At 39.7% G+C, this 70,613-nt stretch overlaps 6 protein-coding genes across 10 annotated transcripts in view; 1 reads left to right on the forward strand and 5 right to left on the reverse strand.

The window, feature by feature from the left end:
- Positions 1-427: 427 nt before the first annotated feature.
- Positions 428-6,545, reverse strand: LOC117473632 (GH3 domain-containing protein-like). Of its 2 annotated transcripts, none has more exons than XM_034119313.1 (11): positions 6,473-6,545; positions 5,619-5,909; positions 4,422-4,618; positions 4,125-4,319; positions 3,861-3,980; positions 2,959-3,256; positions 2,408-2,600; positions 1,941-2,012; positions 1,671-1,804; positions 1,461-1,549; positions 428-1,372 (listed from the first exon to the last, which is right to left on the reverse strand). In XM_034119313.1, the coding sequence occupies exons 2-11, from the start codon at positions 5,905-5,907 to the stop codon at positions 1,151-1,153; spliced, it is 1,809 nt and encodes a 602-aa protein (XP_033975204.1). In that variant the 5' UTR covers positions 5,908-5,909; positions 6,473-6,545; the 3' UTR covers positions 428-1,150. The 2 variants fall into 2 exon arrangements, with proteins under 2 accessions (XP_033975204.1, XP_033975203.1); XM_034119312.1 differs by having other exon boundaries at positions 6,322-6,518.
- Positions 6,546-6,647: 102 nt separating this feature from the next.
- On the reverse strand, positions 6,648-30,808 carry LOC117473433 (FERM domain-containing protein 6-like). Its single transcript, XM_034119011.1, has 13 exons — positions 30,737-30,808; positions 30,019-30,109; positions 29,754-29,833; positions 28,493-28,551; positions 28,181-28,394; positions 27,953-28,108; positions 27,486-27,551; positions 27,287-27,355; positions 26,894-27,068; positions 26,312-26,473; positions 25,982-26,092; positions 6,951-6,973; positions 6,648-6,868 (listed from the first exon to the last, which is right to left on the reverse strand). Exons 1-13 carry the CDS (start codon positions 30,806-30,808, stop codon positions 6,827-6,829), a joined length of 1,320 nt encoding a protein of 439 aa, XP_033974902.1. The 3' UTR covers positions 6,648-6,826.
- On the reverse strand, positions 14,704-25,447 carry LOC117473630 (GH3 domain-containing protein-like). 3 transcript variants are annotated; one of them, XM_034119309.1, is made up of 11 exons: positions 25,242-25,438; positions 19,890-20,180; positions 18,698-18,894; positions 18,383-18,589; positions 18,120-18,239; positions 17,235-17,532; positions 16,683-16,875; positions 16,216-16,287; positions 15,946-16,079; positions 15,736-15,824; positions 14,704-15,647 (listed from the first exon to the last, which is right to left on the reverse strand). In XM_034119309.1, exons 1-11 carry the CDS (start codon positions 25,306-25,308, stop codon positions 15,426-15,428), a joined length of 1,890 nt encoding a protein of 629 aa, XP_033975200.1. In that variant the 5' UTR covers positions 25,309-25,438; the 3' UTR covers positions 14,704-15,425. The 3 variants fall into 3 exon arrangements, with proteins under 3 accessions (XP_033975200.1, XP_033975202.1, XP_033975201.1); XM_034119311.1 differs by having other exon boundaries at positions 14,991-15,647; positions 25,393-25,447; XM_034119310.1 differs by lacking the exon at positions 25,242-25,438 and adding an exon at positions 22,951-23,158 and having other exon boundaries at positions 14,991-15,647; positions 19,890-20,200.
- Positions 30,809-31,717: 909 nt separating the features above from the next.
- gpam (glycerol-3-phosphate acyltransferase, mitochondrial) lies at positions 31,718-52,195 on the reverse strand. Of its 2 annotated transcripts, none has more exons than XM_034119716.1 (21): positions 51,982-52,195; positions 47,718-47,854; positions 47,465-47,584; positions 46,485-46,558; positions 45,268-45,381; positions 45,018-45,167; positions 44,705-44,804; positions 44,326-44,459; positions 43,148-43,244; positions 41,397-41,609; positions 41,063-41,176; positions 40,367-40,452; positions 39,568-39,680; positions 38,267-38,337; positions 37,563-37,830; positions 36,952-37,109; positions 36,748-36,825; positions 36,469-36,606; positions 36,148-36,337; positions 34,798-34,856; positions 31,718-34,676 (listed from the first exon to the last, which is right to left on the reverse strand). In XM_034119716.1, the coding sequence occupies exons 2-21, from the start codon at positions 47,799-47,801 to the stop codon at positions 34,560-34,562; spliced, it is 2,478 nt and encodes an 825-aa protein (XP_033975607.1). In that variant the 5' UTR covers positions 47,802-47,854; positions 51,982-52,195; the 3' UTR covers positions 31,718-34,559. The 2 variants fall into 2 exon arrangements, with proteins under 2 accessions (XP_033975607.1, XP_033975606.1); XM_034119715.1 differs by having other exon boundaries at positions 44,326-44,462.
- Positions 52,196-54,042: 1,847 nt separating this feature from the next.
- On the forward strand, positions 54,043-56,529 carry LOC117474120 (60S ribosomal protein L19-like). The gene is made up of 6 exons (XM_034120161.1): positions 54,043-54,127; positions 55,227-55,324; positions 55,425-55,547; positions 55,822-55,942; positions 56,051-56,161; positions 56,337-56,529. The coding sequence occupies exons 1-6, from the start codon at positions 54,123-54,125 to the stop codon at positions 56,458-56,460; spliced, it is 582 nt and encodes a 193-aa protein (XP_033976052.1). The 5' UTR covers positions 54,043-54,122; the 3' UTR covers positions 56,461-56,529.
- Positions 56,530-69,388: 12,859 nt separating this feature from the next.
- LOC117473895 (SH3 and cysteine-rich domain-containing protein 2-like) overlaps positions 69,389-70,613 on the reverse strand; it is a 23,720-nt gene continuing 22,495 nt past the window's right edge. Inside the window, exons 10-11 of the mRNA XM_034119848.1 lie at positions 69,784-69,921; positions 69,389-69,553 (exon numbers count right to left, since the gene is read on the reverse strand). Coding sequence (XP_033975739.1) covers positions 69,455-69,553; positions 69,784-69,921 — 237 coding nt within the window. The 3' untranslated portion in view covers positions 69,389-69,454. The remainder of the gene's footprint in view (positions 69,554-69,783; positions 69,922-70,613) is intronic.

Consider the following 70,613-nt stretch of genomic DNA (forward strand, 5'->3'; position numbering starts at 1 on the left):
AGAAGTCTTACATACTGTATGTACTACCCCCCCCCCCTAGTGGTGACAACAAAGCCCTGACAATGGAAAGTATTGCGAGTAGAGAAAAGTCAGGTATGTGCAGAAACTGCCCACCTTGTGTTTGCTGCCTGCTGTCATGGGAATGTCTACATTATAATGAATGTTACTATTAATTTGCTCATCTTTTTGAAAGGCCCACTGGAGCCAAAGAGAAACTGGGAGCTCACTCCAGGAGGCCAGCGGCAGGTTATCTTTATATGGTAGTTCAGAAGACGGAGCATGCTGAGATTCAGTTATGAACACATTCGACAAAGAAATAATGAAAAATTGTAAATCATTATGAACTAATCTACTTACCAACACATCCAGTCTGTGACTTCTGTTTATCAGTAGGATAATAAAAGGGACAACAAAGACGCCCATGTACTGCTTTTGAGTCCATATTTACTAAATAAACCACAAAATGAAAATTATTAATAAATCCAATAATACTTTTAGTCACTCACTTTGATTTGTCACTTCGGATCACAGCCTAAACATCCAAACAGATGGTTTATAGGCAACAGGGTTTAGGATGTTTTTCTCCATTGCATTTCAGCCCTTCTCCATTTTTACTGCATCAGTTTTTAGAAATAACTGTTGCTTCACAGGTGAGTGCACTTAAGGGACAATGTGGATGTGTCGGTGCCGCAACATTCAAGAACACCAGATGGCAGAAATTCAAAGGCTTGTATTGTAAAAGATTGGAGGAGAATTTACAATCTGTTATTTTACTTTTTCCTTTAGTGGTCCTAAGAAACATTAGAACATGTAGGAAGAACACCTTTCTATAAATAAATAAAAAACGTTGTAATGATAAGGCAATAGTAAGATATACATTTATGTAATATTTATAGATCAAGACCAGGTCCTTAAACATTTAATTCAACAAAACTTACAGTTGGCGTCATTTATAATTATAGAAATAGTCAAGAAATAATGAGTCAAATTCACATTTTCAAAAATGAACGATGTTGTGTTATAGAGTTCCAAAAGGCACAAGTAACTAACCCATTTATGAGAAGTTGATCAAATATCCCATTTCATTCGGTCAGCGCTCACCACAGTCAGAGTCCACTGTTTTGTCTCTTCCTTAAAACAACAGGAGCTTTCAGGAAACAGTTTTTCCCAGGAGGAAGTCTGCGTATTCTTTTCTGCGCAGCACTCGGTGCATTTTGAAGGTGTTTGGTGAGGTGTTGGAGTAGGCCATCATGTGCTCACGGAGTTCCTTGAACGCACCCTGCGCCACCAGCTGCACCCTCATTGATCCGATACTGCCTTTGCTACGGAAAGACCTGTAGACAGCAGAGTCCTGCTGGAGACAGGTGTCCAACTAGAGGGAAGGAGAAGGAACGGAAAAAGAGTTAGGACTTATTTCATGAGAAAGAAAAAAAACATGCTTTTTGCTAGATTTGTCTCACCCTGTATCTTTGCTCCTCTGAGAGGTTTCTCACACCTTTCAGCTCTACAAAGACCTGGTAATGAGGATCTGAGGCTCCTATTGAATCTCCTACAACACCACAGAGAAGAATTGCATTCATTTTAATGCAAACTGAACATGAAAAAGTCCCCAAACTATTAGCAGATCCCAAATTCTGCTGTGACTTTGGGGTGAAGGTGAGACGTCTTACCCATGATGCCGCTCTCAGCGCAGCAGTAGTCGACCAGCTGAGCTCCAGGCCACAGAGCAACAGCTTTCTTCAGAGCATCAAGGAACAACGCCTCGGACACTTTCTCCCCTCGAACGCTCAACATCTGACCCCGTCTGACAGAAGATGGAGGGAAGCAAGGAGGAAATACTTGACTGTGTTGTATATTTGAACACATGAGCAAACCATCAAACAGGAAGACATGCAGCACGAGATGATACAAGAACAAATATGCACAGGAACAAAATGTACCTGTATTGAAACTCAACAATGGGACACTGGTTGTGGAATCCAACTACTTTCACAATGTCTCCAACACGATATCTGTAACAAAGCAGGCAAAAATCGGGTATAATTTATGCAGCTGTCAAATGAGACTAATGCTGGTTCTAGTTCTGACCAAATTAAATTGGATGTCAAATTGCCTGTAAGCACGCATCTTGATATGACATAGCATTATTAGACTTGAGATGCACTCATCTTTCTTGATAGAGTGCAGTCAAGTGAAACCATATCACAATAGCAATGGCAAGAAGCAATTGCTGAATATATTTCTTTCTCACTTTTGTAGCCCATAACTAAAATATACCTATAATCGGTAAAATAGGGATTTACTTCCCCAAAAACTATATAAACATATCATTTTCCATGGAGCACTCTCTGTCCTGATGATTTGATTCATCATTTGATCCCTTTCTGCTTGTAAATTAAACCCTGACCTGAAGAGTCCTGAAGCGTTGGTGACGATGAGCTCGTAGTTTTGTCCCTCCGTCACCTCCTCCATCAGCAGGGTGTGAGGCGCCTCCTCCTCCTCCAGGCCGCTCTCTGGCAGGAACTCGCAGAACATCGAGCGAGGACACAGCAGATAGCGTCTGTTTGGCTCCTGGGGCCACAGGTTCACCCCTATTAGTCCTGCAGGGGCCCATATATAACATTAATGCTAATACTAGTAGCTATAGATGAGTTTTATACTGAATATAACAGGACTTTTGGCCACTTGACCACCAGAACTTTTAGAGCAGATGTTTCATCTAACTAACTTTAAGAATCCAATCTTATTTTATATCATCCTTTTTATTTCATGTAAGGAAATTCCAAATACTAATTTCAACATTGCTTATCAGTTTTAATCAGCTAGCTAGCAACAAATGCCACTTTTTTCATCTTGCCGAGCTAAACAACTTTATAAACTCTATTTGTCTGATTGAAACACACAAAAGAATAATCAAAAATAACAAAGAGTTCCTGTAATACCTCCCCAGGTTCCTACCTTCAGTAGCAGCGTAGAAAGGCGAATAGAAAGGAACTCCCTGGCAGTAGGTCTCTCTCAACATTTCCCCATAAATCTGATTGGAGCCTGAGTCCACTGCCAGCACCAGGTGGAGGTGAGGCCACAACCGCTTGGCGATGCCACGAAAGCCGTCCTGGAAGAGGGCCCGGAGCTGGGCGGCCCTCTCTGGGTCCGGCTTCATCAGAGCCTCCAGGCTGGACCTCACTGCGGGCTCCAGAGCCAGAGCGCTGCTGACCTTCCCTCGCTCGATGTCCTCCACGAGCTCCTGCCAGCGGTCCTTTGGGACGCACAGGAGATGGGATAGAAATTACTTTTTTTAATCCTTTCGCCATCAAAGAAATTATCTGAGCTTTTCTTTGGGTCAGTGGGAGCCTGACACCTGATTCATGATTTCTTTCCACTTAACTAGAAAATGTCCCGGTGGGACTCGGTCCAGGCATGCATGAAGGATACAGCACTAAATGACTTTTCTCCAAATCAAAAAAACAGAGTGCTGCTTTTGATGATGTAATCATTTTGTGGTAGCTTATTTTTTACTTTATAATGACATTATGTTTTTGGCTGGGTCTGTGTGTTCGTTTGTCAATTGGTATTTCAGCAGGTTTACAGAAACACTAGTGGCCCAATGTCATTCAACTTGGTGGAAGGGTGTAGCATGGGCTATGGGAGAACCTATTACCTGTAGGAGTTCAACTTAACCACAGGGTGGAGTAAAGTTCAACTTAACCACAGGGTGGAGTAACAAATAATGTTCTGCTTGCTATATCATTGCGAGATTATTTTAGCTGCATTCATGTGGTATACATTTAATCCAAACAATTAGTGGACTCATAACACATGTTCCTTTCATTCCAGTCCTTATAATAAAGACGGTGCTGTACCTGTAAAGCGCTGAAGGCGTAGAAGACTGTGGAAGCAAAGTTGGACTCGAGTGTTCCCACACTGGGATCTTTGAGAGCAAACAGGAGATGCAGGTAGAGGGTGTCCTTCTCACTGGGAACCTGGAAGGAAAGAGAGTACAATCCCTTAAAAACTGTTTAAAATGGAAAAAATGAATACATTCTGCACTTAATAAAGATAACACATAAATCCTACTTGACAAGATAGTGAAGTGAGATTCATGCTGATCCTCGTGTAAAATGTACCTCAAATGCAGGTGCTGGGGTGGTGTAGAGGTTGAGCATGTGGCGGGAGGAGGCTGGTGTGGAGGAGTTTGGTCCGATAGGAATACCAGCTTCAGACTGCCGAAAAGTAGGGGAGTAGAAGAACTTGGTGGTGCGTTGGAGGCTGTCGGTCGCAGGAAATGCTCTTGCCATGGCATCCAAACACACAGCAACTCCCTGACAGAAAAGAATAAAGCATTGTTTTGTTTTACATGCACAACAACATATCATAGGCTACAGCTGGGCCAACACATCATCATCATCATCATCAAGCTCCACCTGCAGGAAGAACTCAGAGTTGGTGTCCTTGGTGCTGAGCAGCATGGCGCTGGCTCCTGACGTCCCGGAGGTCATGGCCAGGATCAGCGGCTTGTCAGCAATTATCAGCTTCTCCTCTCCCGCTGCGATGCGTCTGATCAGCTCACGGTAGTGCTCGTATGTGGTGATGGGGTGGCGTGACCGGAAGCCATCAATATCTAGAACATACGTTTTATAAGAAGAAACACAGTTTTGAATATTGCCATTTACTCCTGCACATACATTTGAGGATTTTCTTTCTTGTATTGAACAGCTGACGCCATTACAATATTATACAGGCTGTTTTTTTAGATTAAATTTGACCTTTTAAAAAGCTTGAGAAGTAGCTTGCATTACTCATCCTTCATGGTGAGAAATGACAAAGGATAAACTGCACATGTCATTTTATTTTTCTGATCAAAAATCTTTTTATTGCGTTTTGACAATGCATAAGTAATGTTTGTCATTTAGAAGTGGAAAGCAAAATATATGCATACAAATGAGACAATGGTCTGTACTGATTGTATGTACAAAGAGAAACAAGTTTTAAACTCGTTTTTAACCTCACAATGAAAGCAAATGAAAGCTACAATAAGTGAGGTCCTCAAGTAAGGTGTTTTGATTAAAGTATTTTGAATGGAAGATGTACAGGTAAGAAGTGTGACAGTGTTGTGAAGGAAAACCACAACAAACTGTATATTACTTCCCCTTTTAAGATATTACATATAATTATGTTTGTGTTCGGCTTTTGGCCATTTGCTAAAAAAAAAAAGTATAAATTGTGATGGGAAATGTTCCCATGAGTTGATGGAACATGTGAGATTAATAGGCTCAGATCTGTGTATGATGAGATCATTTATTTTTTAAGAAAAAAAGCCACAAAATAGAAAACAGTTACATTAATATTAATCAAATGATCAAAAGGTTTCAGTGTGTAAAATTGTAAAAAATATGTTATGGGGGGTGAAGTTGTGCTTTACAATCTTGGTTAGTGCTTGCTGTGCAGCCTGACCATAGGCATACACAACACATAATGTTACATCAGAGCCACTCAGAGGACAAATCAGAGTCAGAGGAGGTAAAACACAAATAGTTGTCTAACAAAATACTTACATTTGCTTATATAAATAAAACACAATGTCACATCTGTTCATTAACACTATCTTAATCATTTCATACCTTTAATAGAGCTGAAGTCATACTGTTTTCCATAACTTGTGTTTTCGTTTTTGCGCAGGCGCTGCAGCAGGGTCTCCTCCTGCACTCGCTTCACATTCAGTGTGTCCGCTTCCAGTGTCTTTCTCTGCCTTCTGCCCAGCCAGCCCACTCCCTTCACCGCCAGATACTGACTCAGCAGACTGCTCCATGACCGGTTCCCACCCTTCATCTTGGATCTGACGTCCCTCCAAAGGAGCGCCATGCCGGCCAGAGAGCACACACCCAGGGCGGCGGGCAGCGGAGGCGGCATGACTGTGGAGAGGAGCCGGTGTTACACAAGAAACATAACCGGTAGAAGAGCCAGGAGGGGGCGCTGTGAGCCAACATTACACATTATATTACATCATTAACTTCTAATAATTTGAAAAGTGTATATAATTTGAACGGTTTGGCCGTTACTTTTAATTGAATTCTAACGTCACCACGTAGGCCTATTCATATTTAACTTCCAAGCACGCACTTTCTTTAACATGTGGTTTTACAGCCTGTCTTTTATGTGGATAAGAGAATAATTTCTATATTTACAACTAAGTTAAGCTACTCTAAATAGCAACAGTTACTCTTTGGCAACAGCAGAAGTACAGTACTAAAATGGATTTACACTACAGTTTAAAGGCCTCTCCATCGTTTTAGACATCAGCTTTATCAAATTGAAACCACTTACCCTGGTTGTGTCCAATGATAGCGCATACAAGACATAAAATAGCAAGGAGAACCCAATGGATATACATCTCAAGCAGACAATCTGACCTGTGGTTTTAAATGTTCACATGAATAATAACGTTTAATCCTCCTTTATGTGAAAACAGACATACTTTTGCTTCGCAGTAGTTTCAACTGCTTCCGTGTTTGGGTCGCAGCCTGTCGCTCTGATTGGCTGACTGCAGGGTGACGTGTGCATGTCTAATTTACACACATACGCATTCTATACACTTACATACAATCACATGAAATCTATCTATGTTGAAGAGAAGCAAAGACTGACATAACTTGAATGTATCATTTTATTTTCCTCATATTCTTACATACTCATTTATTTCTACTGAATGTGAAGACCTCAATGCATGAGTACTTTTACTTGAATTGCTAACAACATCATGTGAGCATGCAGTAATATTAGGGGTCTTGTTCTCAGCTTGCGATGAACCCCTCTTGCCTCTGGCAGTTTATTAGTCCACAGAAACCCCTTCATCGGTTCTCCTCCTCAGAACCTGCACAGACATGAGAGAGGAAACACTGACATTATTGATGTTGGGTTTTGCTTGAAATTTGTAACCAGAAAGATCAGCTCACCTGTTTCATTTTCATGGCGACAGCTGATAATGAAAGAGCACAGCAACATTATGTAGTGCACATTAATTGATACATGATAAATAAATAAATGTTGCATTTTTTGGACTAACCTGTCCAATAAGAAGAGGGGAAAATCAGAGGTTCATCGACTGACAGCTCAGCCGTCCACAACACCTCATCGACAAATATCTCCTCTGGTTCGTCCACACACAGCTCAAACTCTGCCAACATGAACACAGAAGATCAATGTATCCTCATTATTCACAGCTAAGAAAACACACACATATAGAAGTAAAAACAATATTAATTGAAACATTCTCCTTTAATAATTTAACTATGCAATATTCATATCACTCATGGCATTATTACTGTATTTAACTGTACATCAGACCACACAGGGCTGCAGTATGTCAGAATGATTTTTCCTCTCAGCTGACCTCTGACTTGTTCTTCTTCACACTCCTCCTCTTTGGACCAGGCTCTGGTTGTTTGGATTGCCACACTGCAGTCGGACATGGATGATGAGAGGCTGTTGGTCTGGAGTCTTTGTGCTAAACGTGTTGTGTCACAGATGTAGGCCTCTTTGTACAAGTGACTTGCTGCAGAGAGACAGAGAAAAAGAAAGAGACACCTTTGGATTGTCATCAGCTGAAAAACAGATTTTAAAGTCCCATAATATATGTGTTATGATATTGTTTTTAATTGCAAATATTTAAACTACAGTATGGTTCAAAAGGATATTTAGATAACCCTTTATACTAAGGTCCTTGTAAACAGCGATAGTTAATATAGTCAATAATACATTTTTAACATTATTATTGCCTTCCTCTTAAGAATATGTGTGTGTTTTTGTTCTAAACTACTATTTAATTATTTATTCACATGTTATCAATCTTGATGGCAAGTTTTAAGGTTCCTTTTAACCAACTCTCACTGCAAGGACCTTAATATACCAACATTTATTAAATTGTGAATGGATTGAAGTGAAATAATGATTTTTTTTTCTTCAGATTTCTGACCCTGCATGTCCTCCAGCTGTTGGATGCAGCAGACTGCGGCTCTGGTGTTGATGTGGAGCCGGTGGCTGTCTCTGAGGTGTGTCAGGATGTGTTTGGAGTGGCAGGCTGAAGCCGTGTAAAACACCAGCTGAGGGAGGCACAGAGAGCCCACTGCAGAGATCTCAAACCTGCTGCCCTGAGAACAGAGAGGTACAGAACCATCCATGCAACATGCACGTTTATGTCAATACGTGTGTGTGTGTGTGTGTGTGTGTGTGTGTGTGTGTGTGTGTGTGTGTGTGTGTGTGTGTGTGTGTGTGTGTGTGTGTGTGTGTGTGTGTGTGTGTGTGTGTGTGTGTGTGTGTGTGTGTGTGTGTGTGTGTGTGTGTGTGTGTGTGTGTGTGTGTGTGTGTGTGTGTGTGTGTGTGTGTGTGTGTGTGTGTGTGCAACCGACCTGGAAAGTAAGGCGGTCAACGTGGGTCCAGGTCAAATCATACAACAGGCACAGCTTCCCTTCCACCTCCTGAATAAAAGCGTTCAATGTTAATACATGCTAAGGTAGCAGTACATTCATTAAGAAACTTCCAGAAGGTTTGTTAAAAGTCAAAACCTTAAAGAATTCAAGTTAAAAAAAACTCCCAACACAAACCCACCTGATAAATATGCACTCCTTTCGATGCAACACCAAGAAGTATTAAACTTCTCAGCTCCTTTTTCTCCTACACATGAACAAAGTCAGACAAAGAAGCAGAGTTACTTTAAACAAATAGATAATGATCTCATAAAGCCGGACAGAATATGTTAAGGGAAGACACTACAGGTGTAAAGTAATAGTTATTTATTAAAAGAAATCAGTATGAAACTTCCCAGTTGATATCTTACATTGAGACAATTGTTTTATATTAAAAGTTCAAATGTTCAATGTGCAAATAAGGCTATACCTTATTAAATATTTGCTAATGCATACATTTCTGAGATGCAAATCTGAATAAAGCAAGGTTCAACATTTTTTGTTTTGTTGAAACATTAGGGTCAAAACAGGAATGTTGGATATCTCTTTGTATCATTTCCATAAATCATTTGGGGAATAACCAGGAATAACATACGACACTTGAAACATTTCCGACCTGTCTCATCCTGTAGAAGGTGACTGCTCCAGACAACAATCTGTCATAAATAAACATAAACATGCTGTAAGCTGAAATTGTGCTTTATTAACTATGCGGTCATGATGTATTACGTTGGAACTACTGTACAGTCAGGCACAACTATAAAATACGGTGGCCCGGAAGTGCAAGACACCACAGCATTTCAGAAAACACAACAGCATTTCAGAAAACGCCGCAGCATTTAAAAAAACGCTACAGCATTTCACAAAACATCACAGCATTTCAGAAAACACAACAGCATTTCAGAAAACGCAACAGCATTTCACAAAACACCACAGCATTTCACAAAACACAACAGCATTTCAGAAAACACAACAGCATTTCACAAAACGCCACAGCATTTCACAAAACACAACAGCATTTCACAAAACGCCGCAGCATTTCAGAAAACGCAACAGCATTTCAGAAAACACCACAGCATTTCACAAAACACAACAGCATTTCAGAAAACACAACAGCATTTCAGAAAACACCACAGCATTTCACATTGGACGGAAAGGGTATTCCTTTAGGGAGAACACTTCTTGTTTGTGATTGGACAGAGCCAGCGAAGCACTGCTGTGATTGGTTGTTTTTGCTGCCAGTCAAGAAATGACGCTTCGTGATCGGTCAGCACCCGACAGCGCAACATGTCCCAACACACATCAACCGTTAGCTGTTAGCACACACTCAGAGCTCCTCATATCTGTTCAGAAACTGGACAAGTACAAACCACAGACTGTCTATGTCATGGCGAATACAGTCGCTGCTTTATTTATGTCTGTATGACGCTGTTGTGAGTGTGGACGGAGCAGCTACAGGTTAGTTTAGCCTGATCGATCCGCCCCCTCTCCAGCACGTCTTGTTTGAATGACAGGAGTAAACACTGACAGCTGCGGTGAAACTCGAGCGATTAGAGCGATGCGAAAAAAACATGAATGAATGCTTTATTAATTCATGGTTTTTAAGGGGCTTATCTCCATGTAAATACTATGGTAGACTACCCAATATTCGCATCGCTCTAATCGCTCGAGTTTCACGGCGGCTGTCAGCTGTGTTTGCTCCTGTCATTCAAACAAGACGCGCTGGAGAGGGGGCGGGGCGTATCTCCATGTAAATCCTATGGGAGATACCAACTACAACAAAATGAACATATTGACCGTGATTTAATTGTAATACACGTTTCAAAGTGATGCCGAAGTAACTACATACTGATATCGGTTAGTAAAAACCATGAATTAATGCTTTGACAAGTCTGCAGACAAGACGGCAGGCGAAAAGCTTTTAAAATGCGTGTTTTCTGAATTGAATCGATATGAGGAGCTGCGAGCTCTGAGTGTGTTAGCACACACTCAGAGCTCCTCATATCTGTTCAGAAACTGGACAAGTACAAACCACAGACTGTCTATGTCATGGCGAATACAGTCGCTGCTTTATTTATGTCTGTATGACGTTGTTGTGATTGTGGACGGAGCAGCTACAGGTTAGTTTAGCCTGATGGATCCGATTCCATTCAGAAAACACGCATTTTAAAAGCTTTTCGCCTGCCGTCTTGTCTGCAGACTTGTCAAAGCATTAATTCATGGTTTTTACTAACCGGTATCAGTATGTAGTTACTTCGGCATCACTTTGAAACGTGTATTACAATTAAATCATGGTCAATATGTTCATTTTGTTGTCGAGTTTCACCGCAGCTGTCAGTGTTTACTCCTGTCATTCAAACAAGACGTGCTGGAGAGGGGGCGGATCGATCAGGCTAAACTAACCTGTAGCTGCTCCGTCCACACTCACAACAGCGTCATACAGACATAAATAAAGCAGCGACTGTATTCGCCATGACATAGACAGTCTGTGGTTTGTACTTGTCCAGTTTCTGAACAGATATGAGGAGCTGTGAGCTCTGAGTGTGTGCTAACAGCTAACGGTTGATGTGTGTTGGGACATGTTGCGCTCGGGTGCTGACCAATCACGAAGCGTCATTTCTTGACTGGCAGCAAAAACAACCAATCACAGCAGTGCTTCTCTGGCTGGCTCTGTCCAATCACAAACAAGAAGTGTTCTCCCTAAAGGAATACCCTTTCCGTCCAATGTGAAATGCTGTGGTGTTTTCTGAAATGCTGTTGTGTTTTGTGAAATGCTGTTGTGTTTTCTGAAATGCTGTTGTGTTTTCTGAAATGCTGCGGCGTTTTCTGAAATGCTGCGGCGTTTTGTGAAATGCTGTTGTGTTTTGTGAAATGCTGTTGCGTTTTCTGAAATGCTGTTGTGTTTTCTGAAATGCTGCGGCGTTTTCTGAAATGCTGTTGTGTTTTGTGAAATACTGTTGCGTTTTCTGAAATGCTGCGGCGTTTTCTGAAATGCTGCGGCGTTTTCTGAAATGCTGCAGCGTTTTCTGAAATGCTGTTGTGTTTTGTGAAATGCTGTTGTGTTTTGTGAAATGCTGCGGCGTTTTGTGAAATGCTGTTGTGTTTTGTGAAATGCTGCGGCGTTTTGTGAAATGCTGTTGCGTTTTCTGAAATGCTGTTGCGTTTTCTGAAATGCTGTTGCGTTTTCTGAAATGCTGTTGCGTTTTCTGAAATGCTGTAGCGTTTTCTGAAATGCTGTAGCGTTTTCTGAAATGCTGCGGCGTTTTGTGAAATGCTGTTGCGTTTTCTGAAATGCTGTAGCGTTTTCTGAAATGCTGTTGCGTTTTCTGAAATGCTGTTGCGTTTTCTGAAATGCTGTTGCGTTTTCTGAAATGCTGTAGCGTTTTCTGAAATGCTGTTGCGTTTTCTGAAATGCTGTAGCGTTTTCTGAAATGCTGTAGCGTTTTCTGAAATGCTGTTGCGTTTTCTGAAATGCTGTAGCGTTTTCTGAAATGCTGTTGCGTTTTCTGAAATGCTGTAGCGTTTTCTGAAATGCTGTAGCGTTTTCTGAAATGCTGTTGCGTTTTCTGAAATGCTGTTGCGTTTTCTGAAATGCTGTGGTGTTTTCTGAAATGCTGTGGTGTTTTCTGAAATGCTGTGGTGTTTTCTGAAATGCTGTAGCGTTTTCTGAAATGCTGCGGTGTTTTCTGAAATGCTGCAGTGTTTTCTGAAATGCTGTGGTGTCTTGCACTTCCGGGCCACTGTAATAATACAGCTTTTTGTAAAATCAAACATTTCACAAAGTATTTATTTATTTCTATATATTGATATCAATGTGATTTGAGAAGCATTATTTTAATGTAAGTTTATTTTTAGTTGTATGGTGAACCTTGAAACAACAGGTAAAAATATGCAACTACACCCTGCAACAGGTTAGCTTAGCTCAGCCAAAAGACTGGGAACAGCTAGCATAGCACATACATTTACTTATTTTCATTTGACTTTGATTTGTCAAATCTCTGCTGAAATTAATGAAAATATAAACCCACAAGAGGGGCATCATTGACATGTTTGACATTTTAATAAAATAAATGATGAAGCTTGAGATAGACAATATTATAAGAATCTCTCATCTGCCTCTCTGTTTAAGATGGAGGCATTAACAGTTAAAGTTATCATAAAGAATTCACTGATTATGTTTGGACGGAGCTGTAGTGAACAGCATGAATAACATCTAGTGCAGAAGTCTTACATACTGTATGTACTACCCCCCCCCCTAGTGGTGACAACAAAGCCCTGACAATGGAAAGTATTGCGAGTAGAGAAAAGTCAGGTATGTGCAGAAACTTATGGGCTCAGAACAGTCTCATAATACACACATGCACACAGAAGGATTCACACTTGTATTTCATGATCCGCAAAAGGATTCACACTTGTATTTCCGGATCCACACTTGTGTTTGTCAATGCGCACACAAATGTGTTCCGTTTCATATACATGTAAATAAAATCCAAATACAGAAAAAAGTTTTACATATGTATTTTTGATCCTCACATATTTGTTTTCCATTTAAATCCCCTGAACCTGCAAACACAAACCGCTTTCTGTGCATGGATCGCTGTGCATTCGTGTGTGGGTTTTTTGAGACTCCCCTGACGGTCACCCGATTCGTACTTGTAATTTTTTCTATCTATAGCCAATCAGATGTCTCCTTCATTCTAAGCCAATCACATGAGCGCGTCCCCACGAGGGTAGATTTATTGCGTTCATGACACTTCATATACGCATTTTGCGCTGTCCGGACTCGGAGCAGGGTTTCCGCGGACAGAATTAATTTTACCGGACAAATTTGAAACTTACCGGTCATGTTTCAATAATAATAATAATAAGAAGAAGAAGCAGAGTTTCCGTTAGTAGGTAATTACCGGACTATGACCGGATATGGCTAATAACACGGGAGTAAGGATCATCTATTTTTTCCTCTCTCCTGACAGCCCGCCAGTTTCTCATGCAGCTCGCTAAAACTTCACTCGCGTTTATGTCCATATCGATCAGATCCAGCTCTCCTGATCGGCCTTTATAGAGAGCACCGATCAAACTATTAAGAGTGAATATCGGCCGATAATGACCGGCGGGGCTCCCCCCGTTGACAGTTCACTGTCTAGCACTGGCTTCGTAGTGCACTGATCGATTAGGCTAAGCTAACCTGTAGCTGCTCCCTCCACACTCACAACAACTTCATACAGACATACATAAAGCAGCTGTATTCGCCATACAGGAAACACACATTTAAAACGGTTTTGCCTGCCGTTTTTGTGTACACAAGCATTCATTAATGGTTCGGAAAGTGGCACTGTACCTTAATAATATAAAGGCTTGTATTTGCGTGCATTTCCTGCTCTGAAAGTGTCAATGTACTGAGAGTGGAGGTGTCCTGAGATTAGCGCCTGCAGGCAGCCAGGCTCCATGGACCTGTCAGCTCCGGACAGCGCAAAATGCGTACATGAAGCGCTACGTCATGAACGCAAGAAATCTACCCTCGTGGGGGCGCGCTCATGTGATTGGCTTAGAATTGAGGAGACATCTGATTGGCTATAGATAGAAAAAATTACAAGTACGAATCGGGTGACCGTCAGGGGAGTCTCAAAAAACCCACACACGAATGCACAGCGATCCATGCACAGAAAGCGGTTTGTGTTTGTAGGTGCAGCGGTTTTAAACGGAAAACAAATATGTGAGGATCAAAAATACATATGTAAAACTTTTTTCTGTATTTGGATTTTATTTACATGTATATGAAACGGAACACATTTGTGTGTGCATTGAAAAACACAAGTGTGGATCCGGAAATACAAGTGTGAATCCTTTTGCGGATCATGAAATACAAGTGTGAATCCTTATGTGTGCATGTGTGTATTATGAGACTGTTCTGAGCCCATAGAAACTGCCCACCTTGTGTTTGCTGCCTGCTGTCATGGGAATGTCTACATTATAATGAATGTTACTCTTAATTTGCTCATCTTTTTGAAAGGCCCACTGGAGCCAAAGAGAAACTGGGAGCTCACTCCAGGAGGCCAGCGGCAGGTTATCTTTATATGGTAGTTCAGAAGACAGAGCATGCTGAGATTCAGTTATGAACACATTTGACAAAGAAATAATGAAAAATTGTAAATCATTATGAACTAATCTACTTACCAACACATCCAGTCTGTGACTTCTGTTTATCAGTAGGATAATAAAAGGGACAACAAAGACGCCCATGTACTGCTTTTGAGTCCATATTTACTAAATAAACCACAAAATGAAAATTATTAATAAATCCAATAATACTTTTAGTCACTCACTTTGATTTGTCACTTCGGATCACAGCCTAAACATCCAAACAGATGGTTTATAGGCAACAGGGTTTAGGATGTTTTTCTCCATTGCATTTCAGCCCTTCTCCATTTTTACTGCATCAGTATTTAGAAATAACTGTTGCTTCACAGGTGAGTGCACTTAAGGGACAATGTGGATGTGTCGGTGCCGCAACATTCAAGAACACCAGATGGCAGAAATTCAAAGGCTTGTATTGTAAAAGATTGGAGGAGAATTTACAATCTGTTATTTTACTTTTTCTTTAGTGGTCCTAAGAAACATTAGAACATGTAGGAAGAACACCTTTCTATAAATAAATAAAAAACGTTGTAATGATAAGGCAATAGTAAGATATACATTTATGTAATATTTATAGATCAAGACCAGGTCCTTAAACATTTAATTCAACAAAACTTACAGTTGGCGTTATTTATAATTATAGAAATAATCAAGAAATAATGAGTCAAATTCACATTTTCAAAAATGAACGATGTTGTGTTATAGAGTTCCAAAAGGCACAAGTAACTAACCCATTTATGAGAAGTTGATCAAATATCCCATTTCATTCGGTCAGCGCTCACCACAGTCAGAGTCCACTGTTTTGTCTCTTCCTTAAAACAACAGGAGCTTTCAGGAAACAGTTTTTCCCAGGAGGAAGTCTGCGTATTCTTTTCTGCGCAGCACTCGGTGCATTTTGAAGGTGTTTGGTGAGGTGTTGGAGTAGGCCATCATGTGCTCACGGAGTTCCTTGAACGCACCCTGCGCCACCAGCTGCACCCTCATTGATCCGATGCTGCCTTTGCTACGGAAAGACCTGTAGACAGCAGAGTCCTGCTGGAGACAGGTGTCCAACTGGAGGGAAGGAGAAGGAACGGAAAAAGAGTTAGGACTTATTTCATGAGAAAGAAAAAAAACATGCTTTTTGCTAGATTTGTCTCACCCTGTATCTTTGCTCCTCTGAGAGGTTTCTCACACCTTTCAGCTCTACAAAGACCTGGTAATGAGGATCTGAGGCTCCTATTGAATCTCCTACAACACCACAGAGAAGAATTGCATTCATTTTAATGCAAACTGAACATGAAAAAGTCCCCAAACTATTAGCAGATCCCAAATTCTGCTGTGACTTTGGGGTGAAGGTGAGACGTCTTACCCATGATGCCGCTCTCAGCGCAGCAGTAGTCGACCAGCTGAGCTCCAGGCCACAGAGCAACAGCTTTCTTCAGAGCATCAAGGAACAACGCCTCGGACACTTTCTCCCCTCGAACGCTCAACATCTGACCCCGTCTGACAGAAGATGGAGGGAAGCAAGGAGGAAATACTTGACTGTGTTGTATATTTGAACACATGAGCAAACCATCAAACAGGAAGACATGCAGCACGAGATGATACAAGAACAAATATGCACAGGAACAAAATGTACCTGTATTGAAACTCAACAATGGGACACTGGTTGTGGAATCCAACTACTTTCACAATGTCTCCAACACGATATCTGTAACAAAGCAGGCAAAAATCGGGTATAATTTATGCAGCTGTCAAATGAGACTAATGCTGGTTCTAGTTCTGACCAAATTAAATTGGATGTCAAATTGCCTGTAAGCACGCATCTTGATATGACATAGCATTATTAGACTTGAGATGCACTCATCTTTCTTGATAGAGTGCAGTCAAGTGAAACCATATCACAATAGCAATGGCAAGAAGCAATTGCTGAATATATTTCTTTCTCACTTTTGTAGCCCATAACTAAAATATACCTAGAATCGGTAAAATAGGGATTTACTTCCCCAAAAACTATATAAACATATCATTTTCCATGGAGCACTCTCTGTCCTGATGATTTGATTCATCATTTGATCCCTTTCTGCTTGTAAATTAAACCCTGACCTGAAGAGTCCTGAAGCGTTGGTGACGATGAGCTCGTAGTTTTGTCCCTCCGTCACCTCCTCCATCAGCAGGGTGTGAGGCGCCTCCTCCTCCTCCAGGCCGCTCTCTGGCAGGAACTCGCAGAACATCGAGCGAGGACACAGCAGATAGCGTCTGTTTGGCTCCTGGGGCCACAGGTTCACCCCTATTAGTCCTGCAGGGGCCCATATATAACATTAATGCTAATACTAGTAGCTATAGATGAGTTTTATACTGAATATAACAGGACTTTTGGCCACTTGACCACCAGAACTTTTAGAGCAGATGTTTCATCTAACTAACTTTAAGAATCCAATCTTATTTTATATCATCCTTTTTATTTCATGTAAGGAAATTCCAAATACTAATTTCAACATTGCTTATCAGTTTTAATCAGCTAGCTAGCAACAAATGCCACTTTTTTCATCTTGCAGAGCTAAACAACTTTATAAACTCTATTTGTCTGATTGAAACACACAAAAAGAATAATCAAAAATAACAAAGAGTTCCTGTAATACCTCCCCAGGTTCCTACCTTCAGTAGCAGCGTAGAAAGGCGAATAGAAAGGAACTCCCTGGCAGTAGTTCTCTCTCAACATTTCCCCATAAATCTGATTGGAGCCTGAGTCCACTGCCAGCACCAGGTGGAGGTGAGGCCACAACCGCTTGGCGATGCCACGAAAGCCGTCCTGGAAGAGGGCCCGGAGCTGGGCGGCCCTCTCTGGGTCCGGCTTCATCAGAGCCTCCAGGCTGGACCTCACTGCGGGCTCCAGAGCCAGAGCGCTGCTGACCTTCCCTCGCTCGATGTCCTCCACGAGCTCCTGCCAGCGGTCCTTTGGGACGCACAGGAGATGGGATAGAAATTACTTTTTTAATCCTTTCGCCATCAAAGAAATTACCTGAGCTTTTCTTTGGGTCAGTGGGAGCCTGACACCTGATTCATGATTTCTTTCCACTTAACTAGAGAATGTCCCGGTGGGACTCGGTCCAGGCATGCATGAAGGATACAGCACTAAATGACTTTTCTCCAAATCAAAAAAACAGAGTGCTGCTTTTGATGATGTAATCATTTTGTGGTAGCTTATTTTTTACTTTATAATGACTCTGAAAATGACATTATGTTTTTGGCTGGGTCTGTGTGTTCATTTGTCAATTGGTGTTTCAGCAGGTTTATAGAAACACTAGTGGCCCAATGTCATTCAACTTGGTGGAAGGGTGTAGCATGGGCTATGGGAGAACCTATTACCTGTAGGAGTTCAACTTAACCACAGGGTGGAGTAACAAATAATGTTCTGCTTGCTTTATCATTGCGAGATTATTTTAGCTGCATTCATGTGGTATACATTTAATCCAAACAATTAGTGGACTCATAACACATGTTCCTTTCATTCCAGTCCTTATAATAAAGACGGTGCTGTACCTGTAAAGCGCTGAAGGCGTAGAAGACTGTGGAAGCAAAGTTGGACTCGAGTGTTCCCACACTGGGATCTTTGAGAGCAAACAGGAGATGCAGGTAGAGGGTGTCCTTCTCACTGGGAACCTGGAAGGAAAGAGAGTACAATCCCTTAAAAACTGTTTAAAATGGAAAAAATGAATACATTCTGCACACACAAAAATAACACATAAATCCTACTTGACAAGATAGTGAAGTGAGATTCATGCTGATCCTCGTGTAAAATGTACCTCAAATGCAGGTGCTGGGGTGGTGTAGAGGTTGAGCATGTGGCGGGAGGAGGCTGGTGAGGAGGCTGGTGTGGAGGAGTTTGGTCCGATAGGAATACCAGCTTCAGACTGCCGAAAAGTAGGGGAGTAGAAGAACATGGTGGTGCGTTGGAGGCTGTCGGTCGCAGGAAATGCTCTTGCCATGGCATCCAAACACACAGCAACTCCCTGACAGAAAAGAATAAAGCATTGTTTTGTTTTACATGCACGACAACATATCATAGGCTACAGCTGGGCCAACACATCATCATCATCATCATCATCATCAAGCTCCACCTGCAGGAAGAACTCAGAGTTGGTGTCCTTGGTGCGGAGCAGCATGGCGCTGGAGCCTGACGTCCCGGAGGTCATGGCCAGGGTCAGCGGCTTGTCAGCAATTATCAGCTTCTCCTCTCCCGCTGCGATGCGTCTGATCAGCTCACGGTAGTGCTCGTATGTGGTGATGGGGTGGCGTGATCGGAAGCCATCAATATCTAGAAAATAAGTTTTATAAGAAGAAACACAGTTTTGAATATTGCCATTTACTCCTGCACATACATTTGAGGATTTTCTTTCTTGTATTGAACAGCTGACACCATTACAATATTATACAGGCTGTTTTTTTAGATTAAATTTGACCTTTTAAAAAGCTTGAGAAGTAGCTTGCATTACTCATCCTTCATGGTGAGAAATGACAAAGGATAAACTGCACATGTCATTTTATTTTTCTGATCAAAAATCTTTTTATTGCGTTTTGACAATGCATAAGTAATGTTTGTCATTTAGAAGTGGAAAGCAAAATATATGCATACAAATGAGACAATGGTCTGTACTGATTGTATGTACAAAGAGAAACAAGTTTTAAACTAGTTTTTAACCTCACAATGAAAGCAAATGAAAGCTACAATAAGTGAGGTCCTCAAGTAAGGTGTTTTGATTAAAGTATTTTGAATGGAAGATGTACAGGTAAGAAGTGTGACAGTGTTGTGAAGGAAAACCACAACAAACTGTATATTACTTCCCCTTTTAAGATATTACATATAATTATGTTTGTGTTCGGCTTTTGGCCATTTGCTAAAAAAAATTGTATAAATTGTGATGGGAAATGTTCCCATGAGTTGATGGAACATGTGAGATTAATAGGCTCAGATCTGTGTATGATGAGATCATTTATTTTTTAAGAAAAAAAGCCACAAAATAGAAAACAGTTACATTAATATTAATCAAATGATCAAAAGGTTTCAGTGTGTAAAATTGTAAAAAATATGTTATGGGGGGTGAAGTTGTGCTTTACAATCTTGGTTAGTGCTTGCTGTGCAGCCTGACCATATACACAACACATAATGTTACATCAGAGCCACTCAGAGGACAAATCAGAGTCAGAGGAGGTAAAACACAAATAGTTGTCTAACAAAATACTTACATTTGCTTATATAAATAAAACACAATGTCACATCTGTTCATTAACACTATCTTAATCATTTCATACCTTTAATAGAGCTGAAGTCATACTGTTTTCCATAACTTGTGTTTTCGTTTTTACGCAGGCGCTGCAGCAGGGTCTCCTCCTGCACTCGCTTCACATTCAGTGTGTCCGCTTCCAGTGTCTTTCTCTGCCTTCTGCCCAGCCAGCCCACTCCCTTCACCACCAGATACTGACTCAGCAGACTACTCCATGACCGATTCCCACCCTTCATCTTGGAGCTGACGTCCCTCCAAAGGAGAGCCATGCCGGCCAGAGAGCACACACCGAGGGCGGCGGGCAGCGGAGGCGGCATGACTGTGGAGAGGTGCCGGTGTCAGTACCATATGTGTTCGCCCTACCATATGTGTTCGGGGTCCGTCGCTTACCAATGACGTCACCCATTGTGATTGGCTGTACGGAATCGTAGTAATCAGCAGCGAACCGCTTCAACACGTGTATTTCAGTGTATTCACGGCATTCATTTTGTTATTCTACAGTATTATTGTTTTATAGTTATTTGTTAATGTAACCCAATTTGTGTTCTTTGAAATTGAAAAGGATATCGCATTGTGTTTGTTACATTCGTTGCAGTTGTATAGGCTATGTGTTAAGTGTAATTTGGCATGTCCTATTTATGGACATGCTTTTATTTTGAAGGAGAGTTAGCGCAGTTGACAGGAAGTTGTTGTTGCTTTGGAAACAACGTGACAGAGATTAACGGAGAAAAGTAATATCTACATATAAAGACGGAGAAAGTAAACGATAACGTTTATGGTTAAGTGTTAGCACCCCCCGAAGAGGCACAAGCTCTTACGTTGATATTGGAGATTTCAATAAATTCAATTTGAAAAAAAAACGGGGAAAAAAAACAAAAACGAATATCTGAATAACGAAATTGAAACCCGAATAGTACTCCAACGAACGAATATTCGGATATTTTGGTACAGTAGGGCTGTACCCGAATAATATAATAAAGTTATAGTAAATAATAACAAATTCCAGTGTTAGAATTCCATAATTCCATATTCATAAATAAAATGATATGCAAATAACATTTTCTTGGCTGTGGACTTGTACTCTACATAATTATGTTGAGCTCATGGTAATCTAATTCAATAAACAATAACTGCAATGAACAGATAGCATTTTCTGACTCGTAAAATGATTGGATATGGTGTAATTTGGCAAATGATTCTGTGTTGAAAAATGTATATCTTTAAAAACTGCGTTGGTGTATTAGGGCGGGCCATACTAATTTTTCTTGTAAATCGATCGAGAGGGGTGTTCAAATAACGTATTTTGGTGTGTAGAACACAAATCTATTTAGATGCTTTTATTTTGAAGTTGTTGCTATGGAAACAACATGACGGAGAAAAAAGTAATATCTTCTACATATAATAACGGACAAAGTAAAGAATGAAGTGTATGTTTAAATGTTAGCACCCCCCGAAGAGGCTCAAGCTCTTACGTTGAGTCTGGAGTTTCAATACATTCGGTATTTGACCGTGTAAAATGTCCTCTTGGGTTACCGTACAGCCAATGCGTGACGTCATTGGTAAGCGTAACGGACCCCGAACACATCTGGTAGGCCGAACCAAGCCCCCAGGAAGTGCGCCGGACTCAGATGAAAATATTCGTGCTGGCCAAACGGCGGTACTACACTTCCTTTTGGTTGCCAGGCCCGGAAACACTTTTTCCCATTGACTTACATGGGGAAAGAGTGGTCTGTAAATCGTTGGATAATTTGTTTTAAACTAAATAAACTACCCAGTATGAACACTTTTGTATAGCCCTTATTAAAAACATTCGTTCCTCAAGTTGTAAAAATGTGCTAATAACGTTATTCTGTGAGTTATTTCCCTCTGCATCTATGTATATACTCGCATTTTAGACTCTGTTACTAACTGTATATCTGTAGACTTGGTATGTCTTAAATGTCCGGTTAGGATGTATTAGAACGAAATCTAAAATGAAAATTGTAAATAAGCCATCTGTATGTAAAAAACCACCTGTATGTAAATTGTAAATAAGCCATCTGTATGTCAAATATGTCTTATATGTCTTAAATGATATGATGAATTGGAAATGGGGGACCCTGATGTAAACAAGACGAAAGTCTTTCTCTGGTCTGCATCCCCTTAACAATTGTATGTTTTGAGCTGTACTGTACTGTACCCAATATACAAGCTGTTAATAAACTTTTCAATCAATCAATCAACGTGCATCTAACCCACGGGACCGCGCCGCCCGGCACGTTCATGTTACGTGTTCAGCACTACATGCGTTTATCTCATAGACTGTATATATAAAGGTTTATCTTTACCCATGGATGCACATCCACAATAAGAACAGACCCATATCGCCTTACTGCCAGCCCACGGAGCTGTAATAATGGATATATTGCACATGTTTGCTGTAATTCATCATTTGTAAAATATTATACTACATGGGCTGTATGATTAAATCTTGTACCGTAAATGTTGTATTAAATAAAGTTAATATTACCGACGTAGATTAACGTCCCTGTAGCTTCTTATTGCACTAAGAAGCTTATTGCACTGTATATATATATATATATATATATATATATATATATATATATATATATACAGTGCAATAATTCTTTCATGCTAAATGAAGCTCTGTTGCTTGGATATCACTAGATCCTGTTACAGTGTAATATAAAAGTACATAACGATTGATGTGTAAATTAGCATAATTACTAGCTAACCGCTAGCTGCTAACTGCCGCCTCGTTAATATCAAATCTATCATAATAACAAACCATTACCATGCTGTCATGAACGTGCGGTGCTGTTACGTGTACGCAAATTCACGTGCTTGATGTGAACGAGCATTTTGGGGGGCATGGTTAAAGTTGCGCATGCGCTATGAGCGCACATACGGGTACTTCTCAGGCATGCCGGGTAATCTGTGACGTTTCGCTCTCTCAAAAGTTGGGCCATTTTATCATCATGCGCGAATGAGCAACTCTCATAGGAATGAATGAGGCCCCGCCTCCCACGCTGTATCCAGTTCTTATTATACATCCATGGGCCGAACACATATGGTACCGACACCGGTGTTATGCCGTAGATTGAAGCCCTGTCCGCGGGGACGCGCACAGATGACGTCATCGCCTGTATTGAGTTTCGCCTAGTTTTCAAAGCTTTTTTCTCTCTTTTGAATGATATATTTCACATCAGATTAAACAGCAAACGGCTGAATAAATAATGTGCATACAATTGCAAGGTTGCTCGTTTTAAGGAAAGGCAATGAAAGGATAAGATGTCATTTGTCAGTATAGTCCTATTTCTTAAAACCTTCGCTGTTGTTTAAGTGTCTGATACTTGATAACCACGAATAGTAAGCAATGATATAACAGTAATGATATAACATATATGATAATGTAAGACACTGTGTTATTTTCAATCAAGCCTAAAAGATAATTTGTTCAAACTAGCTCCACTCGCTTTAATTGCTCCTTTGAATGTAATTTTCCTCTGTGGTTTCCTACTCAACACATGTTTGTATTGTAATGCCACTCATATTTTATTTTTTATTTTATTTTATGGTGACATTGAATGTTTTGAAAGGTGCCCTAAAATAAAGTTTATTATTGATTAGTGCCTATATCACACTATTAATGTTCCTTATTTTAGACTAGGTTTTTCCTGGTGTCAATAGGGAAGATCTGCACTGTTCTCTACATAACATGTTCAGCAGAGCAGGTATTTCTCCTGCCAGATATGGCACCCCCCCTACAACTTTGTCCAGGACAGTCACACTGTCACCAAAATCACACTGGTGTTTGCTGTTCCCCTCTAGTTTGTGCTCGCAAAAGCATTTTACTCTGGGCCGAGCAGGTGATAAACTATAGGGGGGCTTCCAAATCCGGCAGACCAGGTGTTGTAGCTGCCAGATTTGGAAGCCCCCCTATATCTTTGTCCAGGATGGTCATAGACTCACCAAAATCACACTGGTGTTTGCTGTTCCCCTCTAGTTTGTGCTCGCAAAAGCATTTTACTCTGGGCCCAGCAGGTAAAAAACTATAGGGGGGCTTCCAAATCCGGCAGCTACAACACCTTCTCTGCCGGATTTGGAAGCCCCTCTTTAGTTTTTCACCTGCTGGGCCCAGAGTAAAATGCTTTTGCAAAACACCAGTGTGATTTTGGTGAGTCTATGACCATCCTGGACAAAATGATAGGGGGGGTTCAAAATCTGGCAGGAGAAATACCTGCTCTGCTGAACATGTTATGTAGAGAACAGTGCAGATCTTCCCTATTGACACCAGGATTAACCTAGTCTAAAATAAGGAACATTAATCGTGTGATATAGGCACAGATATAAGATCAATAATACACTTTATTTTAGGGCACATTTCAAAGCATTCAATGTCACCTTAAAATACAATAAAAAATAAAATATGAGTGGCATTACAATACAAACATGTGTTGAGTAGGAAACCACAGAGGAACATTACATTCAAAGGAGCAATTAAAGCGAGTGAAGCCAGTTTGAACAAATTATAATCTTTTAGGCTTGATTGAAAATAACACAGTGTCTGACATATGTTATATAATTACTGTTATATCATTGCTTACTATTCGTGGTTATCAGACACTTAAACAACAGAGAAGGTTTTAAAAAATAGGACTATCCTGACAAATGACATATTATCCAGTCATTGTCTGTTCTGTAGGAAGGAGGAACATAACAGAGTGGACTCAAAAACGGAAGTTTGTTCCAATACGAAGATTGTGACAGATCTGAAAAGTGTTCTTAAAACGAGCCTCCACACAATTGTATGCACATTATTTATTCAGCCGTTTACTGTTTAATCTGATGGGAAATATATCATTCAAAAGAGAGAAAGTAAATAGTATCTTTCGTTTTTCCGCTTAGAAAACTAGGCGAACGCTCAATACAGGCGATGACGTCACTTTGCTCGTCCCCGCGAACAGGGCTTCAATCTACGGCAAGGCTTCAATCTACGGCATAACACCTGTTATACACAAGAAACATAACCGGTAGAAGAGCCAGGAGGGGGCGCTGTGAGCCAACATTACACATTATATTACATCATTAACTTCTAATAATTTGAAAAGTGTTTTAATTGAATTCTAACGTTACCACGTAGGCCTATTCATATTTAACTTCCAAGCACGCACTTTCTTTAACATGTGGTTTTACAGCCTGTCTTTTTTATGTGGATAAGAGAATCATTTCTATATTTACAACTAAGTTAAGCTACTCTAAATAGCAACAGTTACTCTTTGGCAACAGCAGAAGTACAGTACTAAAATGGATTTACACTGCAGTGTAAAGGCCTCTCCATCGTTTTAGACATCAGCTTTATCAAATTGAAACCACTTACCCTGGTTGTGTCCAATGATAGCGCATACAAGACATAAAATAGCAAGGAGAACCCAAGGGATATACATCTCAAGCAGACAATCTGACCTGTGGTTTTAAATGTTCACATGAATAATAACGTTTAATCCTCCTTTATGTGAAAACAGACATACTTTTGCTTCGCAGTAGTTTCAACTGCTTCCGTGTTTGGGTCGCAGCCTGTCGCTCTGATTGGCTGACTGCAGGGTGACGTGTGCATGTCTAATTTACACACATACGCACTCTATACACTTACATACAATCACATGAAATATATCTATGTTGAAGAGAAGCAAAGACTGACATAACTTGAATGTATCATTTTATTTTCCTCAAATTCTTACATACTCATTTATTTCTACTGAATGTGAAGACCTCAATGCATGAGTACTTTTACTTGAATTGCTAACAACATCATGTGAGCATGCAGTAATATTAGGGGTCTTGTTCTCAGCTTGCGATGAACCCCTCTTGCCTCTGGCAGTATATTAGTCCACATAAACCCCTTCATCGGTTCTCCTCCTCAGAACCTGCACAGACATGAGAGAGGAAACACTGACATTATTGATGTTGGGTTTTTGCTTGAAATTTGTAACCAGAAAGATCAGCTCATCTGTTTAATTTCCATGGCGACAGCTGATAATGAAAGAGCACAGCAACATTATGTAGTGCACATTAATTGATACATGATAAATAAATAAATTTTGCATTTTTTGGACTAACCTGTCCAATAAGAAGAGGGGAAAATCAGAGGTTCATCGACTGACAGCTCAGCCGTCCACAACACCTCATCGACAAATATCTCCTCTGGTTCGTCCACACACAGCTCAAACTCTGCCAACATGAACACAGAAGATCAATGTATCCTCATTATTCACAGCTAAGAAAACACACGACAAATATAGAAGTAAAAACAATATTAATTGAAACATTCTCCTTTAATAATTTAACTATGCAATATTCATATCACTCATGGCATTATTACTGTATTTAACTGTACATCAGACCACACAGGGCTGCAGTATGTCAGAATGATTTTTCCTCTCAGCTGACCTCTGACTTGTTCTTCTTCACACTCCTCCTCTTTGGACCAGGCTGTGGTTGTTTGGATTGCCACACTGCAGTCGGACATGGATGATGAGAGGCTGTTGGTCTGGAGTCTTTGTGCTAAACGTGTTGTGTCACAGATGTAGGCCTCTTTGTACAAGTGACTTGCTGCAGAGAGACAGAGAAAAAGAAAGAGACACCTTTGGATTGTCATCAGCTGAAAAACTGATTTTAAAGTCCCATAATATATGTGTTATGATATTGTTTTTAATTGCAAATATTTAAACTACAGTATGGTTAAAAAGGATATTTAGATAATTCTTTATACTAAGGTCCTTGTAAACAGCGATAGTTAATATAGTCAATAATACATTTTTAACATTATTATTGCCTTCCTCTTAAGAATAAGTGTGTGTTTTTGTTCTAAACTACTATTTAATTCTTTATTCACATGTTATCAATCTTGATGGCAAGTTTTAAGGTTCCTTTTAACCAACTCTCACTGCAAGGACCTTAATATACCAACATTTATTAAATTGTGAATGGATTGAAGTGAAATAATGATTTTTTTTTCTTCAGATTTCTGACCCTGCATGTCCTCCAGCTGTTGGATGCAGCAGACTGCAGCTCTGGTGTTGATGTGGAGCCGGTGGCAGTCTCTGAGGTGTGTCAGGATGTGTTTGGAGTGGCAGGCTGAAGCCGTGTAATACACCAGCTGAGGGAGGCACAGAGAGCCCACTGCAGAGATCTCAAACCTGCTGCCCTGAGAACAGAGAGGTACAGAACCATCCATGCAACATGCACGTGTATGTCAATACGTGTGTGTGTGTGTGTGTGTGTGTGTGTGTGTGTGTGTGTGTGTGTGTGTGTGTGTGTGTGTGTGTGTGTGTGTGTGTGTGTGTGTGTGTGTGTGTGTGTGTGTGTGTGTGTGTGTGTGTGTGTGTGTGTGTGTGTGTGTGTGTGTGTGTGTGTACAACCGACCTGGAAAGTAAGGCGGTCAACGTGGGTCCAGGTCAAATCATACAACAGGCACAGCTTCCCTTCCACCTCCTGAATAAAAGCGTTCAATGTTAATACATGCTAAGGTAGCAGTACATTCATTAAGAAACTTCCAGAAGGTTTGTTAAAAGTCAAAACCTTAAAGAATTCAAGTTAAAAAAAACTCCCAACACAAACCCACCTGATAAATATGCACTCCTTTCGATGAAACACCAAGAAGTATTAAACTTCTCAGCTCCTTTTTCTCCTACACATGAACAAAGTCAGACAAAGAAGCAGAGTTACTTTAAACAAATAGATAATGATCTCATAAAGCCGGACAGAATATGTTAAGGGCAGACACTACAGGTGTAAAGTAATAGTTATTTATTAAAAGAAATTAGTATGAAACTTCCCAGTTGATATCTTACATTGAGACAACTATTGTTTTATATTAAAAGTTCAAATGTTCAATGTGCAAATAAGGCTATAACTTTGCTAATACATACATTTCTGAGATGCAAATCTGAATAAAGCAAGGTTCAACATTTTTTGTTTTGTTGAAACATTAGGGTCAAAACAGGAATTTTGGATATCTCTTTGTATCATTTTCATAAATCATTTGGGGAATAACCAGGAATAACATATGACACTTGAAACATTTCCGACCTGTCTCATCCTGTAGAAGGTGACTGCTCCATCCTGCAGGTTCCCGGCATCTTTTATAAACTGCAGGATGGCTTGGCCTCGTGTCACACCTCTCAGCTCAGCGTGTAACCCCGGGCAGTGCTGGAGCAGGAAGTCCCGCCCACGACGCTTTATTAGCTGAGGACATATATGTTGTTACACACACCCACACAAAATAAAACAGCACATAATGGTCACACTTCTTTTTACCCATGAGGGAAAGTAATCCTCAGGAAGAAAGTAAAGTCTGTGTTTTCTGTTCTCCTCTTCATCCTCCTCCTCTTCTCTCTCCTCCAGATCTCCGACCTCAGCCTGCAGTGCAGATGCTGCCAGCTGGAAGAACACAGCTTCCTGGTGGCGGCTCTTTGAAAGCAGAACGTTCTGCCTCAGCTCAGCGTAGTACAGCTGCTGCACCTTGCTGCTCCTGAAACAACCAAATAGGAAATCACTTAAAACAAGAACAACATTCATGGTGTTAAAACGTGGGTATGAGAATAAGATGCAAATGGGAGATCAGCTTACATTATCAGCAGCCCACTCTCTACATAATACTGCACCCTCAGAAACAAGATGAATGGGACCTGGAAAAGTAAAATAAAGAGAAATATTGCTTACTTTAAAGGGGACCTATCATGCAAAATGCACTTTTGTACGTCTTTTTATACATGAATATGTGCACAAACAGAGCTAGAAATTGTCAAATTGAGCAAAATGAGGCATGGCTAAAATGCATGATCTGTTTGGTATTTTGAAAAAAAAAAGGTATAAATATGCCTTATATAGGTATGGTCCTACACTATATTATTCAAATATAGCATGATAGGTCCACTTTAAATCAAGCATAAACCCTCTACTATCTAGACTATTCAAGGTTCAAGGTTCAAGGACTATTCTAGACAGTCATGGTAATATTTGAAGAAACAAAAAGAAACATGTTACACAGACCCAGTGGTGGATAGTAACAAAGTAAATTTACTCAAGTACTGTACTTAAGTATTTTAGGTACTTGTACTTTACCTGAGTATTGTCAGTTTATGCTACTTTATACTTCTACTCCACTACATTTTATTTGACAACTTTTAGTTGATCAATGATTAAATACACTTTGACATACTGTTTATTTACAGGTTAAAATATCAAGTAGCAGTATATAAAGTTATTCAAATTAGCTGTACATTTACCAGTTGTGATAAAAACACATGAATAATCTTAATAGATACGATTCTGAAATTACGCATAAGGAGTAATTCCTTACAGAGCCCCTCCTCCAACACACACGAACGCGCACATGACCAATGAGGGCACGAGATAAGTTTGTGCACGAGATGGAAGGCTGACAGGCAGGTAGGCCATCCAGTTATTTTAGCCGGGCCGGCTCAGATGATTGGTCTTGCTTTTTACAGCACCACCTTCCACAGAGGAAATGTATTTATGTATTTATTGTCAAAGCATTTAAGATATTCATTGCTATCGGGATGTTAAGAGCATTCCATGGAATATAACAAAAAGTGTTTCTGAAGTGAATTACCTACCCCACCTTTAAGTAAGATTTGGAATGCAGGACTTTTACTTGTAACAAATTACTTTTAAAATGCGGTATTGTTACTTTTACTTAACAAATCTGAGAACTTCTTCTACCACTGCACAGACCTTATGTACATTCACTTTTAAGATAAAACATATACAATACTTGGACAAAGAGTAGTTTGCACAGAATCTGGATTAAAGTCAATAAATGATAGAGTTCACTGAGGCACACTGCTACATAAGAGTTTTAACTCACCATTAAGGATCCTCTCTTCCATGTTTTGCCAAAGTATTTGCTAAGCTTTTGCTCCAAATCAACAAAGAGGTATTCATTATCTGAAGGAAAAAGACACCTATTAAATTAACATTAAGAAAACACTTCTTTGAATCATTGATGGACGTATCTTAACTTCATGGGCTCCTGTGAGTTTTTTAATTTACGAGCAGCCTCCCTACATTCAGGCATCCCTCAGTAAATGAATTCAAAACATTTTCTTATGCACTCCCACACAGACGCTGACCTCTGAGAACAGCCAGACCAAGGACCTGGAGCTCACTGACGCCCAGCTGCTTCAACACTCTGTTCAACACCTCCTGGCCTCTGGCTCTCACCTGGAAATAAACACAACACAAATGAAAAACTCACGATTTTATACAGTAAGGTTGGGTTTCTATTTCGCAATTTGTTGGCATGAATATGGAATTTCGCTTATAAGATTTACAGCAAAACAATTATTTAAAGTAACAGACAAAAAAAAGTTGAATTTCTACATTTATTTAAAAAAACAAACAGATACAAAGTTGTGACAATAGTGCGCGTCTTTACTTTTGTGATCTTTTCTGTTTTTCTTTTCTTTTGTTGCTAATTTTTTCGATGGTAGCATCAATTATACGTTTGACCTTTTTCAGTATTTTTGTCTACTATTGTGTTTTAACTTTTTCACCATTGTTGATTGAATCTTATTATTTATCTTTGAACAATAGTCCCTGTCTGGTTTTATATATTTTCCCTTTGCTCAAAAAATGAATGTCAGAATTACCATCCAGTAAAAAAAAAAAGATTCCAAATTATGATTACAAGATCACATATCATATTTAAAACAAGCACACACTTTAACTGACAGCTCTTCAAGTCCACTCACATAACGAGGTCCATACATCCATTTAAATTCTAACTGATGCATTAAAATAAATAAATACACATAAAGAAGACATACAAAAGGACTTTTACGCACTCACCCTGACATTACAGTCCAGGTGCTGCTTGTTAGGAAGAAGGATGGACACTTGGCGTATCTGAGACGTCCTCATGGTGACTAAAGCTCCAGTTGGTCTGAGGCCTCCATATATATCTTCCTCCTGTCCTCCCACAGGTCTTCCTCCCTAACCTCACATGTAATGACTTTGCACAAAAAAGCACCAAATCCTCTCTTTGCACATTCAATTATCACAGATTCTTCTTGTAGATTTGTGTAGCATTTGGGCTCCATCCATTTATACAACATTCTTGCATAACAGTTTCTTATCAAAAAGGCAGAATAATTCAAAGAGGCTTCAGGACAAACGAGAATGTGTGAGGTAAAAGCTGAGTACTCAGATCTTGTACTTAGGTAAAAGTAGAAGTACCAGATTCTAGGAATACTCTGTTACAAGTAAATGTCCTGCATTGAAAATGTTACTCAAGTAAAAGTATTAACATCAAAATATACTTAAAGTACCAAAAGTTAGAGTACTCACTATGCAGATTGGCCCATTTCAGAATAATATATATTACATGTTTTGATTATGATTGATTATATGTTATCAAAGCTGGTAAAGGTGCAGCTAGTTTTAATCACTTTGAATTTACACCAGGTGTAACTAAAGTCTTATTTAAGTGATGAATATATTTAACATCATTTATCCAAATCTGCAAAGTAACTAAAGGTATTTAATACATTTAGTGGAGTAAAAGTACATGATTTACCTAGTAGAAGTACAAAGTAGCATAAAATGAAAATACTCAAGTAAAGTACAAGTATTTCAAATAAGTAAAGCACTTGAGTAAATGTACATAGTTACTTAACATGATAAACTGTCTAAATTGAGAGATGATGGGGCAAATTCAACATGGAGGAAAGAAAAATAAACTTAGAGGTAACATGTCTGTTAAATCATGATCACTTGCTGTCCCTCCCCCTTACAAAAATCAATAAATACATAAAAAGACAGACAACCAACCATTGTTAATCTATGATTAATTTATTTAAAAACATAACCTAATAATGCCAATTGTGCTTGCTCTGAGAAAGCAAAAAAAGTGACACTTTTTGTTTTTTTAGTAGCTGGTGATTCTTCTTATAGTAACCACAAGTTCTCTGCTCGTGTTATTGTTTTTCTTAATTTACAATCTACAGTGTTCTTTTGGATTCCCACACACAAATCTAAGTTAACATGCACAAAAACAGAACAAACAAACCGAAGAACACTACAGTGCATTAAAAAGGCACCTGCTCCCCAGACACAGGCATTTGCTTTAATCCTAGTTACATAGTTGCAGAGGGATGTTGTTAATGCAGCTTCAGTAGCAACGAGTCTCAACAATAACCCCCCCGTGAGCAGTTCATAAAAATCATGTCTGTACCGACTCCAGTGAGGACTTCACCACATCACATTGACCTTTTTCAGGGGGACAGATGAGATACATTCAAGAGGTAACAAATTGAACTTCATCTCCTAAACAAACAACTATCTTTCTCTGAAACATAATTCACACACTAGGCTGTAAAATACAATTCTCAGGTTAAGTAGAGTTCACATTGAAATGTCGATGATTAAAGGCGACCAGAGGAAACATGCAGTACAGAGTGGTTTCATCTTGGCGGCAGGGGGGGGGGGGGGGGGTCCCTCAGCGCGGGGGACTTTAAACAGATTGTGGGCTCAGAAATGCTTTGAATGTCAAATCTCTCTGATCGTTTTCTCATTAACATAACATACTTTTCTTTTCTTTCACATGCTACGGGTGGCGGTCACCAATCCTCCATAGGTTTCCATTTCTTGGATATTTCGTACAGAGATTTGAAAAACTGGACAAAAATGCAGGTTTATAATATGAAATAAAGCAATATGTTGACAGAAAAACATTTAAGTTAATTGTAACAAGCAGTGTTGTTTATCACTGTCAACAAATCTTTCCGTATAAATATTCATTTAAATATCACATACCCGACTCCCATTCTTTTTTATTGCCCTGACGATGAAGAATGTCAATTTCTAACATTCACAATGTCTTCACATTATCAATCTGACAAAGAAAAATAGTAGACGTCTCCTCTAGTAGTCCAGGAAATTCATCAAACTTACTCTGCCCTTTCCACACACACACACTCCTCCTTTTTCAGTTTTGTGCACTCATACACCACTATTAACATAGATGTACGTTTATATTCAAAACAAAATGCCGTCAGACAAAGAATTACACATGTAAGACGAGAACTAATTACTGAGTGCTGTTGATCCTACAGTCAAAGTTAAAAGCTGGTACATGTTCGGCTGCTCAATGCAGAGAGGTTTCACTTTCAGGTTTTCAGTTTTTATCTTTTTTAAGAGTTATTTTTCACAAACTGGCTGACCCCATTTATTTTGACACGTCCGAAAAGAAAGAAATGAAATTATATTGATCTCCTTGGTGTACCATTAAACCACTACAAAGTTAGAATAGATTAGCCTGACAGTTATGGAAAATTATTTCATTTTCAGTATTCTGCATTTCAAAGTAAACAAAGGATAAAGACGTCCTCTACATCCTAGAACAGAGACACTGTCTTAAAGAGACCTTTGAAGGGACTACACACTGGATATGTACCACTTATTTGTACCTCACTATGTAGTTCCTTTGTTTTGCGAATGCCCAACGAGTCAGCAGAATTGCTCTCAGCAGTGATGCTTTAACAGACTTCATACAATGTGTTTATAATACAGGGAAAAAATGGTGGTTATCCCAAATCTCTGCTTTCCCTGAAAGACATGACCAAAGAGTTTCTGAGCTCATACAGTAGCATTTGAAAATAAACGGGATGTGATGGCTGGTATTACGGGTTTTTGAAGTGCTGTGCTATGTAACATTCATTGACACGTGAACAAAGTGTTACAAAAACACATAGATCACTTCTCATCAAACCCCATGAAGAAAAGTGAAACTGAAAGCACTTAGATATTAGTGGTTTGAATGCACTTAACTGTAGATGTTTGTGATTTTAGCTGCACCGGACTTATGACTTCGCCACGTAGATATTAATGCACGGCTTATCTGATTTGCTGCCTATATTTTAAACCAGTATTAAAACTGACCTAAGCCGTCTATAAGGAGGATTAGTATTGGACATTTAGTGTTGCAAATCAAAATGTGTACGCATTTTGCAGGGACGAATCTATCTAATGTTCCTATATTATTTAATTGACACCGGAGTGCGTCTTTATAAATGCACTGCGAACAAGAACCATTGTTCTCGTGGCATATGTACAGAGATTTGTTTTCAAAATTAGCCTTTCATCAGATTTTTTGACCAGTTGTTTCGGTATGATAGTAGAGTGCACTGAAATGAAAACAGCAGTCTTACAAACAAGCATAGTTTACATGAAAATGCCTTTGTTGTTGGTTATGTTCACCAATATTTTCTATGCATATTTGTCTTGTTCACTTGAATAGATGAAAGGCAGCTTGCTTTGTTCGGATTGCTGTAAAACTCTTATTTTCTAACCTGCTTAAGTATATTTTGTGATAGTTTAAAATGTTGATCATTTTAAAACCTCATGACTTCACTGGTAAAGTTCACAAAGAGAGGATGGTCCCTCTTCGAAGAACAATACATGTTGTTTTATCAGCTGCACAGTTCTAAGTCTTAGACTGGAACAAAAAGGGAAGACTGGCTTTAAGTCTCTTCCGGCTAACAGCTAACAGTTAGCGGCTGTTACGTGAAGGCACTTCCTGGTAAAGCTTTCCACAGAGTAGCACCTGGGATTGTTTAGAAGTAACCAGTAGAAGCCCTTTATTGGAAGGAGCCTGGGCTGATAGGTGTGTCGGTCACAGCAGGGTGAAACCCAAGATGTACTGCAGTAGTTTGTTCCGATTGGCCTGAGGTAGAAAGGTGCTGCTCAGCTCCAGAGTCGTCACCTGGTTCTCTTTTCTCTGCTTCAGGACCTGCAGGAGAGAACATGAAAGGCATGAAACCTACTTCCTTAACACTACACTTTCTTTAAATAACTACAGACAACACATCATGTAATTATAAACTTGAAATATTTCATAAACACACTCTTACCCCAAGCTCTTTGAATGTCCTCACTGTGTTCTTAACCAGGTAATGAGTTGCACTTTCACCTGGAAGAAAGGAGATCAAACATACATAAACAAAGGCTGCAAATGACTTTATACCTTTTAAAATGTTCTTTAATTCATGGTTATTTAAGAAGTAGTCTTTGCTATGAGATATATATTTCATAAATTGGATTGTTTCATTTCAAATATGAAAAGATATTTGGTGTACATGTCTGATTGTGTAGATGGAAAACTAGATTATGTTGAATATCAGGTATTTTTGCAGAGATAATATGTGACCTGCTCTCTTGAAATCAGTCGCATTGACCCGAAGACACATTTTGAGTTGTATACACTGTTGGAAAGAGGAGATTCCTAGCTTTCTAATGATATCAGGATTGTTGTTGTAATCCAAATATTAAGCAAAATATGTCACATTATATAATGACTGTCACCGAGTCATCATTTTGAGAAAAAGGCCTTCAAAGTTTCCTCTTCTCTGGAATCCATCGATCTGATTGATTATTAGCGGAGCAAATGATCAATGTAGTACGGAGGGAAGATATTTCTGTTTGGATGACTGGTCTGGGGGAAGCTCGCGAGTGTGTATGTGTGTGTGTGTTTGTGTATTTTTGCGTTTGTGTGTATTGTGTTTGTTTCCCGGGGAAAACACTCACGAGAAACACCGGCTGTTGTTATGCCTGCTGTGACGTAAAGTTACTCCGTTCTCCGCTTGTAATTATGCCGTTACAAGCTTCAAAGTTGTATTTATCATCTACATTTGCCGAAACAAGTTTAATATTCTGAAAGCCAAGACTTTGTTTATTTGAAATCAGATGAAAACAAACTGTAACGGACCCTGCCGTGTTATCTATGATTGCTATACGCCTTACATTCATAATGTCAGCCGGAGGGAGGGGAAGCAGCGCTGCGGAACAGCAGAGTGACGAGTGAGAGCTGTCATCTTCCCTTTACAAGCTTCAAAAATGTATTTATCGTGTGATTTTGGAAATCAAAGTTTCATATTCTGAAAGCCAAGACTTTGTTTATTTAAAATCAAACAAAACACCCGAACCCCGAAAAACTATTTTTTTTCCGCAAATCCACGTTTATTTTGAAATGAGCCGTTGCGACTTCCGACTGATTTCGATAGAGCGGGTCACAAATACAAATTCAAGGACATCCTTAACTTATCAATAAACTCTTAAAGTAAAACATGTTCTTAACTTTAAAGCCTGTGTAAGATCACAGATCAAATAAAAAAATAATGAAACAAAGACTTATTTTTCTTTCATGTAAGCTAAACCTGGATGATGAAAAGTGGACAGTATGGAGGTAGATAGTGCAGTTTTACCATAAGCAGCCACTCCTCTCTCTGTGCGTGTGAGCAGGTATCTGAAGAGCCGCTGGGTGTAGTCGGACTCGGCCATGGGCTGACTCAGACTGTGGACAAAGATGGCGGCGCCGCTGTAGGCCTCCAGCACGGGGCTGACGAGTCGCTGTAGGAAGACGAAGAACTCCTGATGCTCTGCGGAAACGCTCACCTGATTGACCAAAAAAAACACATGGAGGGGGAAAGACAACTTAAAAAGTGTTCTAAATGTTGGTGCAAGGCTAAAGGTTATGTTGGTTTAATCATAAAATAGATTACGTTTATGATGTTACTTAAACAGACCTTTAGATAGCGATCTCTCTGCTCCTCTCCAAAGTCACTGTCCTCATCCTCCTCGTCACTTCTCCAGGAAAGGGGCTCTGGGAACTTTTTGGGCCAAGGTTCCTCTGTGGGGCTGGGACTCAGTTCCTCCTGGTCCTCCTGTCACACAACAACAAATGCATTTGATCGAGTTGGCCAACAGCCATTCCATAGATGTTCCCCATGACACTTCTAGCACAAGTCACAGCTTTCACTTTTAGTTTTGTCCACCAGCAGTGAGGTTTGTATCTGTAAACTGACCTCTGCTACGTAGAGAACTCCATATTGGATGAGCCGCGCTACTGCGTCATGGAAAACCTGGTAAATAGTCTGACAGGGCTGTAGGAGACGGGAGGAGAAGGAAAAACACTTTAAAAAATCAGTTTGAATCCATAACAAACAGGGACATCGAGAGGCAATTCAAACGTTTATTTTGTTTCATGCAACGTTTAGATGTGGACTTACTGGTGCCAGTGTCACTTCATTGACAAGGAAGTGAGAGAGCCCGGCGGCCTTTCGGATGAGTCTCTCCTGACTGAGGGGGAGGCTGCTGAGACCCTCGGGGGGGTGGTCAGACTCTGATTCAGCCACCAGCTCTCGCTGCAGGGACAGGATGCTGCAGGCTGGAGACACGTCAGGAACACATGTATTGGTTAGTCAAGAACTTTTTGTAGGTTAAGTTGTACAAGTATTTTTGTTATATTTATAATAATAATGATTGTAATTATTTGTTTTATTAATTGTATCATTTAACAATTTGATTCATGATGTATTTGAAATGTGTTTATCTTGTTTTTTTAATATATCTATTATTTATAGTTTTTGTTATTAAAGAGTTTCTCCTGTGTTTTTTGACATGTTTCTTAATATAGAGAAAACAAGCGTGGCAAACCATGTTTGAAAATGATGCTTTTTAACAATCAATTTGAAAAATAAACAATTTTGTGGAGGGAAATCTAGGCCTGGGATAGCTAAAGTCTGCCTGATGAAATGTATTATTGCATGTGGATGTAACATCAACAGCAAACAAGTCAAAGATCAGTGATGCACCGCAGTGACCACAGAACTCTACACACCGATGATTGCATCAGAAATGAAGACATGGAAAAGGCCGTTGCTGTAGAAGTTGAGCTCGAAAAGCGCTGGCACAGTCTGGCTCGGCGCGATGGTGAACTCTCCGTTGCGGTTAGCGCTGCTGGTCACGTTGACGCAGTTTCCCAGCAGGTGGAGGGCACGCACCACAACATCCTCAGAGTTCCCCGAGAAGCCCAGATCAAAGTCCCGTGACAGGATCTCCTCCTTCATGTTGAAGAAGTCTTCCACCAACTTGGACAGCACCACCCCCTGGAGCAAAGCGGAGGCAAAAGCTCAACAAATAAGTCAAAAGAAACTGATATCATTTGCGCCTCAAAATGTTTATGCAGTATGAGAAAAAAGTTAGACAGGGCTTGAGTTTGATTGAAGTGGCAAATTCCTCAAAAAATAAAGTTGTTTCAGTAATTTCTTTTCCACTGTCACCTACATCAGTGTGCCTGCAGAGGGCAGCGGCTCACCACTAGAGGAGGTAGCAGGAAGAGGGAGCTCCAACACTGAGGGACTTTCATTACTTTCATGCAGAGGTATGTGACATTTGGATCACCTTGGTGTAATGGAGGGAGCGTGATGGGGAAAAGGAGTAGAAATCTGAGAAACAGAGGGGCGAGGATGAAAAGGAAAAATGGAAGATGGTGCGGTTTACTGTGGGGAAGCACCAGGGGAGGACATGAAGAGCCAGACTTACCTGTCTGTGTCTGTACAGCAGGAGACAGGCTATAATGTGGGTGGACATGATCGCTGATGACTTATTAGCCGCTGTGAGGGAAGACAGAAAGAGAATACAATGAGTTACGCACAAAAGACTGACAACAATATCAATACCATCTATAAACTTGTATTTACAACACAAAAAAAACGTGTTAGGCTGTTAAGCAGCTGACCTGAAGTCGGTAAAAGTTACTTGAAGAGTATTTATCAATTTTTGGGACCGGGGAATTCTTCTTTCTTGTTACTCTTTAACTACAACTTCAAAACAAAAATAATACCTGATTCACGTGTTTAAAATAATTTAAATCAGCTTATAGACCTCAATCATGTGACTAGAATCTATGACTGACTTTATGTTGCAACACATTTTTTTATAAATTATACATTTTTATTATTATTTCCCTTGGCATCTTATCTACTGATAATAAAGTGTGCCATCATATAACATTGTGGAATGCCCCATGATGAGGCATGTAGATATTATATTACACAAGAGTAAAAAAGATTAAAAAGAGTTGATAACATCAATTACCTATGAGGCAGAAAGATCAAATTAAAATTGTGTGTGCGTGCCTGTGTGCGTGTGTGCGTGCGTATGTGTGTGTGCATGTCTTAGTACAAGGGTTACTAGTGGTCACTAAGCATGGCTCAAGTTCAGGGGTGTAAAGCATGTGTGAGTAGTGGTACTGCATTCCTCCCTTCTGCTGCTTCTCTATCCTCCCCTTCATCCCATTGGCTGAAAACAACATGCCATCCAGAAGGAGGCCTTGTGATTGGCTGGGAGCAAAACACAAATGCCTAACGTAGGAGAATGCAGCTGAATGAGCTGGGGAGAACCGGTTTCTGTAGTGCTACCCTCATGGCAAGAAAAATCCCTCAGTGATGTGGGGCGGATGGACTGATGCTGTGCTGTTTTTCAATGAATGCAGGCAGCATGAGGGATAGTATTTCATGTGTGCTGCCTTAGTTCTGGCTAGCAGACGCACCTTTGAAACAGGATGACAATAAGACCATGTGCTGAATAGGAAAAAGATAAAAGAGCCTGATAAAGCTACATGTGCTCCAGTATTTGAAATAAAAGAGACATCCTGATTGAAAGACTTGGAATAGGATGACCTTATGATGATCCATGACCTTTCACATGCATTTCTATTCTGCAAACTAAAAATATTGTTCTTGGTGAGGCTGATAGTGATCCCTTAATGTTGTATGCAGGAGGGCTACATGTATAGTGAGGGTGTGGTGAATCCCCTGCCTGCGGGGTCGTGAGTTTCTTACTGAAGAGGACGTGCTTGGCCAGGTTGTTTATAAGTTGGCGCTTCATGATGTCCTCTGGCATCTCTCTGTTCAGCTGCTCCTCCTCCTGCCCCTCAAACAGCTGGGCATCAGGTCTGAAAGGATAACAAATCAACAATTTAAAGCCAAGTTTGACACATGTATTGTTATGCAAGCTTGATATGGCATGAATGACACACCAGTTCATTTCACAAATTAGTTTCCTTCTCTTTACTAAAAGGTTAAAGGTGGGGTAGGTATTTCACTTCAGAAACACTTTTTGTTATATTCCATGGAATGTTCTTAACATCCCGATAGCAATGAATATATTAAATGCTTTGACAATAAATACATAATAAAATGTCATCTGTGGAAGCCTTAGCGCTGTAAAAAGCACGACCAATTGTTTTAGCCATCCCGGCTTGTAAATTAAACCCTGCAGGGCACTTTTTCTGCAAGTTGAGTCAGCTCTGCTAGCATGAGTTCAAACTTGTGTCCAAACCAGCTGTCATGGAGCGCTGCTGTCTTTGTTGATGTACTGTTCGACTGTATCCCTTTTATTTTGAAAAGCCAGCTCTGAACTGCACTGACCTCTGCCGATGCTAACTCGAGTGCTGTGTGCTCAGATGTCAGAAAACAGAGCGTGCTGTGAAGTAGCAGGAGGGAGATGTCAAGTTTAGACTTGAGAGTTCATAATATTACAGGTGGGAATGTGGGGCCGCTGCTTTGTGGTCAGAGGAGGATGTGTGTGTGTGTGTGTGTGTGTGTGTGTGTGTGTGTGTGTGTGCGCGTGTGGCCTTACTGTGCCGAAATGATGATGGGCATCAAGGTGTGCTCCATAGACACTGCTGGAGGAATATGGCGGTTTCTCTGGGAATCCAGGTACTCCTATATTAGACAAAAAAAAGGTTAATTTCAAATTAAAAACCCACTGATTTATTTGAATAAATAAATATGATGAAAAACCAAAAGAAAACATGACATTTTATTGTAAGATTCCTACATTTTTAAGCTTTTAAATTATTTTAAGCGCTTCAAAGCAATACTTCCCCCACAAAATAACTATGTGTATTTCAGTTACTCACCCTGTGTTACCGTGAGTTGTTAAAGAAAACTCAGAAGGACAAGTAGTGCCAAAATGTGAAATATGTGACAGTGCAGTTAAAAGTAAGTTTGAAGCAAAAATGGATGTGTTCGGAAGGAAGTGGGCATAAGTCTGGATAAATTAGACTATACTGTACAAGTTGTGTAAGAGCTCATAAATGTTTTATATATTTTTGCTGATGTTAAACTCAACCCCAATTTACTTAAATTCATCAAAACGTTTTTGGTTACGTTTACTGGGGAGACATGCATTAAATGCGATGTTTCTTCAAGAATTCAGGTAAACATGTGTAGAGTCATTTTGTGGGTGAAGTGTTCCTTTAAAATCATGAGGGTTAGCTGAATGCTGTCACAGTTAGAGCTTCTTTTATTATATAAACCTGCGAAAAGTCACCTTTAAGGAGAAGGGCTGATTGAAGTCAACTCGAACACAACCGTAGTTCTTCCTCAGCATCCTAAACACTCCACATGCAATTCCCCACAAACTCTCATTCTTCTTAGGCTTGCCCTGGTGGGATGGAGGAGTTCAGATGGTTAAAATGTAGACTTGCATAATAAACAAACATGTAATAGCTGTCGACACCACACACAACACATTTTTACCACAGCTACAATTTCAAAAGTAAAATGCTATAATATCTATTTTGTTTCCTTTAATAACTGAGTAAAAAACCCTTTGTTGCCAAAGCAAAAGGGCCCACAAACAACAGACGTCACCCGACACTCACCAGCTGCTCGCTATTATAGTTGCCCTCAAGAATACGATCATAAGAGATGCCAACTGGCACCACCAGCACGTCTGGGATCGACCCGGTCCACATTGTGTCTACCACGATGGACAGCATGCCCGCGCGCGCTGTAGACGGCTTCCCGCTGCGGGAGCGCGTGCCCTCCAGGTAGATCTCCAGAAACTGCTGCTGACGCAACAACTCCTCCGTGTACTGAGGGGAGAGTGATCAAACACAGAATGATGTGGAAGGGAGTAGGATGGATGATAAAAGCACGCACTGGATGTCAAAACTGAGACAAATGTCTATAGGCTGTAAGTAAAGGTCATAATAGTTGGATGAAAATGCAATTTGCTGCCAAGTCTTTGAGATTCTGAAACACAACATTGCCGCTATTACAAAGATGGAGGCACTATGCAGCTGGTGTACTGTATATGCAGCCTGAATACAGGATAAAGGTGAGTGGGGGTCACAGACGGTTTGACCCCTACACACACTGCGGGGAATGGGCACGTGCCGAGGCGGCGGTGTTGTAACAGTATCCCGCTGAGTACAGTATATATACACAGCTGTCTCTTGCTATGTCGACACTTTTGGGGGAGAAACATTATCCCGAAATGGATTGTGTGGCATTTAGATAAAGCCGTGAAGAGGACAGAGTTCTGTTTTCGGCTTTTACCAGAGCGACAGAAATTAAAGCGTCACATGACTTATTACCTTCTGCATGTGTAAGAGTTTGGTTAGTACAAATGTCTGTCAGCGACACAGGGATACACATTGAAATGGTATCTTTTCCCATCTTAGAGCAGTGCATAGTCCACCCGTATACGGTGTGTTGGTGGAATGTGTGGTGTTATATTTGCGGTACAAAGGGATAATATTTAGGTCATGCTTTACAACCGTTGTTCTTGCCTTAAGCTGATACCTCTTATCTTGGAAGCACAAATACTCAGCCTTTCCTGCGTTCAGTACCCTGAACTCTCTTCCACACACTCTAAACTTACAAATTAAAAGCAATTATCAACTGGGATGGACTGGTACAATTAGGCAAATCCACTGCTCAGAGGAGCTATTTTGTAGAAAACACATTAGCAGTCATTAACATTAGTTCTACTTCAGATTTTCTCATTAGCTTGTTAATCCACATTTTCCAAATACTTGGAACAAAAGGAACAAGTCCAGTTTCTTATCTTAATTCTTATTCAATCTATTCAAAAGGCTTTGGACCAGTGAGTTTCTTGAGGTGAAAACCTAACTTATCCTACCAGTGTCACAGCGCCTTGACATATTAACCAAATAACGGTTGAGTTTGATGTAACATCGACAGTACTTTAAAACAATATGTAAACTATTTTAACAGGCACTTGAAGGTAAAAAATGATCATTCAAATGATTATGCTTTCACGATTTTGACCCAGTCCTGACTTAGTCATTTTAAAGCAGTCTACTGAACTTACTTACTCAAGAGTTGTAATGTCTAAGTAACTTATTTAAAATGCATAAAAGCAACGATAGTGCAGCACACAGAGGGGGGGGGGGAAGAAAAGCACTAACATTATGTAAGAAAAGCTTTTAACCCTCCCTGTCCATCACTCAGGAATGAAAAGAGCACACGGAGCAGAAAGGCATGAAGACAGCATGCAGTTACATCATAAACCATGCCAAGAAACACACTCAACATTTCGTGAATTGAGGAAGAGTATGCTAAACCAGGCTTTATAGTAGAAGATAAACAGACTCTTGAGACTTACTGCGTGTAAGAGTGATCTGTACAAAACGTCTTTCTTATCTCCCGTCTCGTCCATTCTCCGTCGTATGAAGAATCCTCCAAGTTTTCGGATTAGAGTGCTAAAAAAGAAAAAGAATTATCAATTGGCTTCAACATTAAGCAGCGGCAATTTGTGACGGTTCAGATATCACGTAAGGCCAATCATTTTGATATTGGCTTCACTGTGATTAAAGGGCAATGCTGTACTGTAGTAATGTACCTTCAAAGTCATTATTGGGAATATTCAATGTGATTTAAACAATGAAGCGATGATGACAGCTGACAATGGTGGTTCTCTACCATTTTGAACAAGCGAATGAAATGACTGCCTCTACACGTTTTTTAGCTGAACCCTTCAGTTGTGTATACTAGGGCTGCTCGATTATGGCAAAAATCATAATCTCGATTATTTGGGTCAATAATTGATATCACGATTATTAAAAACAATGATCCATTTACTTTGAAAACATCAATTTATTGGAGAAAAGACATTTGAACAGTATGTTTTTAACAGTTGATTATCCTGAACTTTAAGTATAATTCAACTGAAAAACCAATAACAAAAAAAAAAAATTGAAAAAGAAAAAGAAAAAAAGTAATAATAATAATAAAAAAATAATCGTTTTATTTCGATTACGTTGTTTTCGTAATCGTTGCAAGCCATAATCGTAATTGTGATTAAAATACTTTTAATTGAGCAGCCCTAGTGTATACCTCTATAACTATCTACACTATTTTTTTATACAGATATATTTTAGGCATTTCTCCTTTCTTGGAGAGGCAGGACAGCCTGCAAAGGTGAAGAGGGATGGATGACATGCAGCAAACAGCCAATTGTTGATGTGTGGCGACCGCTTGTTGTGTTCCTGTTCTCGGTAAAGATGTCCCAGGATGTACTACGTAAGATCTGTACTAACACTTCAAAAGCAGGTTATGATAAAACAGATTCCCGACTTGTTGTCAGATTAGCTTCCCTGCTATTTTTACTCCATAGATGTAAAATTGTCATCAATCTCACTCTTTAGTTCAGCGCTAAATCCTCTCTGATCTACTTCCAAGGAATTCCCTTCCTTCTGATATTAAACTGATCTTTGAGCTCTCCCTTACACAGAGCAGAAATACCCTTTTATTGCCAGACGTGAGGCTTCGTGGGCTTTTTACCTGAGGATAGGGATGCTAAGGTTGTTCCCAGCTGCGATGTGAGGGGCTTTGATGTTGTGACAGAACAGGATCAACGTGATGAGCAAGTAGTCGATGTGGGATTTGTGAACGGGAAGGAAGACCATGGGCACATTCTGCTGTAAAGACAAAGAGGATTTTAATATAAACACAGGTCATTTCTCAGTGCAGATGGAACTCCAGTCCAGTTTGAACAATGAAACATTAAAAATGGTATCTTTAATCTATTGTCTCCAGCTAATATAGAACACATTTGTGATGATCAATGTGTGTATTTCTTGTTAGACAATTTGTTTAGCTGTCACAAATATGTGTACAATTACAATGCAATACATTGTTGCACACATTTTCTTTTGCTGACCTCTGTCGCAGCTTTTTTGACCATTTCCAGCTGACCCTTGTGGATCTGGATGCTCCAGAAGAAACCATTAAAGAGCCTCAGGAGGACCCAGCCTGTCAGCCTGAACAGAAAGAAATGAGTGAGAAGATGTGCAACAGAAACAAACAGTCCAAACTTATAGCTGTGGGAAAATATAGTACATTTTGGAGCATTCAAATCTTGATTCAGAATATGAACAAACTCTTTGGTTTGAACTTTGTAGCACATATTTGTTGAGTACAGCGCTAATTATAAGCCCAGCAATAGCAAGTGAGCTAAGATTTGTGGTAGGTACCTGATGAAGGCCGGTGAAACGTTGGCCACCATCTCCTGAAGGAAGGCCCGGGCTTTCTGCTTCACTTTTCGGACCGCTTTGTGCTCCTGGCCAGGTTGTGTTCCTGCGGCGTCCAAATCCGCGGCTACATTCGCAATCGCACTCTCCACCCTGCCATGGACCAAAGCACATCACAGACATGCTGTAAGTGGAGGAAACCACGGACTCTCGTGATGCTCAGATGCACATTGATGGCTCGTCGGGCCGTTACCTGCTGTTGTTGAGCACGTTGTCCACTACGTTCCTGGTGAACATGTCCTTGTTGACATCTCTCTCCATGACAAACAGCACATAACTCAGCCTGCGCGCCAGCCAGCCCCGCTGCCTGCATGAGCGCATGAACACACACACACACACACACACACACACACACACACACACACACACACACACACACACACACACACACACACACACACACACACACACACACACACACACACACACACACACACACACACACACACACACACACACACACACACACACACCACACACACACACACACACACACACACACACACACACACACACACACACACACACACACACACACACACACACACACACACACACACACACACACACACAAATACCACACACACACACACACACGTCAAAACATGTAAAGTAGAAAACACATTCTTAAATATACTTTGTAGACGGCGGCGCTAACGAATGTATTGACAAATTTTTCTATAGATTAGAATATGTGTTATTGATATTTGTTGATCTGTCAATTACATACACCCTTACACAAAGAATAATATATACTGTATGTAGTTGAACTGATCATAATTTACACACATTTCAAGACAAAACTAGGTATTTGCTGGTAACTTTACACATGTTCAGAGATCAGCTTTGGCCTACATATCTATTACATGCAGCTTTCTTGCGACAATGCCTGTGTTAGGGTGAGTTCCACTTGAACTTATACATGACAGAACACTGACTGTGTTAGGCAAATCCAACACTAACACCCTGTGCACATTGATCTAAGCCCATCAAGGCCCCAGAATGTCTCTGTCTACATGCTAATACACAGCAGTGCTATGCAAAACCTCATACTGTTTGTGTTTGAGGTATTAAGGAGCCTTGCTGAGTTTTGCCTGCTCAGGTCAGTCACTGGATGCATCTGTCCGGTGTCTACTGACAAACACTTTCAATTATTCATCAGTCTACCTTTCCACTGTTTCACAGATCGGCCTTCTTGATTTAAAGCTATTTATTATACACAGGATGTTAGGAATACCAGTGTCTGTCTGTACTGTTTTGATTGGACCGTACAGGAGGAGGAATAGAGATTACTCTTGGTTCAAGGTGCAGTTAGAAAGGTCATCAGGTGAGAAAACAGTGAAGCTTGGCAGAACCCTGTGTAATGAGATGATGTTATAGCGGTGGTATGCTAGACTTTGCTTTGTTTACCTGGTGTGGGTCTCATTAATGAAGATGACATTGCGCAGTCCCAGAGATGGAATACTGGGGTTGAACAGTTTCTCCTGGGACCAAAACAAAAATGATTATTATTATGAGGAAGACAACAGTATCAGAATAACTTTGACTAAGAGCCTTAGAGACAGCGATGGGTTTGTAGTTTTGGGAAACAATCAACTTGTCTTTGACCAGCACTGAGCTCATTATAGGATTTTCTTTTGCAAGCAATGCGGACCGAAATTCAAACGAGAAATCTTTACAGAGGTAGACAAGCTGGAGCCACCAAGTTGTCACCTTGGGCAAGTGTGTCAGACCACATATGCATGGTATTTTATTCGCTTGTCACACACTAATGTGCTGCGTTACCTGTTAACGATGCTGTGGGGAAACGTACTCCCCATGCTCAAACCAGCAATAACTCATGCTGAACACACTGTTTTAAAATAAATGTGTTTAATGTCTGTTGCCTAAGCTGTTACAAATGGTACGCCTGAGGCCTTTTAGTAGGCCAGTGTTTCCAGCATCTTTTAGAGACGTCACAAGTAAGGTTTGCCTTGGATCATGAGAACAAAATGTGGAAAACCAAACCAAATGTAGCACATATCGTATGTGTATTTTTACTTGGATGTATAGAAGACGCCACATAGGGCTGCAAAAACGATTATTTTAATTATGGATTATGTTCTAGATTCATGGATAAATCGTCTAAAAAATGTCAGAAAATAGATCAAAATAGTAGACAATCACACCCAATCTTAAGTTACGATTGATTCACATACAAATGATTTGGTGCTGAGATGGACTTCTTGTGTCTTCAGTCTCTACATTCTTTTTTGGAAGGTGTACTTTGCATAAAGATCATTTTCTCCTTAGTCTTAAACATTTACATTAGAACAGATAATCCCCTGGACCTGACAAGAGTCCAGCAAAGGGACTCGTGTTGGAGATAATGAGCTGTGGTGTAACATTACCCAGCTCTGTGGAGTGCAGGAGTGACAGCAGCGGCCCACAAAGGGCCTCTTTCTGCTCAGCAGGCCCTCCTTCCACGTGCTGGCGACGCAGCGCAGGACAGAGGGGCTGGTGCTGCGATCCTGGGGACACAGCCACATACAAAAATCATTGCAGGTAAAGGAATGATTATAGATTAAACACTCTGACAAGATGTGTAATGCTGAGCCCAGTGTATAACAGCATTAGCAAGATGCATCGATCGGTGTGTCTTACCGAGTCATCGTTGGGATGTTTCCAGCGGTTAGTCCACTGCTCTCCATTGTTGACCTGCAGCAACAAGCCGTCTGACAGCGCCATGTTCTCTGCCGTCCTTATCTCTCCCTCCAGATCACACACCACTAGCTGGCAAGCTGGCAAGACACAGATATCACATAGTCATATTTTAATGCAGCCATCACTCCGGGTAATATGTATTTTTCCCTTTTAAAAGCAAGAGTATCGTCTATTAAATATACCTGGCATTCAACAAAATCCTAATTCACTTTTTAGGTAGTAAGATCACATTTTAAATAGACCAAGATAAAACTACTGACAGTTGTAAAACTTTATCACCTCATTATTTCAATTTTTATTTAAGATTTATTATGAAGATGAACTACACTTTCTGCTAGCCATGTGTTCACTGTCTATAGACAAGGTTATTATTATAATAAACAATATTAGAGACATTACAACCTGCCTCAAACTTTGGCTAAAGTCAGCACACATGTCACTAAATATGGTCTTGTATATAATGTATTTGTCAAACTGATTCTATTCATTATCCTACAATGAAGGACTTTTATTTATTGTGCCGTTTTATGTAGTGTATGTGTTGTTCTGTGGTTTTTTTGTTTAGCTGCGGAGGGATATTGGATGTAAATGTTATATTAGCCAGCTCTGTTGCAATAACTTTCCACTGTGAAAAATAAACAATATAATAAGTAGAATACATACATTACAGTGGAAGATGCATATTTTGCTTCATATATAGAGAAGATACTCAATGCAAACATACTGCATGTTGTGTGACAATGGGATTGCTGCGTACTTATATGTTATACAAATTTGATTATATGAATATTATATTAAAACAATGATTGATGTTGTGATGTTTAAATGTTGCCCTCCACACCCTGGAACATCTGCCTGCTGCTCAGCATTTTCACTGAATGAGGATTAAGCATAAAACAGGTGTTACCAGCCTCACTTCAACAGGAAAACTAGGTGTATCTAAAGGCTAAAAGAATGTGCACCACTCCCCCATGATGCATCACCCTGCTAGTATGGAGAGGGTTCAATGAACACCCGTTTGCTCCAGTTATGCCATTTTCTAAATGATATCAGGATGACGTTGTTTTACTAGTCCCAAGAGCCTTTGAGTACAATTAATGGGCTGATCTCCTGCGGTTCAAATAACTAGCAACACTCCAATGAAGAACGTTTTGTGCATTACACCGAAACCCCTGAGACTGAAGGAGCTTTCAGAAAAGCAAGGTCGCTATGTTAAAGAAACGTCTATAATGCAAAGCAAAAGGCTGGGATTATTTTACCATTGTTCATGAACACTCCAATATCATTTTACCCTTGTTTACGACTATATTTGACTTGTTTTAGTCCCACTTCTGCTGTTTTAAACACCGCAATTCACTAGTAGGGTCAATTACTTCCTCATTTGAAAAACACTCAAAATGATTCAGAATTCAAACATCTTGCTTTCCTATATGTAAATCAGGATTATTCATCCACATTTAAAAAAGAAATTAAACAGACAGAAAACTTCCTTGAAATGTACAAAGGTTAAACTCATATACACTATATCTAACGTCAGTAAACATGTATATTTAGACACCAGAGCTAAGAGCAATAACAGTTAACATTTGCACATTTCGTTTACAGTAGCAGTGAGTACATAATACTCGAGCGCATACTCTAAAATGTTACAATCACACAAGTTGTTCAGCTCCACATTACATCATATTAGGGAATCTGGAACTATAGCCAGAGGATGATTGGGATGATTCACTATTGTATTCACTCTATAAATATATGTTGCAGCAGGTTAGTTAGCTACCGGGCCATTACAAAGACATTTATCCTCATTTGATTTGTGCCTACTGGCTATGGGTTTCACCAGACCGATGTGTTGTGTACTGCACACCTAAAGGTCAACTATCTTGAAATAGCTTCTGGTAGTTTATATTAAGAGTATTTAACCGGATAAGAGCTGGGCTTTGAAACTTGTTAGAGGCGGTAAAGAGGGGCAACAAAATAGTTGCACAAATTGAAGTACGGTACAGTAATTGCCGTATTACTTATAAAGTATTGAACTCTACAGCTTCAGCTACTCAAAATCAGGAATAACGAAGGGTGTGGCTTTTCTCAAGCGATAAAAGTGGAATTAATTATCAAATATGGATTCTTAATATCCCAGTTAATTGCAGCTTTGAATGATATTCTGCGAGAATGTTTTGATGATTTAAACACTGAACAATATTGTACTTTGTTCTGACCACAAAAAACCTGATTAATACTGGTTTCATTCTGTATTGGTTACTTTTTGTTAACTTTTTCAGTAAATTGGAGGTGTGCAGTGTCTAGGCCCCAAATAAATACAATTTTGACATCTGTTGTTCCGCAATTGTTCATTCCAACAATAAAATACAGAGTGAAGAGTACAACAGCCTCGAGAAGTACAAAGAGGGTACTAAAGTAATTAACAGCAAACACATACAGGGCCCCTGTAAAAGGCTAGTGAGTCACTAAATTATTTAATATTTTCACACCAAACATTTAAGAGTCTGTGTGTAAGTTAAGGGGGGAATGTAAGTACATTTTCAGTGAATATTATGCTTGAGGGGCACAGCATACGTTCCAGCTTAACTGGTCCAGCAGCACATGAATGCCCTGTAAGCCTTTGTGCTATTGCAGTGTTGTGGTGCTAGTAGGTGATACGCACACTGATGAGGTAAACTGGGCTTTAAAAAAGGGGGTCAATGGCCGAGAGTACTCCCCTTGATGGGGTGACTTTGCTGGAAGCAAAACAAAGCAGTTGAAGGGTGAGGAGCTGTGGGGATTAAGGAGCAGGAGAAGGTAGCCATAATTAAAGATTAGCAGAAAAGTAAATCTATTGGCTGATATAGAGTTTAGTTTAGAATTCATACACTATCAATAACTTAACACCAAAACATACATATCATATCCACTACTACTCCCCATTATATATATATATATATGATTATGTTAATTGGAGCTTTTTATATATTTATTAAAATAGTATACATTTTTCCCACATACTTGTGTAAAAGTATGGTTTATTTTACATTACAGTGCTGTTCTTTGTGTTTGTTCTGCTGTTATGTCTTTGTTACTAGCTGCTGAGAAGAATCCCTTGTAAGATAAACATTGGCCAACATAGGTTAACAAAGGTGATTCAATTATATTGAAAGAAAAGTGTGACATACTTCTTATCATTCAAATCGTATTATTAAGTATCTCAGCATGATAGAAATTCAGAGCTAATGTTAAGATGTAAAAATGCAGTTTTTACAGAACATACTACCAATATACAATATTTACTTATACCAACTGATGCACGCTATATGGTCCTTACAGGCATATATCAAGGGAAACAATTTCACAACAAAGAAACAGTTGCAAAATAGATAACAAACATGCCAACACCACATTCTGCTGATTTTAGATAGTACTGGGCAAACACCAGTATTGATTAAGGAATAAGGGTTACACCAGAGGATGTTTATCTTTGAGAAGACAACACCATCTCTGTTTGGATTCACTGCACGGGAATACAGTAGGTTAATCCGACTCAGGCGCTCCAAGCTGTCTGCAATAAGCAGGTCAGGCAGCAGAAGTCTCAGTGACAGATGGGGTGCAGATAACTAGTTGTGCAGACAACAATGGCCTGACCAGGCAGCAGGGTGTCTGCTTAACATACATATTAACGCCGAATTGTTTGGCAGCTAAAATGTCTTAACACTATCTGGTTTAAAGGCTCCAGGTGGTTTATTTGGTGGTGAAAATGTTAAATTAAACCGTGAAATGTGCAGTTTCATTCACCGGGTCAGGCACATTATATGGCATGCTGCCGAGCCTCATGTGGCAAACCTGACGTTAGGGCTTACGCAGAATGGAATCCCTTCAGCTTAACGTTGGGCAGGCGGTTAAAGCTATTTGTATGTCACTAAAGCCAGCCAAAGTAAGATATATACTGTCAATGGGTCTGCTTTGATTCAATGTCAATGTAAAGTTAACCGGCAAACGTGAGGTTATATACCACTAAAATCGGCCCTGACGGTGTTTAGCTTTCACCATTCACAAATATGTCAACGCCGTCGAGGAATCTATTGTTACAATGTAGTTATTGTTTCCATGACAATAACGCGCGGCTTTAGTAACAGTTACTTCAACGTTGGCGATGTAGCTATAGCGCTAGCTCGCTCCTAGCCATGGCTCGCCAGAACGAAATCTCCCTTACCTTGAACGTTGTGTTACGCTGACTCATATCTCAAAAATAAACTCGTCGACAAAATTGCAGCCAGCCTTCTGGTTCGTTGTTGAGTGCCCGTGTCTCCCTGCAAGAGCTCCACTCTCCTCTGAATACTGGACGGCTCAGCTCTGACAGACACAAATGTGTCACAGGACAGGAGGCAGGAGCACTGTTATTTTGGTATAGAGGTGATCTACCGGCGGTGCAGTACTGCCATCAGCCAGGAGAGGGCAGCACTGGCCTATCAGATCCATATAAAGATAGATGGCATTAATATCTTAAGCCTAAAACTAATACATATAATAATAGTTATATGCATGTTATTTGTTGTATTGAATTGTGCACATTTTGACTTTACTTGTTTGGACATTTTCCTTGAACTGCTTAGGTTTTAATAAAATATCTCTATTTGTTCTTTATTGCACATTCCTACTTTAATTTATTATGTGTCATCATCTACACATCATATTATTTAGTGGGAATGCTGATACAGCATTCCAACAATATGTTATGCTACGGACAAAAAGTTTATTATTATTATTCCGCCGACTTATTTTGGCCCTCTTCTCCTCCCACATTCAACATCGCAGAAACTCCGTTCAAACATCAAAACGTTCAGCTCGGTCGGGAATCGCAGGCTATTACTTTTCTCATTCATAACTTTCATAATTCCAGAGATACATCCCATAATTCATCACATTTTTAACCATTGAAGTCAATGGAGACATTCTTCAGACTTCAACAAATCTTCATGCGACTTCAACTGCTAACTGTTCATTCATACTTTCACTCAGAAACCTCATTCCAACTTTAAAATGTTACACATCTTTCTGACATTATTCGTGTAACACAACTTTTAAATCTGATTCTTACTTTTAGAGATATTAAACATTGTTCAGACCTTGTTAAAGAGGTTTTCTTCAGATTTTAACATTAACTAGAGTGCGTGATGTCACAGCTAGAGTGGAGCAAATCTTGAAATTTGCCTTCATATATTTTTTTTAAACTGCCATAATTCCCAAACCCTACATTCCTGAGACATACCTTTTCATGACAAACGTAGAAAAACATCACGTAGCTTGAAAAATGACAAATAATTAAGCAAAAATAAATCAACAAAATGCCTCTTGAGGGCATGAAGTGACAAAAACGTTCAACATGTCTCCATATTGTAATTTCAGGCTGATATTTCCTCACAGCAGCAGCCGCACACCTTTAGTTAAACTGCCAAAAAGGCCACATTATTAACCCGAAAGTACACAAAAATTACACTTCAGATACTCAACTTCCTTGACATGCTTCACGTTTTGAAATTTCACAGATATCTGTTTTCGTTCTTGCACAAAACGTTCACATGTAAGAGGTTTATCTCTCATTCAGAACAATGCACACCTTTCACATTCAAGCCCCCAGTGTTCATGTATCATTTCAATTTAAATTCTTCACTTTCTTCTTACACATTACATTTCAGCATAGCAGTTTAGCGTCAGCTTTTCAGCATAAAGCATTCCCACTAGCAATTTCTTCAGGAATTGCATTCTCTAGTTAAATCTGTTATTGGACATTTTACTTTAACTTCTTATGTTTGTACAAATATTATACATCTATTTTATTTTATATATTTTTGCACATTATTACTTTTACTGTTAGTATAAATATTTATATTCTATTTTGTTTATTTACATTATTTTTGTTTTATTCTAAACTATAGAGCAAGTTTAATAGGGATGAATAAAGTATATTGATTAGATAAAACATTGTAGAGTAAAAACACTAACACAAAGATCCGACGTTTTAGAAACTAGAGTTCTTAAAACATGGACATAGTGCGTCACCCAGTGGTCAGATATACACATTACATTTTATGGAGCGTACCACTGTGCTACGGTGGGGGGAATCTATTAATACACTCAGTTTGACTTTAGAACTATATTAAATCATAGATACAACATAAAATATCAAAATGTTTAATGAAATCTTAATAAATACTGCCACTGCCTACCACCGGTTGCTTTATTAACGATTTATTTAAAACTGCCGCAGTTGAGTTCCCCCGTGACGTTGTTTAAAATGGGAGGCTCTGGCTCTTTCTATTTCCTTCGTCCCTACTAACCAAGCTAGCTGCAGCCATGAGGTAAGCCAGGCATTTAACATTTAACAATGTGTTTCTATCCGAAACAAAAAATAAACAGGATTTTTAAACTTGTAATTGTTATACAAGACTAGAGGGATACATTGAACTCTGAATGACTTTGAGTAAGGTCGCCTATTTCTAGCGGAATATATGTAGCATGGGGCCTATGTCGGTGAGCTAACCTGAGTTAGCTACACTAACCAAGACATGACACACCATGTACTTTAACACCTAAGGCCCCTCGCATCAAATCAACTGGCATAAAATGCAGTTTCTTAAACGTTGGTCGATCAAACATTTCAATAAAATATAAATAAACTAGCATAGTTGCTCTATTCCATCCCGTGCCACGCTAACGGTGGGTCGTTACGGTTATTTGTGCATTCCACGATCCTCACATTTTCCAGGTGGATTAAGTCAGAATTTCTTTGAGGCACTTTCCAAATGTCTCTCTCTCTCTCAATTCTATGCCTAGTAGTAAAACAAATGTCATGACATCCCTATGGGACTATCTCCATTCTGCCTCCTATCAACCCTTACTAGCAAATAACTAACACCTTTTTTTTAATGAACCAGTCATCCTGCTAATTCGTTTTTGTGACTGGCACATTTTTCCTTTTAAAGAAATAAACCTTCATGTACAAGAGGGTTATGGCACCTAGTAGTTGAGAAATATCTGATAAAGTGAATTGTTTTTATATACAAAATAACATGGAGGGCCTCCTCCAATAACAAATGGGGAACATTATTAACTTTGAGTCTTTAATTGTTTAAATGCATTTGACAAAGTCTTCTCAGTTTATGATAAATAACAAACCAATATATACTTTAGTATTAGTAGGCTATTAATTATAATAGGTTTGTATGTTCCTCCTTTTAATAAATATTTTTTCTCCATGTGCCTTTTATTTCTAATCCAGATTATACATTTACTTCAGTTTGCAGCAATATTTCTGTGTATTTACCCTTTCAGTCAATACTAGAGCACATCGACTACCTCCAGTGGTTAGTGTTTTGTACAGGAAGTAAATAAAAAGAAGTCAAAACAACTCTGATGAACCACGATTACTTGCTGTAATACAAATTCTCCCTTTCTCAGGCTCCAGAAACGCTTGGCGTCCAGCGTCTTACGCTGTGGCAAGAAGAAGGTGTGGCTGGACCCAAATGAGACCAACGAGATTGCCAACGCAAACTCTCGTGAGTATTATACTTTACATTAGAGAGCTCTCCTCCTGTAGATTTGTGTGCACAGGGCACACAATGCAACCATCTTTATTGCATTGTTTTTGTTCCACAGGCCAGCAGATCCGAAAACTGGTGAAGGATGGTCTGATCATCAGAAAACCTGTGACGGTTCATTCCCGTGCTCGCTGCCGCAAGAACACGTTGGCACGCCGCAAGGGACGTCACATGGGTTATGGTGGGTAATCTCCTTTTTTCTTTATTTCGTTAAAAATGCATAAATTTGATTTGCTTTTAAAGACTCTAGGATTTTACTACTGAATCGAGTATTCGCATCGAGTTCAGTAGTTTCTCTGTGGACAATATGAAAGTCAATGGCTCTTGTACATTTTTGAAAGAAATAAAAATGGCAATTGTTTTTAATCCTGCAAATAGTAGTTTTAAAATGAGCCACTGAATTGTATCCTTCATTTATTATAAATATATTAAATTGTGTTTTTTCTCCTTACCAGGTAAGAGAAAGGGAACAGCCAATGCTCGTATGCCAGAGAAGTTGTGCTGGATGCGCCGCATGAGAATCCTGCGCCGTCTTCTCCGTCGCTACAGGGAGGCCAAGAAAATTGACAGGCACATGTAAGTGTGAAGTTCTTTTCTGGTGACAGTCAAGTTTTACTTCTAATCAGGAAGGGAAGAAGCATCTTGTTTTGAGATGGTCTGAATATATTTGTTCTGTTCCTCCAGGTACCACAGTCTCTATCTGAGAGCCAAGGGTAATGTCTTCAAAAACAAGCGCATCCTGATGGAGCACATCCACAAGCTGAAGGCAGACAAGGCTCGCAGAAAGCTTCTCTCGTAAGTTGCTCTTTTTGTTGGACCCGTTTTGATATTTGTTTTTAGGATCATTTCCCTGGCAAAGCTGGAAAAACTCAATTTTAAGCTTGCTTTTTCTGAAAGTATCCATGTGTAAAAGTATGTTTTCCATTAGCTTCGGTTGTACTGACCAATCCTTTTCTCTTTACCTATCCAGTGACCAGGCTGAGGCTCGCCGCTCCAAGACAAAGGAGGCCCGCAAGCGCAGAGAAGAACGTCTCCTGGCCAAGAAGGAAGAGATGATCAAGAGCTTCGCAGAGGAAGAAGCTACAAAGAAATGAATCTAAACTGGAAGATTTTCATGTCGGATTCCCATTTTTCTTGCTAATAAATTTGGACAAAAACAGTCATTGTTTGGTAATTATTGACAGTGTTCTTTGCCCTTAAAATTACATCATAAGGAGACACAGGGTACAATTCTTGTTAATCTGTACGGAAGTGCAGTAATCTTGCCTCGAGGCAGTGACTTTAGGGCGACAGATAGTTGAATGAATTTAACCTCGTATTTAAAACTTTACTAAATGAGATCGCAGCGACCCTCCCAATTTTGGGATAATGTGCAGCGAGGCGGTTATTATGGGGAAAAGAACACCCGAATGTCCAGGAGCCCGACGCGAAGCATGCAGTTTGCTTTTCGGCCAAAACTATACAGTTAAATCGACCGAACTTCTTTCTGCAGATTTGTGCGTCCTTTACAACGGTCAATAAGTCATTGACAGCGGTCTGTTCTGGATTAACGTGTCACGTGTTCTGAATTGACAATCATAATCGAGTATTCAACTAAGCCATGTAATAAGGGAAGTTTAAGCCTTTTTATCTCAGAGAAAGGTGTGTATTTGTTAAGGCTAAAGATGTCTTGGATACATTCTTGTGTAAGTCTCAACAGCCCAACAGGTGGCACCATGGCATCAGTTTTTCATCAGTCATCCTGATGTTTAAGCAATAGAATACTGGCAGATTTCATATGGGCTTAAATGTTAGTTTAACACTCTTCCTAGAGGCTTCATCAGTTGCATGAACATTATTTAATCCCATTTGAGTTCTGTAACCATATCAGCAGGCTGTTGGCATCAAAGGGCAGTTTAATATTTAACTAACTCTTGGCAAGGCTCTTAGCCACTTTGAGGTCAGCTTGACTCTTCAGTGTGGACTTTATATTGTGTCTATTGCTGACATACAGAGGAACCCATACAATTAGTTAAATACCCAACTCATTTATTAACCATGTAGCAATTAAATACTTCACTTTACCCTCAAAGGGAGGGACAAACAACTCTCACACCTTCATACAAACAATGGCCATGCTTCAGCTCACAGCCACATTAGACCTGAGCTGCAGACGATCCACTCGTGAAGTCATTTTCGCTTCTTGCTCAGACCTTGAAGGATTCCTTGGTGCGTGCTCCCTGGAGAAGGTCTGACTGAAGTGTTTGCCGATGCAGCTGCTGCTAACCAGGACAGACAGGCTGCTGTGCACATAAGTCTGTGGGTATGAGAAAGGAGATTAGGGGGATTCACATCATATGATATTCAGCTGTTCAGCTCAAAATGACTTGGCCATGGATAAGACCTGCAACGATAAGTCGACTTATTGATAAGGTGAACAATAGAAAAATAATCAAATAAACAATTAGAATACATTAGAATAAAAAAATGCAGAATAGGCTGTTCCTTCGCCTCTCAAATATGGAAATATCCTGTTACTATCATATTGAACTGAATATCTTTGGATTTGAACTGACAGAACAAGACATTTATAAACATCACTTTGGACTTAACTAGGATAGACATTTTTACTCAATTCTTCTACGAAATAATCTTTGGAATAAATGTATAGTAGGCTTTGGACAAGGAAATCAACAGTTGAACCTCCTTAATTTTCCTTGACAACCTTTCAGGAGAGCTCACGTGGACATCTTAAGACTCGGTTGTAATAGCTTCTGTTAATGGATCATGCACCATCACGCATAAACAGCTGACAGCCAAGCTTTAGGAGGAAAACATCCCTGAGGAGCTGGAGTAAAGCCTTACACCATGACATCCACATTTCATTTTGTTACACCGTAAAGAAAATTCGATTTAAATGTATGTCATCATTAGTAAATGGATCTGAAATGAATATAAAGACAACACCATCTATTTATATAAATGTGAGATCTCCAGAGAGATGTCATAAGGATTGCTGAAGGGGAAAACAGGCTTTGTGCAGAGGGGCCATTTTGTAGCTTGGTTAATGTATTTCTTCATTACAAGGAGGCACTCTTATTTCCTGAAGCGTGAGCCTTAATGGGATTAGATAAGGAGAGGAATATGAGATGAAACGAAGCAGCACTTTTTATTACAGTTGCCCTTCAACCCTGGCAAAATAAATGGAGAACATCGAAGAGTTCAACAGATCTCCAATAACAATGGAGATGAGGAGATAAAAGTAATTAAAGGGAAATTGTTTTTAGAAATATTAAAAGAGTTATCTAACATCTAAAAGCATTAACCGGCACTTGGCAGTTTGATGACCCTGTTTGCATCGAGTATTGAGCTGTCTCTCTTCTTCGGTGGTGTAATTAGGTATCAAGAGACCTTTATGGATTCACAGAGGTCTTGGAGAATGGATTGATAAATGTCAAATTTAATGTGCATGGGATAAATCTGTAATCCTAACCTGACAACACAACCACATGCCTATAAAGCGACACTATTATCCTCTTCCTTTCCCTCTATGAAGATTCACTACTGTTTTTCGTGTGTAGCATAACATGGATGCATTTCACTGTTTAGAATGACAATTACTGATCCACAAACATGTAGCCTAATTGCTTTGGTTTATATATGGAGATATATAGCATCGTGAGGCACGGGAAGGCCTAAGCACGCTTCATTCTGCCTCTCATGTTTTCACTCTTTCAGGGTGATTGAAAGAGGGATTAATAGAGCTGCATGATACAGATCACAGATCTATGGGATCAGACAGGGCTGTCAGATGGTGTTCAGATAGACGCCTCAGCCCTTTCAGGTCTCGTGCTTTTACACATCACACATCCAGGCACTGCTCTGTAGTACGAGACATAATTAATCAAGTAGATCACAATTTATATACAGTGTGCTGGCTCAAAGAAGGGCAATACTTTTTTTTCCAACCAAAGTTTTAAATTGGCAGATCACAGCACATTTGGTTCAACCTCATTGTCATTGCTCCTACATTCTCTGGTCTACTTTACACTGATAATTTGACCATTATGCAACCAGTTCTACAACTTTATTATACATACATATTATATTCTCAAATTCATAATTGTTTCGATCAAGGGTAAAATATGTTTGAACTCCTGTACAGTCACAAGCCAAGTCAAGTGAAATCAAATCAAGAACAGCAGCAAACTAGTAACTCAAACCGCATTTAATAGACAGGAGTTATTCTCTCTGCTAAGAATGTATATTTGTGGGTTGGTTTGTTAATCTTTTTGTCAAAACTACTATTGCAATGTTCTTAAAACTTGTTCAAAGGGTGTAGCATGGGCCCAGTAAGTACCCTTTACATTTTGTGGTGGCTCCGAATCACGTGATGAATAGAGACATTACTTTCAGATGATGGAAACAACCTTAGCGAATGTCTTCCCTCTACTATTTTTTTCAAATCATCGTGATTTGTTTGGATGCAACCTGGCTGTCCTATTGACAATGACTTGTCACGACATGTGCTCCACCCTCCACCCTTTCACTCCTAAAGGTTGTTAAAGTGGTACAAATACATTTGTCAGTTATGATTTGTAAATGTACTGCCTCAGCTAACAGTGAGAGCAGACCAAGCTAAAATAATCAATACAGCTAAAGTATGGGGATGTGGCAGATACAGCTGTAAACTAAATGCTTCTATTAATATTAAATCAGCTATGCCCATTCATCAATAACTGATTAAATGCTGAATCAATCTGTAATCCTCTGCATGATCAGATGATTCATTTTGATCAAGTGTGCTTAATTTAATTAATATATTCAATGTTAGGTTGGAAAATTCAGGAGGAATTGTGATTGAAGTGGTTTTCTTCCTCGAATCCAGCGGTGACCATAGTTCTAGTCCTGACATTTAGCCCCCTGAAACACTCTTTTGAGAGTGCATGTAAGAGAAGAAAGAAAAACTATAAATTGTTTACAAGGAAACGACAATCAGATGCAGTTTGAAATATGAACACAACAAGGATGAGGCGCCTCCGAGGAGAGAAGTATGACAGAAAATGCTCAGTGTATATCATCAAGGTGTGGTGGCAGCAGGGTCAAGGGCAAACAAGTAATAGTTGTTGACAAAATGGCTGAAAATAAAATAACTTTGTTGTGTACAGGATGTTCAGAACAGCTCAAGATTAAAAAGTCATTCAGGCTGGAGATGCACGTGTCCTTGCTGTGGATGTAGTCACATTTTGTAATTCCACTTTATGCATTGCAGACAGTTTCAACACTGTGTTCTAAATCAACTAATGGAATAGAAAATAGTTGTGCCACTATTTCAAAGTCTTCTTTTTTCCGTTCTCCTCTACCCTCTTTCTCAAAAGCTTGCATTTTCCTTTGTAAAAACATACCAAGCAAGGCGAGACCTAGCCTATTACCAACTCTTTTCCTGTCTTGCTGATTCTTCAGAATGCTGAATGTTCCTTTTTTCATCTTTGTATTCGTCAAAACAGAGTTGTTGACTCGGGCGGCGAGTAGAAAAAGTAGCACTGGCTGATAGCAAGCAAAGCATCCTTGGCAAAAAAGAAGAGCTCCAATTATCCTCTTATCCCTGCGCCTTGAAGGCAGAAGCCCCAAAGTCTGTGACACACTTCAAATTGAATAGATTAGTTTAGCCTTTCCTCTTCATACCAGGACATTTCAGAGCGTCCTTTGTGGAAATACAACCAAATTGAGGACTTGAATGAATTGAGCCTAAACAAAAGACTGCTGGAAAGTGAAGTGTGTCTGTAATATTTATTTATATATAAGCAGAGAAAAGAGCTGAGGCGGAGTAGTTGAAAAATTAATATCGTCAGATCCACAAATGCAGCATACCCCATGAGCCTTGGGGAGAGAGAGAGTGCAAAGAAACCCTGTCCCATGGATTTCAAATCCTTCTCTTAGCGACTTAATGGATTGTGAAGTTCGCTTTCAAGATTTCAGAGCATGTATGATTGGGAAAGCATTTAAAGGGAGCGAGGGCTGAGGCTGGGAGGTGAGGCGTATACAGAAGACCTGTGCAACACACTCTTTCATCATGTACGCCTCAGAGGAAACACACGGCTGTAGAAATCTGAGAGCAAAACACCTTCTGTTGAGTTGGTGTCAGTTTCTTCTGTATTTCTGTGCCTTTTGGGGCATACCATTTTCAAGTTTGATCACTATATTGATGGTGAATTAGGTAAACCTTTAAGAAAATACATCTTCCCACCGTAGGCTTCATCATTACGTTTTTTTTGCCAATTCAATTTTTAGCTAAGACATCAGCACCTCATGGCATTAAGACATTTAAATATGTGGGTTCCTTACACAATTCTTGGAAATGTTGAGTCTAAAAATCCTATTCTGAAAACTAAAAATAATAAAATATAGGGTAGGTAAGAAAATATACTTTCTTTTCAGCATGTTTTCCAGAAGACTTGTGTGATGTCACTTCCTCGTCGCTCATGACAAATGGTATGTTCCATTATTTTAGGGGGTAAAGGGTATGGCTTGATTTTTGTTTTTCATTCATTCATATTTAAATTACTTAGAGAGAAACCAATACAATATTGTATTTGGCTTTCCTTTTTAATTCAAATATATCTAGTTATTTTTTGATAATTAATGCATTTAACTGCATTTTAAAGGCCTCTTAATTATCATTATGTTGGCTAACAGCTACACTATATCATCCACATACAGTAGGGTGGCACAGTAGTGTGTGCCAGATTGAATAATGTGTAACTACAAAGCGGTAAGTACCTGGACTAAGTGACGAAAAGAGTGTGTTTACCCAATCATTAAGGAGACCGAAACTGTCTTCAGACTGTGTTACTAATGCAAAGCCGATTGGTGTGGAGACAAATCACCGGAGGTCATTAGCAAACATTAACACTAAAGCAAACTAATCTTTTTAAACCTTCTTGATCTGGATACAATCAAGCTGGGAAATACATTAAAAAAACACTTTGGTCCATTCAGGAGCTATACGTCCCCATGACCTTTTCCTTTAATCGTGTTGCTTGACCTTTCTTGATTTTCATTTTGCGGCCGAGTCAAGAGGCCAACAATAACATCACAGCTACATAATGGTGTCTGATGAAAGGGTCTGTAGGGTTAAGTGTTGCAGGGTTTAATCCTGTTGGAGTGTGTGTGGAGTTGTGGAGTGAGAGCAGGTGTGGAGGTGGGCTGTGTCTGCAAGACTGTACCTTAGTGTCGTGTTTTCACAAGGTGTCATGGGTTTAATCCAGAGAAACATCTGTGATCACCCATCTGTCCAAGTTCCTTTGTAGACATTCACCTCAGTTCATTAGGATTAGACACAGTGATAGTAACATTACAATCAAAAAAGGGATAATTTCACTCTAAAATATCAGCAAGATTTGACAATAGCAACTTACATTCCCACTTTTTCCTAATGTTTTGTATCTTTAAATGTAATTATTGAAATGCCTGACACTACTCATGAGTTGGAGAGGGTCAGTTTAAGGTTACGGGCCCAATGATTGGACGCTTTAATTTGTTGGATAAATGCTGTTATTTGAATGATTGTGTACTTCTGAGTAAAATGAGTGCTTGTTGTTATGATTGCCAAGGTGCAATAAAACAAAAATAACATTAATTCAAGCACTAGTGCAAAACAACTTCAAATACGACCTTGTAGAATGAACGTCGCATTTCTGATTTAACAGGTCATTTTGTAAAGTAGTGTGATATGTGGGAAAGTACAGGAGGGCGCCAATTGTGTTGCCTTAAGAGCTGAATTGGCAGTGACACACAAACAGTTTCAATGTCACATGAATGTCAATTTATCTCTTATAATTTCAGGGTAAAATAAAGTAAGCCTGATAGATACATCACTTTGTATAATTTTGAATATTTATTAAATGTTCTCCAAATAATCTGTGAAATAGTCCAGTCTGAAACGATGAAATATGTATCTCTGATTTACTTTGAAATATATATTTATTCATTAACCCTGGTATTGCCTCATTTCGAGCTGTACTTCCAACTGAAAGTAAAGAAGAAGAAAATAACTACTTTTAAGATTGATTGTATTCTGCAATGCCATACTTTCCCTTATCTATAACAGAAAGCTTTTTATGATAGAACGATGATTTTGGATACCCTCCAACGGTTTGAAGCTAACCCATCCTCATAAATAAAACTCTCTTGATCTATTTGTATAAATGTGTGAGAATAAGCAGAAAATCACCCTGGGCCTCCCCTAAAATACTCCTTCTATAGGAGCAAATGCGCAAATCCTCAAATACCAGTGTTGCATGCTTCAAAGAGAGCTTTAACGCATTAACCTCAGGGCCTATTCCCTCCATCCTACCCGACCTCTAAGATCAACTCAGAGGTTTTGTGCTGACTTTTCATCGGTCAGATTGGGACTCGGTGCACCCTCGTTGACCTCTGGACTGTGCCGCTCACTCCCGTCACAGAGAGAGTGTCTGAGCAAGCTGCATCCTGGGAAAGCGGAGGTAAGCCTTGAAGCAAGGAGATGAGACCATGCATTAATCATGCCGTCTCCGTGTACCTTCTCCATTTTTAATGGTCCAGTTGGCCGGGTTTCTGGAAGAATGTAAACACAACTGGAACCTGAGGATGGTGGCAACATTAGACAGGGAGGAGGAAAAAAATAACACTAGATTTAGATTAGATTTGATTAATGTTGTTGACCTAAAATTGGGAATTTGAATTCAGGTATCAAAAGGCTGCGGCTTAAGCAAGAGGGTGTTGATATTCTGATTCAACTAATTAGTTCCTCTGGTTTGGCATTTTTTGCAGCTGTGAATAGGTTTAATCACCTTTTTTGGCCTAAAAGTGTTGATGAAAACTGACAACTTTGACGAGATGGTGATTACATCTATTTTAAGCTACAGCTGATGAATGCATCACATTTATTTACCTTTTATTTCTGCAGGTAGATACAGGAAGGTAGGTGCAGGTATACGTCAAAGTTCAGGAATTAGAAGCTCAAAAGACAACACTGCACCTTGAGGTTCTGACAGAATATGAGTAGAAAGGGGTCAGTTATTCTGAAGTCAGGTTACAGCTGGAACAATTCTGAGGGCATCTAGTGGACAGGTGGGGAATGGTTATTAATACTTTTGTGGAAATGAGGCTGGAATGAAAGAAAATGATGCAGGAGGTGCAACCATGTCTGCCCATACAACGAAACCACAACATGCTCAAATACGTTTTGAGGGACACATATTTTCCTCCAGATTACAGTCGCATTGTTAGTTAGTGTGTCATTTTGAAATATGTCTCATTACAGCTTGTTTTTGCTGTCATCAAATGGCCAACCTCGAATCAGATGCTGCAGATTCAAGTAAAAGAGGTTAAGAAGCCTTTGAATTCTTCCAAGCAATCTAGTCCAGTGAGAAACTACTAGGTTTATCTGTGGACTATCACTTGCAGGGTTTAGATTTGATGAACCAATGGATGCATACTTTGCAATAAGATAACTTCAAGGTGTCAGTGCATGTCATAAACTCAATATTCAACCCTTACTGGGTAGTTGATAAACATCAGAGCTTACTGTAGAAGCTAGATCTAAACTCAGTATGCATTCACATAATGAAACTGTAAATCATGAGCCGACTGATAGAAGCGCATTTTACAAAGATTTAAGGAAGCTTCCATAAAGTATGAATAGTCTGGGTTACATAAACTAAGGCAAGATATTCATATTTCAAGCCTTCTATAGATGTGTGTAATCCTGTCACATACACCTTTTTAAACAGACAGTAGAGGAAGTGAGGCGTAGGAGATTCTTTTTTATTTTCCTGATGCAGGGGTCTGTAAAGTGTTTTTTTATTCGCGTCTGACAAGCACCACAAAGCTTTATTTCCCTCTGACAGTGCTTTACTTATCCTCCTGCCTGCCTATATAATCAAGAGCTATTTCGAGCACAGATTTTCTTCCAGAATTTGCATTGTTGCTGTATTCCTGCTCCTTGTTAACGCCCTTGTGCTGTAATCATCACCCCTGTTCAGCAGCTGATGCTCAGTTTTAAAAGATGCAAAACATTATAGGACAGTAAAAAATTGCACATTTAATGAGCAGTTTCACTTCGTTTTCTGGAGCAGGCTGAAATGCTCCGAACCAGCCTCTTTGATACTTCAGTGTCTTGTCTTAATGTTAATGGATTTAGTGTGAAATAAGAGAGAAAATGATTTGTTGCGGGAGAGAAACTCAGCCTTACATTCGCTGCCGTTTGAGCCACATAAAGACAATTGGAAAGAAGGATTTCAACCTCCTCTGCTAATTGTCATGAAAGAGAGAGAGAGAGCTCAGCTGTACAGTAAAAGGAGAGCAACATAGAATCTTGGGCACCAAAGTCAGCAATTTATTGAAATATAAGAGCGGCTTGATGTACTGCCAGCTGCACACATATCTGTCTCTCTCTCTCCAAAGACAAAAATCACATTTGATCCAACTGGATAACAGAACTGGGTCATGATTTGAGAAATGTTCCTCACACCACAGCAGGGACGTGCACACACACACACACACACACACACACACACACACACACACACACACACACACACACACACACACACACACACACACACACACACACACACACACACACACACACACACACACACACACACACACACACACACACACACACACACACACACACACACACACACACACACACACACACACACACACACACACACACACACACACACACACACACACACACACACACACACACACACACACACACACACACACACTTTGCCAGCTTAGTCTGTAGCCTGCCAGCAGCTCTTCTGTTGCCAATTAATCTTTATTGGGAGTTAATCATATTATTTATGGTCATTAAGAACAAGAAGTTCTCTGAGGCTCAGCACTGTCAATTCGCAGGAAAGATCCGAGTGAATCTCTGTGGCCGTGAAGGGGGACATTTTATTTCTGGATGTATTAGCTTATGAATTTAGGTGTGAAATTACACATTCAATATGAGGTTAAAGTGCAGATATTCAGCTTTAAATTAGTAGTTTTTAGTAGCAGGCGAAATGAGTGGGTGGATGAAAAAAATACATTTAATCATCTTCTTTATAGTGTGTTTTGTCATACTTACGGCTCCATGGATGTCAATGTTAATGTACCGCTATGACCCAGACTGGAACAGCTGAACAACCCTTGGATGAATTGCATGAAATTTGGCTTTGACTTCTGTTTTCACCTTGGGATGAATTTCTGTAACTTCTGTAAATACTTTTGACTTTAACCAAAATTGTGTCAGACTTTAGTGTATCACCAAATCCTGCAGAACTTGACATTACCAACAGCATCAGCGTCATGTTGTGCTAACTAGCACATTTGAGCATGCTATATTAAGATAGTGGAAAAGGGAAACATTAAACCTGCTAAACATCAGCCCATTACATTGTCTTTGCGATCATTTTAGTATGCTAACGTTAGCATTGAGCTCAAAGCAACAATGTGACTAATTACAGCTTCACATTTCTGTTAGAAAATGTAAGTCTACAACCATGCTAAAACATTATATAGTTCTATTCAGATAGTTGAGGACATGGCCATTAAAAAAAAATGTGCTCTGTCAGAGGAAATATATTTTCTTATTTTAAGGATCGGTAAAAGTGTCCTTCACCGTGAGGTCGCCGTCTTGTCTTCAACAATCTGATTAAACACAGTGAAATATGACGCCCAATCCTCCTGTCATTCATCACTTCAGCTCAGGATGGAGTGTGTTTGAAATCATTACTGATGAATGTCAGGGTCACCATCTGATTAGTGTCCATCGCCGACCGCACAGAACAAACTTTGACCAGATGAGGGATGGACAGAATTCCCCAACTGATGTAATGGAGTATATTTATATTGAGGTTTTTCTACTTTTACTTGAGAATGGTAAATCATTGTAATACTCCTTCCCCATTTACACTAATTCCAGCATTTACGAGGTACAACAAATCTGGATTACTGTACTGTACTGTACTTTACTTTGAACCTTAAAGCACGTTTTGGCATATAACGTTTCCTAGTTTTACATGATTTTAAGAGCTGAAGTGACTTATTCTCTTCTTATCTTGCAATAAAGAACAGTAGCCAGCAATAAGTGCTGCCTTTTTCTCGGCCCCAAGCCTCTCTTCACACTTCTCTGCCGTTTAGACAGAGTGATACAAAGCACCCAACTGAGATATGATCTCTGAAATAAAAGAGCACACAATCTGACAGTTCATCTGACTTTATTGAGATATGTGAGGATCAAAAAGCAGCTAGCCATGCAAAGAACTAGCCTGGTAGTGTGCATTGAGGTGAGAAAGGTAAATCACCTGGGTAATATACGGATCCTGAGCCACCCTTGGTTCTAGCCAGTGAAGGTAATGTTCAGGAACAGCATGGTGCAGGCTGATCCAAGGATGGACACTTTGTAAAAGCTGGAGTCCAAATTCAAATCTTGGCAAAAGCACAGGAATATACAGACACATGTGTGGCTACGCTGGAAATAAGCTGAGTACAAAATAAAGTAAGTGACTAGAACTGTTGTGCATAGTATTTGAAAAGATTTGTGCTGACAGGGCTGGGTGTTAATTGAGCAAAGAGATGCATACATTGTTAAGTGGGATACAATAAATAATGATCTCCTGTTGTTTATAACTGTGAGGTTAATGCCCTTAGCTGGATAGCTGCAAACCTCTTCATCAGAGCGCTATTCAGATTTATTATATATTCAGTATCTTTATAAGGATATTTACAAATACTGTCATCTTTATTTACAGTTATTGCCGCAACCAAGGCAGTTTGTCACTGTCTTGTGGTTTATAATGAGACAGCAATAAATCAAGTGATGTGTGTTGATGTTCTGCACCTTAAATAACAGACAAAATAACAGTCCCTCAGAATAATGCAAAGTAAGCTGGGAGAAACATAAGCCATTCTTGAAAACGTCAGCCTTTTTGAACAGTTTGGAACATGGCTACTGTGAGACAGAACGTTTGAAAACACTTCACTACCTTTTTTAACAAATAACACTAAGTTTGGTTTTCCTTCATCCCCCTGAATTACCTTTTTTTCCTCTGCTCTTCCATGCAAGTAAAGCGTCAGAAAGTAGAGACGGCACACCATCGTCACGCTGTGGTACACAACCGGACAGCCATTATTACAGGACTTTACAAAGAGATAAACAACGCTGACGATATCATGACAGGAAGCAGATACTCTTGTTTGATTTGAAAGTTACATGGGTGTGTGTAAAGAGTGTCATTGAAGTGCGTATAAAAGCTCCCAGAGGTGCATGCAAAGCATTTGTCACATAGGAGCTGTGAAAAGCAAAAATGTACAGTAATCCAATCACGGGAGAGCAGTCTGAAATTCGTGTGTGATATGCGAGAGTGACTTTCATGTGACCTAGATGTAGCAGAGAATACTTTGTTTTCAAATGTTTTTCTTACACACAATGTATTACCTGAATCATTTTATATTCGGAGCAGGACAGACACATATCCTGAATCCAGCCGTGCTGCATTCTGCACATACAAAACTGGATCGACATGGTTTATTTACCTTTTAGGCGAATCTACTTGACTGTTAAAGGTTTTTTGAAACAACCAACAAGTATTGCACAAGCCACTACAATAAACAGCTACAATCTTTCACAATCTCTTTTGTTTTCTCTACACGAACAGTGAAATGGAGACTCACAAGGCTTGGACGCGCCTTGACATCATAGTAATGAAGTCCAATAGACGGGTGACCAATGGAAATGGCTAGTGAGGTAGCCAGACTTCCTGCACACTATCCTCTTCAACATGATGCTACATTTCTGTTGTGAGTGTGTATAAAACCACACAAAGTAAAGTTGTGCTACAAGAAAAGTAGCCCTCCCTCCCCGCCTCCTTTAAGTCTTAAAAGCTTCTGCAGTGAAAAAGCAAAGTTGTGGAGTTTCCCCCACTTCCGCTGCTAATTCACGGCCACTTTTTGGAGGTGATGGAGGTGGGTGGTTTGCGGTCAGTGAGGTGTCGGGTAAACACTCCTGAGTATTCCTCCGTCATCATTGTGAATTTCTTTATCAAACTGAGGGTCAAGGAGAAGTCGTCATATTTCTAACAGATAATTCAGAGGGACGAGGCCTCTCTTCTTCCCGCTGCTCAGCCGGAGGAAACCGTCAATCTCCTCGTTCTTCCCCACACAGATCTGCAGAGGGAGGTGGGGATGGAGCAGGAGGAGGAGGAGGAGGAGGAGCAAGTGACATTCAGTATTGTGAGAGAGGGTTTGTGGACTGAGGCGAAAAAAAGCGTGCTGTAATGGAAGCCATAACATGCTGTCCTCTGTAATATCAGCAGTTTTCTGAATGCATTTGCATACATTTAAAAATGTATCCAGCCAGTGTGTGTGTGTGTGTGTGTGGAAAACTGTGTGCTCACCTGGGCCTCTTTTACAGTCATCTGGCCTTTGTCTCTGTTGCCATGGAAACCATCCGTGACCTTCCACACACGCTCACCAGGGCGGACCCGCTGCACAAAATTGGCCGGGAACAATCCCACCTTGTCTCTGCTTTTCCCCTGGTAAACACACCCCGACATAGACATAGTTATAAATAGATTTTCCTGGCTCCTAATTGCCCGTACTTCAATAATGCATGATGCCGACTACTGCCATAATAAGCTACTATAATTTGCTGCCTTGTTGACAAAAAGGAACTACAGTATTTCCATCGTTTATGTCTCAACAGAAACCAGTCGCAGGCTTCCTCCACTGCAGTCCTCGGCGGAGCATACGCTCTTTGAGTTTTTTTTCTGTTGACTTGCCTACATTTGCATAGCATTTATATCATAGTAACATAATGGAATTTAAATTAGGCAACACAATAAGCTGAAAAATACAAATAAAAACAATGTTTGTATTCCCTAATTAGCAATGCCAGTTCTAGAGCAAAAAGCATCTGCAGTTGTGGAGCCCTAATCCCCTCCCCATCCTCTTCAGAGACTCTGGCTGGCAAATGAGTGTGCAGAGCCCCTGGGTGCTTAGTAAGCTGTTTCACTCGTGTCCAGATGTTGGTTCATCCACATTTAGCAGAGGCATGTTTACATTAGGAGGGGGTTTAAATGTGTTTACTGTAAGTGAATGGCTTTGCAGTGATTATCACTTTCAATAATATATATGATACAACATCTTTTTTGTATACAGTAGTTGTACTTTTTAAATCTGCAATAAAAATGTATTTGATTGAAATATTGTACTACATTTTCCTGTT

Source organism: Trematomus bernacchii, unplaced genomic scaffold, assembly GCF_902827165.1.
Source record: "Trematomus bernacchii unplaced genomic scaffold, fTreBer1.1, whole genome shotgun sequence".
In the NCBI taxonomy this organism is placed as follows: Eukaryota; Metazoa; Chordata; class Actinopteri; order Perciformes; family Nototheniidae; genus Trematomus; species Trematomus bernacchii.

Coding starts and splice junctions, on each gene's coding strand:
- LOC117473632 (XM_034119312.1), bottom strand. CDS start 6,388: ATGTATATCCATTGGGTTCTCCTTGCTATTTTATGTCTTGTATGCGCT. Junction 3,981..4,124: donor CCCCAGCACCTGCATTTGAG/GTACATTTTACA, acceptor CTTTCCTTCCAG/GTTCCCAGTGAGAAGGACAC. Junction 2,013..2,407: donor AACGCTTCAGGACTCTTCAG/GTCAGGGTTTAA, acceptor GCTTTGTTACAG/ATATCGTGTTGGAGACATTG.
- LOC117473630 (XM_034119309.1), bottom strand. CDS start 25,308: ATGTATATCCCTTGGGTTCTCCTTGCTATTTTATGTCTTGTATGCGCT. Junction 20,181..25,241: donor TATCATTGGACACAACCAGG/GTAAGTGGTTTC, acceptor ACCTCTCCACAG/TCATGCCGCCTCCGCTGCCC. Junction 15,648..15,735: donor CAGAGGAGCAAAGATACAGG/GTGAGACAAATC, acceptor CCTTCCCTCCAG/TTGGACACCTGTCTCCAGCA.
- LOC117473433 (XM_034119011.1), bottom strand. CDS start 30,808: ATGAGGACGTCTCAGATACGCCAAGTGTCCATCCTTCTTCCTAACAAG. Junction 28,395..28,492: donor GAGAGTGGGCTGCTGATAAT/GTAAGCTGATCT, acceptor TGGTTGTTTCAG/GAGCAGCAAGGTGCAGCAGC. Junction 27,552..27,952: donor CCTTCTACAGGATGAGACAG/GTCGGAAATGTT, acceptor GTTCATGTGTAG/GAGAAAAAGGAGCTGAGAAG.
- gpam (XM_034119715.1), bottom strand. CDS start 47,801: ATGGCGCTGTCAGACGGCTTGTTGCTGCAGGTCAACAATGGAGAGCAG. Junction 37,110..37,562: donor CATTTCTGATGCAATCATCG/GTGTGTAGAGTT, acceptor ACGTGTCTCCAG/CCTGCAGCATCCTGTCCCTG. Junction 34,677..34,797: donor GGACATTCAAAGAGCTTGGG/GTAAGAGTGTGT, acceptor TCTCTCCTGCAG/GTCCTGAAGCAGAGAAAAGA.
- LOC117474120 (XM_034120161.1), top strand. Junction 55,548..55,821: donor GGGACGTCACATGGGTTATG/GTGGGTAATCTC, acceptor TCTCCTTACCAG/GTAAGAGAAAGGGAACAGCC. Junction 55,943..56,050: donor AAGAAAATTGACAGGCACAT/GTAAGTGTGAAG, acceptor CTGTTCCTCCAG/GTACCACAGTCTCTATCTGA.